Source organism: Liolophura sinensis, chromosome 7 (assembly GCF_032854445.1).
Source record: "Liolophura sinensis isolate JHLJ2023 chromosome 7, CUHK_Ljap_v2, whole genome shotgun sequence".
Lineage (NCBI taxonomy): Eukaryota > Metazoa > Mollusca > Polyplacophora > Chitonida > Chitonidae > Liolophura > Liolophura sinensis.
The window spans coordinates 18,664,601-18,736,689 of NC_088301.1; the positions used below are offsets into that span (position 1 = coordinate 18,664,601).

At 38.6% G+C, this 72,089-nt stretch overlaps 3 protein-coding genes across 5 annotated transcripts in view; 1 reads left to right on the forward strand and 2 right to left on the reverse strand.

Annotated features, from left to right (window-relative positions):
• Window positions 1-11,608: 11,608 nt before the first annotated feature.
• LOC135470387 (arrestin domain-containing protein 3-like) lies at window positions 11,609-36,114 on the forward strand. 2 transcript variants are annotated; one of them, XM_064749297.1, is made up of 8 exons: window positions 11,609-11,746; window positions 18,733-19,859; window positions 23,372-23,518; window positions 25,395-25,621; window positions 26,945-27,127; window positions 27,922-28,104; window positions 30,618-30,834; window positions 31,642-36,114. In XM_064749297.1, exons 2-8 carry the CDS (start codon window positions 19,742-19,744, stop codon window positions 31,785-31,787), a joined length of 1,221 nt encoding a protein of 406 aa, XP_064605367.1. In that variant the 5' UTR covers window positions 11,609-11,746; window positions 18,733-19,741; the 3' UTR covers window positions 31,788-36,114. The 2 variants fall into 2 exon arrangements, with proteins under 2 accessions (XP_064605367.1, XP_064605368.1); XM_064749298.1 differs by lacking the exon at window positions 11,609-11,746 and adding an exon at window positions 15,294-15,751.
• Window positions 36,115-38,751: 2,637 nt separating this feature from the next.
• Window positions 38,752-45,919, reverse strand: LOC135471345 (uncharacterized). The gene is made up of 6 exons (XM_064750548.1): window positions 45,704-45,919; window positions 44,704-44,881; window positions 44,109-44,339; window positions 43,164-43,236; window positions 41,770-41,880; window positions 38,752-40,724 (listed from the first exon to the last, which is right to left on the reverse strand). Exons 1-6 carry the CDS (start codon window positions 45,794-45,796, stop codon window positions 40,643-40,645), a joined length of 768 nt encoding a protein of 255 aa, XP_064606618.1. The 5' UTR covers window positions 45,797-45,919; the 3' UTR covers window positions 38,752-40,642.
• Window positions 45,920-63,295: 17,376 nt separating this feature from the next.
• The window catches only part of LOC135470207 (band 4.1-like protein 2), a 29,930-nt gene continuing 21,136 nt past the window's right edge, over window positions 63,296-72,089 (reverse strand). For both annotated transcript variants that reach the window (XM_064749017.1, XM_064749019.1), the window contains exons 4-12: window positions 70,603-70,651; window positions 70,074-70,149; window positions 69,357-69,401; window positions 68,638-68,817; window positions 68,121-68,208; window positions 67,404-67,562; window positions 66,885-66,982; window positions 66,092-66,328; window positions 63,296-65,197 (exon numbers count right to left, since the gene is read on the reverse strand). In XM_064749017.1, coding sequence (XP_064605087.1) covers window positions 66,133-66,328; window positions 66,885-66,982; window positions 67,404-67,562; window positions 68,121-68,208; window positions 68,638-68,817; window positions 69,357-69,401; window positions 70,074-70,149; window positions 70,603-70,651 — 891 coding nt within the window. In that variant the 3' untranslated portion in view covers window positions 63,296-65,197; window positions 66,092-66,132. The remainder of the gene's footprint in view (window positions 65,198-66,091; window positions 66,329-66,884; window positions 66,983-67,403; window positions 67,563-68,120; window positions 68,209-68,637; window positions 68,818-69,356; window positions 69,402-70,073; window positions 70,150-70,602; window positions 70,652-72,089) is intronic.

Sequence of the window (72,089 nt, forward strand, 5' to 3'; positions counted from 1 at the left end):
GGGGCCTCCGTGGCTCATTTGGTTAGCGCGCTATCGCGGCGTAATGACCCAAGAGCCTCTCACCAATGCAGCCGCTGTGAGTTCAAGTCCAGCTCATGCTGGCTTCCTCTCCGGTCATGATGGCCTCACACCAACGCCAGAGCGCCAAACTTAAAGTCGTGGAGAAGTATTTGATAGAAAGCGGGTAGTACAAAATGGGGCATTTAACTTCAACCCTACTTACTTTACTGTACCAGCCAGATTGCAAGTTCCTGTAGTAGATATGCTCTACACAGTCTCACTGGAAGAAAAAACGTCTGTAGAATAAATGACGATTTTTCTTCCAGTCAGACTGTGTAGATTGTATCTACTACAGGAGCGTGCATTTATATTTATATTCTCATCCATCAGTTTCCAAGCCACATAGGCTGTCTACGCTGGAAACGAGAGCATGGATTCAAGAAAAACTTATCTATTTGCCAGGTTCCACTAACTGGATATTCGCCAGTATATCGCAGCGGGGGCCTCCGTGGCTCCGTTGGTTAGCGCGCTAGCACACCGTAATGACCCAGGAGTCTCTCACCAATGCGGTCGCTGTCCAGCTCATGCTGGCTTCCTCTCCGGCCGTACGTGGGAAGGTCTGGCAGCAACCTGCGGATGGTCGTGGGTTTCCCCCCGCTCTCTACCCGGTTTCCACCCACCATAATGCTAGCCGCCCTCGTATAAGTGAAATGTTCTTGAGTACGGCGTAAAATACCAATCAAATAAATAAATAAATAAAAATATCGCAGCGTGGAGCACATTTGATACACAGACAGTAGTATAAAGCTTTAGAGAATTTGAACATACCTGACATGTCGCACAGATCACCTGACCTTCACATGAGCAGTCTTCGATCGTTCAGACGACGTCACTGTGCATTACACTGTATGTCAGCAACTTTTTAAGTTGCTTTTCTGCCTTACACAGTTATAAAGCACAGTTAGGAAGCCCCGGAAACAACAATGCCATTGGCGGAGCTGAAGCAGACGTAAAACTCCCAAAATCATCAGTTTCACTTGATCAAGTCTGATAAAAGATGCTACATGCCATGTTTTGCATTGATAAAGTTCTTAAGCTTACATCCCCCTATGTTTCATGAATATTTCAACTAAACTGAGAGGAAGAAAAAACGTTCCGCATTTATCCTCCAAATGTCGCTTTAGACATCGAGCAACAGGGCCTACTTCCCAAAGATATCCTACATGTACGATTAATCGCACATATAGGAAAATGGTAACAAAGACGTACAAAATATTGTAAGACAGTGTACGATAAAAAAAATGTGTCGGACGCGGCTTTGTGAAACTGGGCCCAGTTCTACGACACTAAATACTAAGTGTACTTGATGACGTCAGTAAAATCAATTTATCAATTACCTGTTCCCTCATCTACTTCTCTCGTGTCTTCATCCAAGGCTTTCATGAATAGCAGCAAGCCAGAAGTACTGCGTCGAGAGGTGAAGAGATGATTAGGGATGTTCTGTGATTAAGTTGAAAATGCTATTCATGCAGTAAGAAGTACATTTACATCGAATAAACAGATCTTTTACTTCCATAGAAATCTCCTCTCTGCACATGATGTATATCAACTTCCAACATCTAAATGACACTGAAACAGTTTAGAACTAAAATGTTGCCAGTTATCTCCAAGACACTCCTTATTCACTATGCAGATAAACAAACACCTTACATAAAGAGCCTGAGAACAGTTATGTTAAATTAAAATAAACGACAATAACCCCTCATTACATCGTGTGATCGTCACACTCTTACGCTTTACGGCGGCGTTATACATGTAGATCAACAGGAACATTCCGGAATAATAGCAAAAACTGTAGGTGTCACAGTTCTTATTAATACATCCCACTAACATCTGGAAAATCTAATAGACTCGTAAATATATAATCAAAGTAAGATACTGTGAAAAACCTATCCATTCGCGAATTGTATTAACATTAAACTTAATCATTCGCTGTGAATTTTAAAGTTAATCATTCTATAATTTGGTTTTTATTCCGCAATACCTCACTTTACTACATGGCAGCTAAATCCTAACAAGATCACATAAACAATGATGACTTTTACCTTTAATTAAACCAAAAACGACCAGAAACTGTCGCTCGTTCTGATCCGCATTACGCCGGCAGCCGTTTGGGCTATAGATTGCTATACGTATTAACGATATTTATTTTTGTCTGATGAACCGCGACGTACATATATGCGCACTGAAGCAGTGATCACACTGCGTTTTCATGCATCCTTAATAATAAGCTCGCGGAAAGTGAACTGTAGTGACCCCTCCAGTTCCCCTTTTACACAATGCACGTAGTTTGGCTGGATAACAAGAGCAATCTACTCAATTAACGCACGTGTACATTTTTTAAACTGACACTGCTCACTTGCCTTACATAACAATGGTACTTTTGTCTGGGACCATTTCTGTTTTACCCACATGTACAAGTACAGGCAATTTCAAACAGACATATAACCATACGCACAGGTATTCAATTTCAAGTTTTTTAAATTACTTTAAGGATAACATGTTAACCTCTTAACCTCTTATATATACGCTCTACCACCTGTGGTATCGAGGCCGGTTGCATGAATAGGAAATGAATTTAGTTTAAAAGGGGTCTTAAGAATACGAGCACACGCAGTGTATTCCAAAATAGTTTGTCATTTTCTAGTTGTCAAAATACGGAAAAAAGACATTCTCATGGTAAAAGGTGGAGATAAAAACCCACATGTACATGTTCCATGAAACTTAAAAACGATTGTGTATCAGATTTACAGACACCTACATGCTATTGTAGACTGATAAACTGGAACAAATGTATCATCATGTCTTATTATACCTCACTCACAGATTGGCTCCTTTGATTGGTCTAAACACTATCGCGTGTGTACTTTCGCTATTTTTCATAGTCAACGATATCGGGCAAACATTGCACGTTTTGCATTGCACGTGCCTTATTCTGAACGGTCGTCTGCTTCGCAGGATAAAAGTGAATGGCCGATGTCAGCCTCGGTTGAGTGTCACACAGCTGATCCAAAAGGATTTAAAGTGCCAACCGAAAAGGATTTAGAGACAATTCTGGACCAATGGGCAGAAAGAATACCAAGCAGCTTACAGAATACGCATTAAGATATTTCTACGGACTATTTAAAAGAGGTTGTTGAGAAGGGATCGAGACAGCGCCTGTGCTGTCGTCAATCTCTCGCCTGACGAGCTGAATCAACACCTGTCAAAATTTGTCACCGATGCTCGCACAACTGATGTCCATGAAGTACATAAGAGTGACATTTAATCACAGTGCGTAAGTGTACAAAACTCTGTTTGTGAAGTTGAAACGAGCGGGTAACGCCGCCATTTACCATTATTCTGCGATAAGCTTAGATGGCCTCATGAAATTGGACACCAGTGATGCCTTATCTCCTGATATGCCCGCGGACCTCCAACACAAGGCCTGGGCCTGAATTCATCAAACGTCTTAAGACGTAAGTCTAAAATTCAAATACAGCAACAGCTAAAATGTTTCACTCTAGAAAGCTTAGACTTTGTACACAGATTCATTACAGCAGAGCAATATACTACCCACAATTTTAGCCCTTTCTTTTTCCTAGTTTGGCTTATCAAGAAATTGCAATTTATTTTAGTTATTTTATTTATTTGATTGCTGTTTTACGCCGTACCCAAGAATATTTCACTTACACGACGGCGACCAGCATTATGGTGGGTGGAAACCGGGCACAGCCCGGGGAAACCTACGACCATCCGCAGGTTTTTGCCAGACCTTCCCACTTACAGACTTGCAATTTATGACTTAAATCTTAAGTTGCTTGATAAATTGATATTATGTTTTACAGATGCTGATTGGGAAGAGATATAGGCCTACGTCTTCTGGACAGGGACACATTTGCACAGGTAAATTCCTTTGACAATTTTTATCCTGTTTTCCAAAAAATATTTAAAACGATAAAGTCAAGGACACGGTGTAAATTTTGCGGCTCTAAGCAATATAGGCAGCGATTAGCTGAAAATCGGTCCGAATTAAAATGAAAGACCAAGTGGTATTTGGAGTCGTGGTCGGGAAATACAGTTGTTCTTAATTATACGAGTATGTCACTATGATTTCTGTTATACTATTTTAAACTTTTCTGTGTTTAAAAACTTTTAAAAAAGCAAAAATACGCCATTAACGTCAAGTAAACGGCGTAAATTTTGCGGCACTAAGCAATATAGGCAGCGATTAGTTGAAAATCGGTCCGAATTAAAATCAACGACCAAGTGGTATTTGGAAATTGTTCTTAATTATACCAGTATGTCACTATTATTTTTGTTATTCTATTTTAAAATTTTCTGTGTTCAGCTTGTAACAACGTCCACGATGAACTCCACTTTGGGCACATTTTCAGGCACGTCAAATATTCTGGCCATAAGTAGGCACAAGTCTGAATCATCCATCTGTAAGTAAGCTAATGTTAGCTTACCAGAAACAGTAGACAGAAGTCGGAATAACCCATCTGTTATCAGTGTAGAGGAGTCAAAGAAGTACAGAAGTTCTATTTCTTGCCAACATGTGAACATGTGAGATGTGAAAATTACCGACTCAGCTGAAGATACTGTAAATACAACAGCAAGTTCATTTTGTTAAACAATCTTTTTATTGCATCTTATCTTTAAACTGTTGAAAACAGGTTTTGGTATTTCTGTGCATCACAGAACGCAATCTTGCATGTGATCATTTGATCTTGCCTACTTGTATATATAGCGTCTGGAAATTTCTCAGTTAGACATGCGGATATTCCCATATGGGGGCGATTTATAAACGTATTCACCACCGGTAAACATAAACGGGTACATGCGGAAAAGAAACTGTTGCTTGCAAAGTAACCGCTTCCTGGTCAACAGTGAATTGGATATATCACGGAAAAAGAAATACTGCAACTCTCTGGTTACATTTAATGAACTATTCAAAATTAAGCCTTACCTTAAGCTTTTTAATAGTGTAGCGGTTCAATTATTGTATTTGTCTCATGTGCTTTCGTTTCTTATGGTGTCTTCTCCTCAAGTATTCAGGTACCTATGAGTGCGACACCTTTCAATCACTTTAATCCTGTTTGATATTTAACGTGCCGAGCAAAGCTTGTTAAATGAATAAACCAATCAGGATTCTCTCCCCTGAACTCGGAGACGCCGCAACTATTTGGACCCGATTTCATAACATTTCCTGAACTCGGGCTGTTATCCAGTATGACTTGTACATGAGATTCGAAGTTCTTATACGAAATGAAAGTTCCCGAACAACAGATTTTCAGTGAATCAGATGATGAATATTTATTATGATGAGGGAGGAACCAGCAGTTGACACAAGTACCAAACACTTGAGCGTCATATGGGACAACTAAGTGTCATATGGGACAGCTAAGTGTCATATGGGACAGCTAAGCGTCATATGGGACAGCTAAGCGTCATATGGGACAGCTAAGTGTCATATGGGACAGAGTCCCAGTTGAGTGTCATATGAGAAAGAAAGTCTCATGAGACTCTTGTGTCAAATTCTGGTACCGAAGTTCAGTTGATATATTCTGGTATATACTTTCTGTGGTCCACTTTTGGTATCTCAGATCCTTTTTACTTGCATGACACTGGAGCTGGATTCTCAGGTTTCGCGAGACTGGAGAGTCCCAGAATTTTGGGACTGAGAAAAGTATCATAAGACTCGTCTCAAATGATAGTGCCAAAGTTCAGGTGATTTATTCTGGCATATCGTCTCTGTGGTCCAATTTTGATATCTCAGACAAGTTCCACTTGTTTGAGACTGGAGCTGGATTCTCAGGTATCGTGAGACTGAAGAGTCCTAGAATTTTGGGACTTGGTAAATTCCCAGATTTTTGACACTGTATTCCCGACTTCCTGGCACTGGTTCCCACCAGGTCTGAACTGTCTCTGAATTCTCAAACTGGAAATCTTAATTCTTAAACTCAAAAATCACTATTCCCGATACTGGGGCTGTTTCCCAATTCACGGTACAAGAATTTTCCCACTCTTAATAAAATATCTACTTACCGAATATGCTTACCAGCTATTTGGTGTCAACTCTCGGCAGATTTCAAGACCATCTCCAGACGCCAAAAAATCAGCTTATTTATAGATTTCCACATGTTGTGGGCGGAGCAATGAACCAAATCAGGAGACTCTGATTGGTCAGAAGAGGACAGATTTTGACAGATTGTAAACAGATGACACGAAGACATCACGATCGCAACCAAGAACTCTAAAATGGCTTTGCTTTGAAGCCAAAATGTAAACGCCAATGTTGGAAAAGTCCATATTTTTGTCCTTATTATTAAAAAATTATAACCAATTTCCACACAAGGGTATTAAGTGATAAATTCCTTTTCAAACTGTGGTGGGAACATCCTGGTCCGATTTCTAAAAGCCTGTAAGTGTGGGTTCTATAGACACCCTAATTACCATAAATGTACAAAAATGGCGGCAACACATAATTGTGCTTTCGAGGTTGAAATGAGGACAATAAATGTCATATTTTCTGTGTGAAACAAGAATGAAAATAGCTATGATACAGATAAACGTAAGTTTAAAACTTCCTACGAGAATAAATAAACGCTATGCTGGCAAATACTGACTTTGTAAATTAACTAGTATGGCCTCAGAAAACGATCTTAACAAAACTGCCATGAATATTCGTTAAAACATGAATATATGAAACTTCCCTACGTTAAATTTATTTCTTAAATCCTACTTCCTTAAATCCCGCTACAATAGGTATGATTAAATAGATAATGCATGTTAAAGCGTTCAGTGTCACGATTTGTTTGTTCAACTTTTGGTATGCACTCGTTGAGTATCAACTATCTGGAGATAACAAATCGTTTTACTTCACACATTATCTCTATGATGTTATAATGCGTCAGTGGCCCACGCTAAAGCGTGCGCCCCGAAGACTGGAGAGACACGTCATGTCTGGGTATCATGTCTGATGTCTTCGGCCTGATACTTATGTGGTGACAGCACTTTAACGGCATAGACTCGCCCTGTCACAAGAAAACACAGCTTATGTCCACCCACCTAATGACTATTCGTCGTCATTTGAAATATTGTTAAGTGCGACGTTAAACCCCAAGCATACATACATGCATACATACATACATACATACTTACATATTTACGCATTGCTGCAGAATATGCAGGCAGCAGAATTACCAGTATGTACTGTGTGTTGAAATGTTGTTTTAGAGTGATAACATTGAATGATAGAGTGAGTGAGTGCTTGGGGTTTAACGTCGTATTTAACAATTTTTCAGTCATATGACGACGAATGAATCCTTAGAGTACATGTAATGTGCCTCCTTGTTGCAGAACGGATTTCCATCGACCTTTTATCTAGTTCTGCTTAACTGAGACGCCTTACCGAAGGCAAGTAAGCCTCCCCACCCCCGCCATTATACTGATACGGGTCAACCAGTCGTTGCACTATACCCTTCATGCTGATCACCCAGCGAGGAAGTTACAACTTAAGGTCTTAGGTGTGACTCAACCAAGGACTGATCTTGGATCTACTGCTCCCGAAGCGGACGCTCCACCAACTGTGCTGTCGGGGCCAGTCTATGAAGGATGGAGTATCAGTTTACAGAAACACCCGTACAAAAGATCTTTTAAAAGGAGGAGACTATCATTTTACAATGCAGTACATGTATGTTTTCCTTTGCCCAAAAACCTATATAACTGAAAAAAAATTGTTAAAACCAATCTGTCAATCAATCACACACAGCAGAGCAAGGAAATTGTTTCCTCCCTCCTGTTGATGTAGCTTTATTTTTCGGCGAGATATGCATACGCCGTATGCAAGATTGGCAGTAATGTATGAACGTTTATGAATTTTCAGAATATTTTCATTACAAATCTAGTGTGTCAAGGATATTGCACCAAAAGCCTTTATTCTTAATAAGTATAACATAACACATTGGTTGATAACTTAGATATAGCCTTCAAAACCTCAACATCCCAAGACCTTGTATCTAACACGTCACAAGCTTATTCATATCCCTTTGGAAACTGGTCTTATCATGTTGTTTCGGAAATGAGACTTGCAATTGTCGACTTGGAAAGCCTCTTCATGGCTTACAAGTGGGGTATGAATGTCGGATTTGACGCTTAGATTCATGGTAATGTACTGTGAGCATACGTAAATTTTCTGCCTTATCTACCTAAATCTACCTAAATTAGGTGTTATGTGAACAACTGCCGTCAGCTTCTAAATTTAGCTTGTCACTGTTTACATATGCTGAGATCAGGGCCTGCTCTGCCTTAGAATGTTCCAGAATACGCTCAGTTCGGGGCCTGTTTGTTTACAACAAGTGTTCAGGAATTTTCTCATTTTAGAAAATTCCACCAGTCTATATAAGACCTATGAAAGCAGGTCAAGGGGGAGGAGAATTATTGAGAGTTTTGGATGCTTTCGCTGTGTGTGACTTTAGAAGGCCTTTTGTGCTGAATTTTGGTGTCTTTATAGCCTCTGGCTTTGTTATATCCTATCTCCACCGAGCACTTGTTCAGTCTGAACTTCTATATTTAATTTGTGCTCTTGTGTACACAGTACTTTTAGTACACGGACCCTGTCTGTGGAATTTTGCGTATATTTCGTCATACACTCAGTTATACTGTGGATTTTCCCTCTTATGAATATTGCCTCTGTGCAATTTTTAAGCATTGTGGAGTATATGCGTCCGTTTGGACTTGACACCTCTGTACATGTAAGTACTTTAGTATTTGTATAGATACTGCTATCCTTTCTTGTTAAACTTAAGTACTTTAGTATTTGTAAAAGTCTTGTTATCTGTTCTTGTTAAGCCTAATAAATTGTTGTAAAATAAAATCTGCTGGTTTTGGTTACTTTTTTGTGCGGCTAAACTGTCGTGTATTTCGAACAAGCCATCTCTTTATAATACAGACAGTTTGGGTCGTAACAAACTGGGGCGTTGGTTTACAAGTGATGCGATTCTTCATCCCGTAGACAACCACAACAGATTAAGTGTTCCAAGTCGTAGCAAATTTTCTTACCCGTTGTGATGGGTTTTAATAACCTTTTTGTTCGTATTACAGGGTTGTGGTTTGTTACATGCTTTCTATGCCAGTTATGTTCTTCCGGTGGCTGTTGTAATTATTCATAGGTTTTTTTTGTGTACATGAGGTTTACTGAGTTCCATAATATTTGTGTGGGTATATAAATGTTTTTTTTCTCTCTCAGTACTTATTATGTGAAAGTTTAGTCCCCCATGTACGTTTTAACCTGCTACTATTATATGCTAACCAGCCCCAACCTATCCTCCGACGGTCTTTTCCTGCCTTTTTTCTCACCCTGTCACTGTATGGTTTCTGCAAACAATGCATACATTACAATTCGTATATATTTAAATACAATTTGTATTGTGCGCCTACATTTCCCGTATTTGTATAAGACAGTCTAGCCAGGAAACTTCCACATTTTTTTGGAAAATTGTAAATCTTTTCATGTGCTGAAAAAAGGAGAAGCCCTTGCTGCCCTGTTAACTCTTCCGAAAGGTGCACTATGGGTGATTCCCGTCAGCCCATGGACTAAGAGCGAACGTAGGTAGTTTTGACCCATACATATCATGTTAAATTCATGTACCCGTCGTATTCGTGGGACACGGTCAGTACTGTCGCCGAGTTTCCGGATTTTATGTTAGCTGCCATTTTGAAAGCAGCATGTGTCGACCGCTTCAGAATCAAAAATTTATCTGCACTGAGCGCTTTTGATTTTCAGTACCTTTTGTCACACAATCATCATTAATCTTTTGAACAGCGTTTTCCTTCTCTGTGTCTCCAGACCGTAAGAGCCCGATGTCGAAGACGTGACGAAGTGCCGCGTCCAGGTAGGCCTATCCTAGCACAAATCCGCGCTCGACTCATCATGCTGTTTGCCATACACGCGTCGCTTGAACAAATTTTCAGCTTCATGTGATTAAGGCCTAGTTCAACAAAATTCATGTTTCTCGCATGCAAAAGTGCACGGAGTCAAGAGTAAATGACGTATGTTTCAGGCAGAGATGAAATATGTGGTTCACGGAATAAATTTTCTTATCTCATGTTTAGGCTTTTAAAGTTATGTCTTGTTTTACTTTCTGTCTTGATTATGTACATTAGGTAAGTTCAAACAAGCAAATTTTTTTAACAATATACCGTCCATTACAGATTATGAAATGAAATAACAAATAATTATGTGGTAGAGCTAGCTATATACTATATTTGTTTATGTATATGTCTGATTTATACCACAGTCAGCATGGTCAGAGTTTGCAACGCTCTCACTATTAACTCTGTCATTAAATGCATAGTTTGCAAAGCTAATTTTTGTGGTACTTCTTTGGAATTAAGCTTTTTTTTTAGCTTATGCAGTTCATAGGAAACATATATACAGTACTTGTGTGTCTTAAAAGGAATATTAACATGTACAGGGTGTCACATTTTCCCCGTAGCTACAAACATAGACATAGAACCACTGTTGATGTTAAACCTTGAAGTCAGAAAGGAGTATCGGCCACACAAGTTTAAGACATAATGCCAAAAATAGGCCTATATATGAGGTGGTAATATAACAGGAGTATTGATATGGTATGATATCACAGCCTGCCACAGATTCTGATTTCAAAGTATAGGCCTAGGACCTGTGTGGTCACTTGTTTTATTTTATTTACGCCATACATGTACTAGAAATCTAACAACATCTAAATGACTTGTTTTTATTTTCAAATTTATTTCTTTTTTCCCATTCTGCCTCACGTCGCTTAAGCCAGCTGTAGAAAGCTGTAAGACTGATGGAACAGTAGGCCTATAACCGTAAAACTCTTCCCTGACTACAAAGCCAGGCAGCGTTTAAAGTACTCGTAGCCTACATATAAAGAAATGCATCTCGTGCAAGAACACTAATATATGTTTCAAAAGTGTTTCAATTACTGTAGGCCTATATAGTGCCTAAATGCTGATCATAGATCACTTATTAATGAGGTTATATGTAGGCCTGGACACTATACGTTCGGTCTATGACTTTGCCTCTGTCATATTAGATTAACTGTAGATATAGCCACGTGTGTAGTTAGCGTACACGGTCTAATTCATTCGGCTATGGCAGATACAGAGCTCTGTAAAGTTAGCGCAAGATTCCAACACAACATTCAACACCATATTCGCCAGGATGCATCTCGTGCAGATGCGTATATAGGCCTAGGCTTATGTGTTTACGTGCGTTGATTATTTATTTATTTATTTATTTATTTATTTATGTACAGATCTACAGATCCACGTACTGTATACATGTACATGTACACGTATAACTGAAGTTCTAGAATGTTATTTCCCATCACTGTCAGTTCTGTTCATTATCCCCAACTTCCAAATGGCCCTTTTTTTTTCTTTTTTTTTTTAATACCGATATCTGGTCAGCTTCAGAGCGCCAGAAGAGCAAGGCGACTCCTGTTGGGTCATTGGTGGTGGACGAGGACATTTTAAAATGAGGAAAGTGACCTGTGACGTACTGATCGAGTAGCACTGGTACTGTTGGGATCAACAGGCAGCGAGCATACACTGAGCGGCCTACATAAATGCGGTCAACGCATACGAAGTATTGCGAAACTTCGGATTACGAATTACCGTGGCTGATCATTTTTAGGCGAGACTGTTGAAGGTAAATGAGTATATGTCGTTGTTTCTCATCTGATGCACACGTTTTTAACGATGTTGTGGTGTATTTCTCTCTAAATTCATGTCTCTTTTGGACGATACAGCCGACCGTTACAACAACAACACTTGTTGAGTACGCCTAGCAGTATAAACGGTGATGTGCCTATAACACATTGAGGTAGGCTTACATCAATCTAACCTCTCAGGTAGCGACATACTATGTACCAGTACGGTACTGCTTTTCAGCTTGGTACATGAAAGTCATGTGATGGTTTGTGTGATATGTTTAAAAAAAAAGTATCCTTGATGAAAATTTGAAGCTGTAGTGCTGATAGTGATTTAGTGATATACTGCATGTATAGTCCTGTAGCCCTTCCAAACGGACTCGGTGTGTAGTGTTACTGTGAATGTCAGTATTGTGAAATAGAAGACTGAGTCCATTTAGGTGGACTACTGCATGTGTACTGATGCGTATATTAATATAACTGAAGAATCTTCAGTGCTCACTGTAAGTGTTACATATAAGCCCTAGATGACTGTAACACATGACATATTGGTCCATGGAGGGAGAATAGATGGAGGCACAACTCGGTGCAAGCGCTCTCGAGGCTGTCGCAGGCAAACAGCCAGGACACATGTTTTGATAAAGATTGAAGTCAAGTTTGAGGAGGTCTGCCGACAACGCCTGTAGGTTTTGATACTTCTGTTTGTGGTTTTTGGTTGAAATTAAACTAAATAAATGTTTGAACATTGAGGCTGAGTGTAAACTGGCAAATAAGCAGACCAACAAGACAGAGAAAGGACAGGCTGGCGCCTTGACTTTGGAATCACATGAGCAAAGCAGAAAATACACATACATGTGTTGTATTAAAGTTCCTATGAAAATCGTGAGAGTTGCTGATGGTTCTTTAATTGATGTCCTAAATCTTTAGGACTACATGGTTAAAAATGTTGATCTATAGTTACTGAATTTAATGGGTTCATCAGCCCGTATTTGTGGAAGATTACTCTGTATTGATCAGAATTGTTGGGAGAATTACGGGGAATAAATGCTTCTAATGTGTCAGATCAACGGGAAGCCACATTTACCACATCTTCACGTCCATTAAATCTTCCCTAGCGAAAATCGATGTCAAACAAGTGGTCCCCACAATCAACTAACCAGTCACTGTTGTCAGATTTCTCTAATCACTACAGCCTTGTTCGTTATCGCAACTGAGCAAAATGGGGACACGTGGCTTACGGCCACAGTGGGTGTAGTGTCCGAAAATTATATTGTGCGGTTGTACTTATATTGTGAATTTGTGCGGTTGTCGTGGATCGTTTTTGGTTAGGCAAGACTCAGAACAGGCTAGTTGATAAGGGGGCCCACTCGGTTGATATCGATTTATGCTAGGGTAGATTTAATGTGTGTGTAAAGATGCGGTAAATGTGGCTTACCGTCAGTCTGACACATTAGAAACAGTTATTCTCTGTCACTTCCTCAACACTTTGTGTTGGCCAATACAGGGTTGCACTTCGCAACTAATTGGCCTATTGTATATGATTTGGTATATCTGATAATTTACATGTTTATTTGTGGTCGATGCATTCCTACTGGTTTAACTAGTTTGGTTTGGAACAAACTTGAGGTACTGGTCATTGTTTTATTTATTACCATCCATTACGAAGTTCTGTTTTTAACACTGAGAGAGAAAATTAAAAAATTGAACGCTATGTGCAGGTTCTGTTGGGCAGCAGGAGTTCCAAGGGCTATGCTGGAGATTGTTGCAAAAAATAAGTCGGCCATGCAGCAATAATCTAATGGTATTTTGCTCTTATTTTAGGTTTAGATTAACCTCAACCTTGTCTGTGCACATGTCACAGTTCAAAATCGTCGATAAAGTTTCTTCAGTTTATGAAACAGGTTGCATCATTTTTAGAAACAATTCCAGTTTTTGAATGGCTTTAAGAACTGACAATTCATTGTGTGAAAGAATATTGATTTTTAGCTCAAAATATTTTGTCATCCCAGACATATGTTTTCATTAAAAGCTCAGAAAATTGTACTGTATTTTCTTAATTCCATTTTGACATCTACCACAGTGATCAACTACACGACTGCGCACCAGGAGGAGTTTCCTTAAAGCGGTGTTGTGACTTTTGTTAGACCGCGTTCTTACTGTATATGAATGCTATTACACAGTGTAGGACTGGTGGCTTAATCGCTTTATGTGTATTCTCGCTGGATGGCCTCGAGCAATTGTGCGCCAGCACTGAGAGGAAAATATTGTATACACTTTTCATTTGGCTGTTTTGGTTGGTGTAATCTTTCTTAATGAAAGTTGATCGGAAAGTATATCAGTACTCTGTCAAAGATAGGCAGTATTCTGATTTTCTCGGTTTTTTCTAGAGGTTAATCAGATGGGCCTTGTTTGGATTTTTTAACACTCATTTTCTCTGAAAATATGCTTCCGACTTCCTGTTCACTTAAGCAGTCAATAACTTGATATGTTATCTACGTTTGCACAAAATTTTATTTTTCTTGATTGATTGGAAAGTTTTTCAGATCACAGTAACAACCTAACCAAGTCTTGTAAAGCTGTCAATCAAACATGTGCTCATAGGTCACTTTATAAGCAATTTAGAACCATTCTTGGTGACCAGATTGTTACGATGTACCTGCAGGTAAAAATGCTACACGGAGGCAATTGATATGTTCAGTAGAGAACGCTCCTTTTGAGGGCGAGCTTAGCTGATCATTCATAACGTGGGACTGCATATAAAGCCTTTTTATATAATTCTGTAGAACAGCATGCTGTTTGCGGGTCAGGTGTGACCAGGCCCAGTAGTGCCTCCTTCTATTCTACTACTTCCATGGCTGGACCCACCTCATCTCACCCCCTCATATAGCCATAAGGCCATCCGTTTGGGTATTAACCCAGAAAGTAGGAAGAATCTCTCTATGGTGTTATGCAAAGGATCAGGCCCTGGGATAATGAAACGATCTTAGACCTAAGTTAAAATTTCAAATCACTCTAAAACTGTTATTTCCTATGTTACTAACTCAAAACTTGAATTCTGGCTAAGATATTGTACCCAGGGCCTGGTATACAGGGCATTATGTACATGTATGTTACTATATAGTACCTAGGTGCCCTTGGGTCTGTAACACCAGTAGCATAGAATATGTTCATGTGCTGTTGTGTGTACAAGTCTACCCCTCTCTTAGTTGTAGGCTGTGTGGAAATATACATATTATATAGAGATGACCTTTCAAACAACATAAAGTGTGTCACGCAACACACCGGCGGGTGCGCTAACCTCCCAATATAATATTAGTTCAGGCTATTTATTTTTACAAATAAAAGAATTTGAGTTTGTTAGATTGCTAGATTTGTGTTTATTTTTTATATGTAAAGGTGAATTATCAAAATGTATTTCAACAATAGAAATATGTTTATTTGAACAGTATTTACATATCGCTTTTATTTTTTGCCTTTTTGGATCTTTTACACCCAGACGCCACAAAGTGGAAAAAGAAACATTTGTTTCTTGATGTTTCAATCTGAGGTCATGCAGTTGTCTGACGTCATAATACATGTACAGTTAACTTTTCACATTCCTACCTCACACAAAAACAGACATAACGTCACACATACGTTGCAGCGTCACACATTCGACACATAAGTATCTAGGTATATGCTAAGAAAGACTTCGCTCTGTCATACATATTACTGGGAAGAAGAGTACACTGACATACTTGACATCCACGTGTTGATTTAGAGGGAATCTTGGGATTATTGATTGGTTGTACTTGACCCAGATCTAGTTTTGCCTCAATAAATATTGATGGCACTATGCTGTGAATGCCAGCGTGAGATTGTATTTATGTGTGTCTGTGGTCAACAGGGCGCATTATGTACAGTGTCTGCCAATCAGTCCCCTTTACCATATGGACGAGCTTGACATATGTAGGCCAGTGATTATTGCATTGGTACTAGGCTATGGAGTAGACCTTAAAATACAGGTAAGCCTGACAGGTAGGCGTGTTCATTTCAAGCTAGCTTTTATGACATGTAAGAAGTTAGGTGAGGTATTGCGAACGACCAATGATTGCCACATCATCTTTGTGTCACTTTACACACTTAGGCTGCTATATTTCATCATTCAAATTGCATCTTCATTTAAAGCTATAAATGTATTCAACAAATAGATATTGAAACATACATGTACTATTTCAACTGAAAAATAGTGCTGTGGCAGCACTGATACCCTCTGAGTCCCAACAGACCAGCACAGAATCCTGTGTTTTAAGTCATTTAGAAAAATTCTAAAATGAATACGTCAGACTATTTTCCACGGCATTATTTACTGGTCTTTCATCTGATAAATACTTTATTTTAGTGTTTTCTTTACCTTTAATAAAATTCCTCGGGCTTGCCTGGTTTCCTCCCTCTATAATGCTGGCCGCCGTTGTACAATTGAAATATTTTTGGGTACGGCGTAAAACACCTATCAGTTAGATAAATAAATGAAATAAAATTCCTGGCTGTTAACTTAAATGAGGTGTTTAGGTTTCTCAAAACACAGTGTTTTTTTTCTTTCCAAAAGTGATTTTAATTTTGTTATTGGTACCTGTAGACTACATGCATACACATGCATGTATGCTGTAGGATGATGCATTGTAGATGTATTGTATATATAGCATGTTGAGTGCAGCATTGAGGAGCAGAATTTTGTGTTCAACAAGTCAGCTGATGTGATGTACTGTAAATGACCTAAATTTTCGCACTTGACCATGGAGTTGCACATCTTGTCTTTTTCAGTCCAAGAAGTAATATTTCATGACACGTATTTGTCTGTAAAAATTTCATTTTTTGAATGATATTTTAGATCATTTACTACATGTTGTATACATGTACATTGTTTGTACACTTACTATAATGCGTAATGTATAATTCGTTTCCAAAGACTTCAAGAACGATGATTTTAGATGGCTGTACATGTATGCGCTGCATTTATGTGCTGCATTGATGTGCTATATTTATGTGCTACGTTTATATGCTACACTGTGTGCTATAGTTATGTGCTACATTGTGTGCTACATTTATGTGCTACAGTGTGTGCTACATTTATGTGCTACATGTATGGCTCTCTGTGAATTCATTCAATAGTGTCCACAATTATTGTGAAATTCTATCCTGTGATTGTGTACTCTACTGTAGCTTAATATTTTAAATTGAGTATAGCAAAAGAAACACCAGTGAAATAAATAAATAATACTTCAACGTACACGAACATTATTGAGCTTAAACGTTGAAGCCACTTAAATATGGCGCCCTGAAAGTATGAACTATAATTATTAATTTATTTATTTATTTGATTGGTGGTTTAGTTTTATGCAGTACTCAAGAATATTTCACTTATACGGCAGCAACCATTCACAGGTAGCGGGCAGACTTTCCCATGTAGGACTGGAACCCAGAATGACCTGGAGTTGAATTGAGTGCGACCGCATTGATGAGGGGCTCCTGAGTCATTGCGCTGCGCTAGCTTGATAACCGTAGCGCCCTAGCACCGGAAGCCCCGATCAACTCCAAGTGCATGTTACATGTACATATACGCATGTGATTCTCGTTGTTGGATTGGTAATTAAACTCACAGTTTGGAATATAGTCCTGTGTTTCATAGGTTAACCTGGCTTTGAATTACATGCACCCGGGAACTTTGAAATACCTCTTTATGGGCCATTGACTTATAATGATTGAAGGGCCTGTATGTAACGTGTCTTTTGAAATACTGTTCAGGGATATCATACCTGTTGGAAATGTGACGTTAAACCTGAAAAATGAAGACACAGATTATATAGAAAAGGTGACCACTTCGGTGACCAACGGTTATGGCATCTGCTTCGAAGTCGGGTGACCTGGATCTGACCTGGGTTGGGTTATACCAAACATTTTAAAAGTGGTACCTGTTGCTTCCTCACTTGGCTCTCATCACTGAGAGGTTAGAGCAAGGAAACGTGACTGGTCGGCCAGGTGTCATTATGATGTGACTGGGTGGGGTGTCATGTCTGGTGTCTTCGGCATGATGCTTTGGTGCCGGCAGCACTTCGGCAGGATGAGCTTGCCCTGTGACAAGAAGACACAGTATCTGTACAAACACCTAATGACTCCTCATCATCGTATGACTGATAAATTGTTAAGTATGAAAATTAAACCCCAAGCATTCATTCATTGATCATACTACACATATTGTTTTGGATGTTGTTAGTGGGGGAAGCGGGTATTGGAAGACATTAAAACTTTACACAAGATGATATTCTTGGGGGAAATATAGAGATTCATTTAGTAGATATTGCAGGGGAAATGATGAAGGATAATTATGTTTTTGAAAAGGGTACTCAAAATTATTATAAAAAAAAATAAAAACAATATATTTTTATTGGAAGCCGTAAGTCACTTTTCTGAAATGACATACATATCCCTGGGGATGTGTTACACAGGAGCTAGAGATCATCCATGGAATGCAGGCTATTTTTAAATGTGAGATATTTAATGTAGGCTACCAGGACGATAACGATAGGTATTGATGCAATTTATGCAGGAAGATAAAGTAATTTTACCTTTATATCTTTCAACATGAATAAATATTTTTGTGGGAAACTACCGCAATTTTACTAGAACTAAAAAAAAAGTTTTGTATATACTGTATGTGTGTTTCTGGACAAAATAGACGAATAGAAGAAAAGAAAGGAAAAAAAAAGAAAATATGATTGCCTTTAATCATGTCATTGGCATAATTTTCACAGGTAAGATTGGATCACCTTGGCTTTGTGAGAAAGTATACAGTAGAATAAATGCAAGAACATGCCAATCCTGAAAGCTGCTGTCCATTTTTAAGGCGGATGTGTCTCCATATAGAGTAATATAATTACATTGGTCATAACATTTTCACGGCTTCCACGTGCCTTTACTTTTGATATGTTCTGCTCTCTGTTTTCAGGTCCTGAAAGCCTGGCACTTTTATGTCTGTGTAGCACTATTTCAACACTACAGTTAGAAGATCGTGCTGGGAAGGTCACAAAGCATAACACAGAGGAACATAAGGCTGTGAGGTGGAGATGAGGATGTTCATAGCTACTGAAGGGAAATATCATTGAGGGTAGTGACTGTAGGGTGTGGGTGAAGGAAGACCTTAAAGCTCACCCATGGACATGTACGTTTAACTTTTAACAATTTTATGTAACTTATTTCCCAGAGAGCAATTTGGGCGGTGGGTTTCTGCATGTTGGAATAGCTTTTTTAAATAATTACCGGTACATGCATGTGTCCTTACCTCTTACTGTAAATGTCAGGTGTTAATCTACGTCATGGTGAAAGCAATCCTTGCAAGATTTCTGCTAACAGAATCAGATGTTTAGGCTTATAAATCTGCTGAAGACTGATGCAGTTTGAATGTGCTTTTGAGCCTGAATACTCGGACTTTCTGCATTCAAAGGTATTATTGTGCTGAGAACATTTTCACTGTATTTTAGGTTTGACTGTGAAGAAAATATTCAGACTGTGATTATGAACTGAACTATTGGACTACATGTGCCTTGATTATTAATGATTTTATGAAACACTTAGTCTGAGTAGAATTGAGCTGAACACTGGAAGTAGTCCATGTGTGCATTTTAGCACTGAACACTTGGACAAGCTGACTACAGTTGTGAACTACTTGTAGTCATTAGCACTAGTACATGTGACTAAGTACAACTGTGAGCTGAACACTTGGACTGTGGAAGTACAACTGTGAGCTGAACACTTGGACTGTGGAAGTACAACTGTGAGCTGAACACTAGGACTGTGGAAGTACAACTGTGAGCTGAACACTTGGACTGTGGAAGTACAACTGTGAACTGAACACTTGGACTGTGGAAGGACAGCTGTGAGCTGAACACTAGGACTGTTGAAGTACAGCTGTGAGCTGAACAGTTAAACAAGGAGATTACATCAAAAAGCTCAGCAGGATGGGAAAGCTGAACCACTTCTTGATTTTCCTGAACAACCCTCAGGCGGTATATTTCTGTGGACAGGTGATAGAGGGCTATGTTAGCGTTGACCTCAGGGAGCCCATGAAAATGAGAGGTAAGAGAAATGCCTGCATGTGTTCCTCCACACAAGTATGCTTAACAGCAATAAAGGAAAAATAAATATACGTGTACAGCTAACAAGCCATTCCATGTGATTTTCTGTGTAGTAAAATGATTTTAAGCAACAAACCATTCCGATTTGGCCTTATTGCCCAAGCAAACCGTTCCCGTGTGGCATTTTTGCCCATACAAACTTCCGATCTGGCATTATTGCCTGGACAAATCACTCCCATGTGGCATTTTTGCCTGGACAAACCATTCTGATCTGTCATTATTGCCCGAACAAACCATACCGATCTGGCATTATTGCCTAGACAAACCATTCCCATCCGTGATTATTGCCCAGACATAAAAAAATTTCAGTGTGATATTATTGCCCGATAGGAGAGTGATTTTAAGTGACAAGCCATGCGCTGTACAAATGTTGTACCTGTAGATTTGGCCTAGGTGTGTTCAGTTATCACTAAGCCGGCTCATTTAGTTATTGATGGCAGTATCTGGGTTGTACATGTACATGTATTATTGTTAATGTACAGAGGATTTGGTTCTCTCTCGATGTCGGTTGTGGAGTCTTAGATGGTTGATGGCCATTCTCACACACGTCAGAAAGTTTGTCAGTTACTTGCCATAGGCTAGTGGTTTACCATTGGAAGTTTAGTGTCACATAATACTGATTGCCATCGTTTTATGTGAAACATTCTTGATTATGGCCGTGAACAAGACAATCAAATAAAGAAATGTAGCACACGTGTACATGTGCATGTAAAGTAGAAATCAGCAGGTGGTTGCCATTACATTCATACATGTTTACAGATTGCCAGTTTGGCATAAAGCCTTAAGGGATGCTATACGTACATGTACGTTAAGCCGTGTTGCATGTCATGAGGATTTTGTTCGGCACTGTCTTATTTCTCCGCTGATCCAAACCCCAGGATTTCTCTTAAGACCTATAATGTAATGAGAGTTTTTTTTTATAATTTTCAAGCTGGGAATTCTATAAGCTCTAAAACAGTTACAGTGTTGATCATCCAATGACAATCATCTTTAAGTCTGGATTACTTTATGATGGCAAAAGTGTTTATGGACAGCTGCTATTCATTGAAGGTTTGGAAGACAAAACCCAGACTGTTCTTGAGGCATGTCAAGCTTGGAACAGTACATCAAAGACTATACAAGGACTTATAGGCTGTACTTAGCTGCATAGCTAGCAAATAACAGTTCAAATATAGTCCAGCATGGTTAATGAGATTGAAGAATAATGCTTCACTTCTCCCTTTTGTGCATCTCATTAGCTGAGTAAATGCACATGCGGTACTGATCTGCAAAGCAATGTGTCCTGCAAAGCGATTTCCATCCTAATATTGTCTGTAATTCTATGAACAAAGTAAAGAGACTCAAAGAAGAGACTTCCTCATGCAGTATTTAAGATCAAACAGCTTTTTGTTCACTTGAGTCACCATAAATTCATGTGTGTGCAGATTGTCGCCATGGTAACCATATGGATTTGTATGAACAATGGAGATAATAAACAGTGGAGAAAGTCAACCGAATCACATGTACTTGTGCATAAAATGCTTGCGTCCTGCTTCAGATTTTTTATGGACAGATCTCGTTCATCATTCTCCAAGTGAATTAATATCATGTATCTCATGATGCTGAATTATACTGTGTGACAAACTGTACGTGTACAAGCTTCTTTCCTGAACTTCTTCAATTCAGGTTCAAAGCTACATGTATACAAGTACGTGTCTTGTTGTATATACGTGTATGTATACAGGATTGTCCAGGTTTGTGAAAGGTTTTTGTGATGGTTGGACCAAAGTGTGCAAACAAATGAAACACTTCTAAACTCCACTGGGATATACATGTGTTTTATACATGTACGGTAAATGAGTTGAAATTTTTGCACATTTTGATGATTCTGAAAATACTTCTGATCTTACATGTAGGAAGGCACATTGACTTTGTGGTTTGTCTGGAAGCTAAAGTGATATACCACTGAAAAAGCAATGGTCTAGCACCTAAAGTAATATTTGTATGACATTTATTTGCCTGTAAATGCAATTTTGAGCAAAATGTTAGGTCTTTTATGTCACTTTATGTAATGTAATAAGATTATTGACTCTGGTAGCAGACTGACTTGTCAGATCAGTTCTGTGCACACGTTGGTGACCTAACTTCTGCTGTGATTGTCTTTGGAGATGGGATATTGTGCAGATAGGATGATATAGTAGTGCATTTGTCTGTGTGTGAGTTAAGACTGATTTGAAAACTGAGACTTGGATCAGCTCTGAGATCGCGCGGCCATGTGCCAAGCTTTGCTTCCGGACTTAAAACTTCCCTGAATCGTTAAATGTGTAAATTTACGCAATGTCCACATCATAATGTGTCCAGCACAACTGTAATTCAAATGTTAATATTCACGTTGTCGGCCTACATGTTTATGTATTTTGCTGCCAGGAGTGTTGTTGGTTTCTTCTGGGTAGAGCAGTTTTCTTCCACCATAATGCTGGCTGCTGTTGTTGAAATAAAATATTCTTGAGTGCACGTTGAACAATTTAACACCAATCAAATCAATTCATATTTTGCTGCCATTCTGATTGGATTTTTCACAAATGATCATTGCATGATGGCCAAACTATACATATATTTGTTCAGAGTACTGGTAGCTAAAATGTTACAGTAACATTTGTACATGCCTTGAGATTTGCTCCAACAGCCACCCATGTTGCACTTGTTACCTGCTTTTTTATGGGTACATCACAAGAGAGGTGCATGTACATGTACCATTCATGAACATGGAATTCTTAAATCAGCAGTGGGTTTTCACCGAGCTCCTTCAACCATAATTCTGGCCGCCGTCGTATAAGTGAAATATTTTGGAGTACAGCATAAAACACCAATCAAATAAATAAATCAGCAGTATTGTAGCCAAATCGTGGTGCACTCTCTAAAGATTCAAGCAGCCGTATTACTCTGTGCCCAGTTGTTCAAAATTGTATGAAAATACCAGATTTAACTTGAAGCAAAGTTTTCAATTTTGTACTTAGCTCAAGAAAGTGACAGTATAATAAATATGAAATAAATCTACCTATTATAATCTACATTGTTGGCCGAGTTTGGCTAAAATGTTAAATACAAAATATGACTTAATACCAATATTCGCTAATACACTCTCTACCAACTGGGCCCTGTAATTTAATTTGGGTAAAACCTTTGATATACCTGTTGTTGTGGTTGTATTACCTGAACATGTATGTCCACCTGTCTGTCTGTCTGTCTGTCCCCTGGTGACCGTTATGGTATCAGCACTAAATTTATAGAACTACTTCAATTAAGAGTTTGTATTTATTGTATTTATTTATTGTACATGGTATTTACATGTATACAAAGAATTGCCCAGCATGAAATGAAATCATAAAAGTTAACATTAAGGCCACATGATAATCTTGTCTGTTAGTCACACCAAGTCTAAGTCTTGTGGTTCTGAAATGCTTATTGTTCTAGGTCTTAGGTTACTATTCGAAGGAGGGGCTAATGTCCACTGGACGGAACAACATACCACAGGCTCCGGGAAGAACAGACGTACAGTGACACGCCATTACTCAGCCAGGGAGAGCTATTTCAGTCAGATCTTGGTGTTGTATGGAAAAGGTGGGTATACCCTCAGGTCATCTATAACAAGTGAGTGTGTGCTTGGGGTATTACGTCGTACTTAACAATTTTTCAGTCGCATGACAACACGGGAGTCCTTAGAATGCATTTACGTGTCATGTGCGTCATGTGTCATGTTGCAGGACAGATTTCCACTGCTCTGCACTGCACTGAAATGACCACTGAAGGCAAGTAAGCCACTCTGCCCGAGCCGTTATGCTGATATGGGTCAACCAGTCGTTGCACTATCCCTAAGATGCTGAACGCCAAGCAAGGAAGTTACATTTATTTTCCTGTCTTATAAATTGAAAGAAAACTAAAGAAATGAAGTTAGGCTAATGAAATGGATAGCTGAAAACTATGCATAAAAATTTTTACTTTCATATATATTTTTAGATTTTTTTTTTTATTAATAGAAAATTAAATTCAATGAAATTTTGTTAGTTGGACCAAAATGTTTAATGCTGCCTTTGCTGGCTACCTCTCCAGTCGTAAATGGGAAGGTTAGCTAGCAGAATGCTGGCCACCGTCATATATTAAAGTGACATATTCTTGAGAACGGCATAAAACACCAATCAGATAACTTACACGTAGCTGTCATGCAATTTTATAGTTCATTTGCTGTAACTATTTGTGTGCTCATGCCTGTACACTTTGTATATTATTGATGGAGGTTGATCGGAGATCACACTAATTCCTATCAATCATTTGTTCAGTGATCAACACGCATAAAGCTTGATTGAGATCAGTGTCACTAATTTATCAGGCAGACAGGTCGAAGAACAGGAATCCAGGTCAGCACAGCCATTGATTTCTAAGACATTTAACTCTGCTTTTTCTATTGAGTCTGGTAATGTGAGATTGCAGATGTGTTAATAAAAGGTGAGCTGCTGCAAACAAACAGGTAAAAAAAAAGAACAAAACAGTGATACAGGTGTGTTGTTGAATTGATCTTGTTCACGAACTCAAAGTGGCGTGGAATCATTGATTTTCGGCTCGCTGTCTCTCCTTTTGTCCTTGTTCAAGAGAAGCTGTTATTGATTCTCTCCCCTGCCCGTTCACACGAGAATGTGAATGTACGGGTTGTTTTACAAACAATCTGGACGGTGCCCGTAATTAAGTCACGCGCCCCCTGTGTGCTTTCAGTGGCAAACAAGATAACAGTACAATAAGAATTGATCATGTGATGGTTTAGAGTAGAGTGTTAATCTCTGTTAATATCTCTAATGTTACGTTGAAAACAAATACTTATAACACAGAATAGTGCTTCGAGACTGAAGAACGCTTCAGCCATGGCTGTAGCCATGGAAACCATGAAAATATGCGAATTTTTAAAACACGCCATTGATACACTTTGACTATGAAAATTTTGGTTAATAGCTAAACGTCTGTCAGGTAGACAAATGGAAATTGATAGTAGTGTTAGCATGGTGATGCCGTGAACAATGTAGATGTGCATTCTGTTCTGAACAGATGGGTTCAGATGAGTGATGAAAGTACAGGTATCTCTGGTGATAAGATAAAGTATTTAAAAGCCTTTGCAATTTGCCTGTACAGGAAGTTCATGAAGACATAATAAAACACTTTTCTCTCTCGTGAGCCTGTCTGTTATACAGTTTTTCTTATCCTGCATCAGGCCATTAGTCTTTTGTTCATATGGTTTGCGTCAGTGTACTTCACGTGTGGTACACTTCAGTCCTGGGCACACCAATTTCGTCCACCCTTAAAACTGACTGTCATCGTAGAAGTGGAAAATTCTGGAGTGTGGTATTAAGGGACAATCCAATGTATACATATGTAGATAAAACCATTTATCACCTTAATGGGACTGTTTACAGTATATAACCTTTTGTCTTCATGTTTTTTGTTTTTTTAGCTCCAGGGGCTGGTGGGGATAACCCTGTTCACCCTGCTGGCCAGCACATGTACCCCTTCAGGTTACAACTTCCGTACGGTATCCCTTCATCGTTCGAGACAACAGTGGGGCGGGTGCGATACACCATCAGTGGAGTCATTGATAAACCCTGGAAGTTTGACCACAAAACCAAAGCTGCCTTCACAGTTATCAACCTGCTGGATTTGAACCGAGAACCCTTGGCTTTGGTCAGTATGTTGTGGTTTTGACTTGTTTGGTGTTCATACGGTGAATGTCCTAATTTGTGCTGAAGCTTTACATTTGTCCTGTTGGATATGATCCTACACACCAAGTGAGCCATTAAATGGATACAGAATAGATTCTGATTGGCTGGTGTGAGAGATAAGAGTGTTCAGGTTTATATGCCTAGCCTAAGCTGAAGTTCTGGGTAGGGTTCATTTATTCAAGCGTGACCAAGGCACTGGACTTTCAGAAACTGGCAAAGGAAATAACTTAAGTCATAGATGAAATTGTAGTAGGCAAGTTTGCAAACCACAGGTATCAGGCAGACATTTTCTCCCAGGTCTTCAGAGGTGTTAGCTAAGTAAACTTTTGCGTGAACTAAAGTCCCATGTGTAAAATATGTTTAGATGAGATGTTCCTCAGCCTGGATGATTCCTGGGTTATCATTCTGACAGATTTTACTCTTGACTTTCAAGCCTTGCCTAGACTATAGAGCTAATTTGTATTAATGTAAATTTAGGATGAGGCACACTGTAACCACTGTTAGGATCAAGACACCCTGAGGTGTCGAGTTTAGTGTCCTCTGCATGATGTTTTTAACAATGCATTAGGATCTTTATTTTTGTAATTACAAAGCTTGCACATGCCCTCGTCCATAGTCGTGGCATTGATGCAAAATGAGTGTTGAGAGTGGCACCTGTGGTTGTCCATAGTGGTGGCACTGATGTAAAGCCAGTGTAGAGAGTGGCACCTGCGCTCATCCATAGTGGTGTCACTGATGTAAAGCCGGTGTTGATGGTGGCACCTGCGCTTATCCATAGTGGTGTCACTGATGTAAAGCCAGTGTTGATGGTGGCACCTGCGCTCATCCATAGTGGTGTCACTGATGTAAAGCCAGTGTTGATGGTGGCACCTGTGGTCGTCCATAAGTGGTGTCACTGATGTAAAGTTAGTGTTGATGGTGGCACCTGCGCTCGTCCATAGTGGTGTCACTGATGTAAAGCCAGTGTTGATGGTGGCACCTGCACTCATCCATAGTGGTTTCACTGATGTAAAGCCAGTGTTGATGGTGGCACCTGCGCTCGTCCATAGTGGTTTCACTGATGTAAAGCAAGTGTAGAGAGTGGCACATACACTATTAAGAATATGCTTTTAAAAGCAGATGTTTTTTTTGTTCACATGTATAGACATGTATATCAGGCACACCAGTTTCCTCCACCCATAAACCTAACTGCTATCATACTTGTATAAGTGATATAAGAATTAAACAGCAGTCAACAAATGAAGTTTTGCAACTTGCCATTGACAAGTTACCTGTTGTGTTACAGTCAGTGCCCCAGGGGCAAAACTCTAAGACGCTGTGTTGCCTCTGCTGTAAGTCTGGTCCCATTGAAGCTGTCTGCCGTCTGGAGAGAATGGGCTATGTCCCAGGGGAAGCCATTGTCATCAACGCTGAAATCACCAACGGGTCAAGTCGCAAAATGTCCTGTTCGTACGCTGAGCTATCGCAGGTAATTCTTTAACATGTACATACCTGTGTATGTAAATGTGCATGCATAATGAACTGTGTTGTTGTGTAAAGGGAGAGACACATACTGTGTGTGTGCTCCATCATTCAATGTCTGGGGTTTGGTGCTAGATATCTTTAATACTACTAGGCAGAATTTAATCATATTTGGTTCCAAACTTAGTTAAAGAGACTTTCATGCCTGTATGATTGACTATTTTACCAATTCTGATTGGCTTGTGTTTGCCTAAATTGCCTTATTCCCCCCCCCCCCCCCCCTTACTGAGAACTGCTTGACAGAAAGCACTTCAATTCTTTGACCTTTCACATGTGTGAAATGTGTTCTTCAGGCATTTATGGAGACATTATTTTGTGTGGATTGATAAAATTATGCTTTTTGTGAAGTCAGAGAATTTTATGGGGGCCTCATAAAATAGTGTGTATTTTTCTTACCAGTTTGTCAGCCTGTCTGTCCTGACAGTGTTGAATATCAAGCATATTAAAGTGAAATATTCTTGAGTGCCGGTATGCAGCAGTTGGTTTTATCCCAGTATTCATCTTACTTTTCATCATCGTCATTATCATTTGGTGTTTGTTCGCAGGCGTTGAACTTTGTTAGCTTGATTAACTGAAGATGATTTTACAAGCACACAAGGACTACAGTTTCTACTGCTTGTACATCTGACTGCTCAAGCATAAGTGAAATATTCTTGAGTGCTGGTATGTAGTATTAGTTTCTTTTCCGTATATTTGACCTACTTTCCATCATCGTCATTATCATTTTGTGTTTGTCCACAGGTCATCTCTTTCCACGCAAGCACAAAGACCAAATCTTCCACTACAGTGATAGCCAGGGTGAACCACAGTGAGATCGCCCCAGGGGGATCTGATGTGTGGTCCGGGGACAGGCTCCATATACCACCCATCCCCCCATCCAGGCTGGACGGCTGTAGTATCATAGATATAACCTATATACTGAAGGTGAATGGACTTAATATTAAGAAATGGGGTGTTCACAAATTGTGTCCGATAATTATTTGTATAATTGTATTTTACGATATTATATGTATATTTTATATTATATATATATATACAGTCATGGAAAAAATTATTAGACCACCCTTGCTTTCTCCCATTTCTTGTTCATTTTAAAACCTTGCACAACTGAAGGAACATTTGTTTGGGCAAAGAAAGTGATGAAAACAGAAATAGTTCATAAGGGTTTTATTTAAGAGGTGATATCTATCAGTTCTCTATGACTTTCTTGACAATGACCAAAATCACTTAAGTTCATACATCTGTAGATGTGGCAACTGTATTCTCAAAAACATTTTGGCATTTCATTTTTTCTCCTGTCTCCTAGTCACGTAGTCACATGACTCTCAGTCTCACACGGGAGTTAGTACTTGATTGCATGCCCATTGTTTTTGATGACTGCAGCCATGCGCCTTGGCATGCTCTCCACCAGTTTGTTACATTGCCCTGCGGTCACAGCAGCCCATTCCTGTTGCAAAAATTCGAACAAATTTGCTTTGTTTTTGGGCTTGTGGTTCTCCATTTTGAACTTGATAATATTCCACAGGTTTTCAATTGGATTCAGATCAGGTGACTGAGTAGGCCAATTCATGGTTCGAATGTTCCGGTTCTCTATCCAGGTTTTAACTGACCTTGCCGTGTGGCAAGGGGCATTGTCTTGTTGGAAAATCCAGTCATTCGAGCCAGGAAAGAGTTTAGCAGCTGATGGAAGAAGACTGTTTTCAAGAGTAGCTCTGTATGTGACTTGGTTCATTCTCCCTTCACACAACTGCATCTGTCCTGTTCCACCCATACTGAAACAACCCCAGATCATCACTGATCCACCCCCATGCTTTACAGTAGGAGCAAGGCAGTCTGGTTTGTAGGCTTCCCCAGGCTTCCTCCTAACCAGTAAGTTGGCTGGAGTAGGCATCAACTCAAAATTGGATTCATCACTGAAGAGAACTTTAGCCCAATCATCAACAGTCCAATTCTTGTGATCCCTCGCAAAACGCAAGCGGGCCTTCTGCTGCCTCTTGTTGATGAAGGGCTTCTTCCGTGCCCTGTGCGACTTTAGACCAGCTTCAAGAAGTCGGTTTCGAACTGTTCTTGCTGAACAGGTCACATTTGTTGACAATGCCCACTCATTTCTAAGGTCTCTGGAGGTCTGACGACGATTCTTGATACAGGACCGGATGAGTGCTCGGTCATCTCGTGGGGTAGAAAGACGTTTCCTGCCTCGACCAGCTAGCAGTTTTGTAGTACCATGTTCGGCTTGCTTTTTCTTGGTGTAATGAACTGCTGTCTTAGAGATCTTCAGTTTTTTGGCCACTTGTCGCTCGCTCAATCCAGTATCCAGCTGTGCCAAGATGGCTGCCTTTCTGGCTCCACATAATTCTTTCGTTTTAGGCATTATGAGAGCTGACAACTACCGAGTTGTGCTGCATCTTAATATATAAACAAGAGACCCCTATTTATGTAAGCCTACATGTAAACAGGAAACCACTCTTTATGTAAGTCTGCATGTAAATGGAAAGCATGAAATTGCCTCGCATATACCCTAGGAATACAACTGACTTTAAAGCATATCAAATACGACAAAGTATTATGGAATCAGCTGGATTTTTGTCGTATTCATTGTAATCTTCGGTTAATACACCTTTAGGGTTGCCAGGCAATAAATGAACAAGAAACCAAAGAAAATATGAGTGGTCTAATAATTTTTTCCGTGACTGTATATATATATATATATATATATATTATGTAAGTCAATATCTTGCAGTCAGGCTCCTAATTGAAGGATACATGAAATGTTTGATTTGTATTGTTTAAGTAGGAGTTTAGCATGTGTCCTAACATACATGTAGGTCGTGGGTTTCTGCTGGGCTCTTCCCGGTTTCGTCCCACCATAATGCTGGCCGCTGTTGTATAAGTGAAATATTCTTAAGTACGGTGTAAAACACCAATCAAATAAATAACATACATGTATAAAAGTCTTGGTGTGTTATGTACAGTTATCTTAAGACCCCAGTGGTCATTCCAGAAATTAGGTAACCTAAAAGATAATAGAAAAAGAGATGTTGAAAAATTTGATCTCCCAGTAGATGAACTAAGAATCTGAGCTGAAAAACCTGGGAATCGTAAGACTAAAAAACAAGCACATGTTGAGGACATGGCCATTTAAGCTGTTTGGTGATAGTAATGTGGTTGTCACACTTCTACCTTTTTCTGATTAATTTGATCTATTTCTAGATTTTCCAATGAACAAGATCCGATATAATGGTGATGATGACTTCATGATACACTTGGTCTGTAGGATATACGTAAAACCCCGGGGGGACATTCGCCATCTCCTGAAAGCTCTCTTGTTAATATCAAATATCGCTGATTTCCAAGCTGGCAGGAAATCAAAACATTTTGTATTTGGATTTTAAGACTCGTTTTATTTTCTGTTTTTTTTTTTGTTTTTTTTTTTACAGTTTTGTGTAGATCCTTCTGGGCCAGCCTTTGACCTCCAGATCCCTCTTAACATTCTGATTGGCTCAATTCCTCACCAACAAGTTGTGGAGAGACACGCTAACTTTGGACCGCCAGGTGGAGCCTCGGGATTTGCCCCGACCATGAATCCCACATCACCTGCCGTGCCTCCAGCACCAGGGGCAACTCCGTCAGCACCGGTTTTACCGCCAAACATGCGTGAGTGTTTACATACATGTATTTACACCATGCAATTAGTTTGTACTTTTTTAGGCTGTGGTAAGAGGCCTGTGACAGAGTGGTTATAAGATGATTGTCTTGCAAGGCACATAGTCATACCCAGGACGCCTAGGAGCCTCTCACCAGTGCGGTCACTGTGGGTTCAAGTCTATCTCATTCTGGCTTCCTCTCCGGTTGTATGTGTGAAGATCCTGCGGATCTTTTGCGTCTTTAGTGATACAAATGAATCATTTTAGCATCATTTTGATCATAATTGTGTGCTTAAATTTCTCTGAAAAAAGTGCTTTAGTGATTGAAAAGGTTGAAGATTTACAGTATGCCTGGTTTCTCGTGAGAAAAATGTCCTCCAGTAATGCCGACCAACATCATATAAGTGAAATATTCTTAAGTACAGGGTAAAACTCAGATTAAATAAATAGATAATTAAACGAATGAAAGAAATTTTATTTTGATTCACTCATCATCTCTATATTAACTCATTTGTTCATCATCTCTGTATTAAAATTTTTGTCAATCTTCTGAGTATCACTTGCGTTGTTAAGGATAAGAGGTGCACAATGTCTTCATACTTGATATGTTTATCATTGATTAAGGCGCTTGGGTCTGTTAGCAACCTGTGGATGGTTGTGGGTTTCTCCCGGGCTTTGCCCGGTTTCCTCCCACCATAATGCTGTCCGCAGTCGTATAAGTGAAATATTCTTGAGTATGGCATAAAACACCAATCAAATAAATAAATAAATAAAATTAGGGGGCTTGAAACTATATCTTGTTGGCCTCTGTTTTCAGCCCCGCCATCTTATGCTGAGTGTGTGTCTGGCAAGGTGAACATTCGTGATGAGGAAGACAATGAGTACACAGGTGGAAACCTGGAGTACACTCCCAGATATACCTACTACAACTGGGAGGACAGCAGCAACCAAAACCCAAAGTGATTCCCACCATTTATAGTGGACAGACCAACATGAAGAGCCACTTACTAAATAATGTGCTGATGCCATTAAGCTGATCCAATGGTAGTAACCTGACAAGACTCTGCTTTACAGTTATGCTATCTGACATGAGCAGTTCAAAAGCTGTACAGGACAGGATACACAACTTTGTCATGGAGCAAAACAGGCATATCAAGGTTAAAAGCAAAACCGTGTTCATGGAGAAAACTTTGATTGAAGCATCATCATTGTCTAGTGTTTTTTTCTTTTGTGTTTTTGTTGTTGTTGTTGTTGATTATTTTTGCTGTAATGGTTTAAAATGATGGAACCAAAAGCCACATGCATTGCACACAGAGTTGTACATCTCTGTTTCACCGATTCTACTGCAGCATTTGCAAAGTGTCTATCTGCACAAAAAGTACACACAGAAGACATCCAGTTGAACTAATTGTGCATAGTTTGTGATGGGTCAGTTACATACTCCATTGTACACAGGGAAGACAAAAAACAAATTGGCATATACATGCAGCTCTGAGCTAGTTTGTAAGAGACGAACTAAGCTCTTCATTGCTCTCAGAAAATGAACAAATGGTACACATATGTAAATACTGTAATCTGTCAACCCTTTCGATCCCACAAGCTGCAATCCTGGTCGGAACGCTTGTGGAAGAGTTGACAAAACAGGGTAAGTGGCTGTGGGAGAGTCCGATCATTGAGATTGAATAGCACACTGAGGGTGGCTGATGGTTCTTAACTTAGTTAATGAACAGCTTGTGAAGTGATGACGTAAAGACTGATAAAGTGGTTAGTCAGAGTCTACACGCACGACAGGAATGAAGGCCCTTTCACTCAGGTGATCCTCTCCCCTTCCCAGTTATCAGTATGGTCAGTTAGCAGGAGCTAAGGAACAATTAGTAACTGGCGAAATAGGTTCTTCTTTGCACACAGAGAAGAGAGCAAAATATAGTACACAGTTTTGTATCAATTAAAGTTTGTACATGTATGTAGTCTTATTTTTAATAGTTTACCATTGTCTTCAAGCAGCTGCACATTATGAATTATGTATGAAGAATTATTGATGAAATCCGTATTTTCTTTTGAATTCCTTTTTTTTCACAGAGGCTTTTATGTTTCCAGTTAAACACCTACAATCGCTCATTTATAAATTCATTTGTATTGTCTCCTTTCATTGTAATAATTTTGCAGGGCATACTTTTGTGATAAGTCTCATTCAGCTGTTGGGTTTCTCATAATCGTTGTTGTCTCAACGTAAAAACTAGAAGGGTTTTAAAGTTTTGTTATAAAATTTTTACATTTAGTGTTTTTGAAATAACATTTTACTTTCGCATTTCATCATTACAAAGCATCTTTTAGTAAACAGCTTGCTTATTTAAAACTAAAGCAGTACCCATTGACAAAATGAAAGTTTGCCACACTATATTTTGATATGCCTCTGCTGTTAATAATATATGGGATGTCAATATTGCTTAATTTGCGTGTGCAATTCACTGTTTGTTTTGAATTTGAGGGGTACTGTCACACTTTGACACCTTTACACTCCTGAAACAAAGTCATGAAAGTGTACTGTAAATCTTCAACCTTTTTAGCCAGTAAAAGCACTTTTTTCATTGGAATGTATGCAATACAATGGGATACCGGCAGATTGTCCACTCACGAAAGGTGGCGCTAGTGTGAATTAGGACTTGCGTCACAAGTCCTTTGTTGCGCAACGCAAAACATGTTGCGTTCTGTAGTTTCATCTGTGACGTATTTGCTCTACCCACTGTGACGTTGCACCGTTGACGCTGCAGTGGAATGTCCAGCATCACTGATATGTTGTAATATGTCCCACCTCAAACTTCTGAAAAAAATTTAACTTCATTAAAAATGCAAGCTTCATAAAACCATGCAGATTATTTTCTCTACATTCTATAGTTCTCTCTTGCTTCAAAATAATGATTGGAGAGGTGGTTGAAAAGGTTGAAGAATAGGGTAGGTGTGCAAATAACATATGCCTAACGTAGGTCATGTAAGAATTGTGAATTAGAGGGGAAAACTGGTGACTGCACAAATTGGATACCTAGCATGCGTAGCCTTCTGCCAAGGCTGTGATGATCACATAGTGGCTCAAAAACCAAAAAAGTAGAGTCTGGTAAAGGAGGAAAAGTGCAGAATTGTAGCCTGTTGTATTTGTCAAGGTGTACTGAGTTAATAATAAATTGTATGTGTTTTAGATTCACATTACATGTAATCATTATGAAAGTTCTACATACATATGTAACAGTTTGATTTTAGGATTACTAATACATGTAGTTACAATTAGTTTTTCATACTTTTAAGTATCTAACAAAATGAATATATACTTTGTGTCTTAACAGTCACTTTTATGTCCAGTATAAATGTAACGTTTGGGAGGCTAGAGTTTTAAGTTAATTTGTTTTGTTTTTTTGTGTGGAATACACACGGATTATTTGCTAGTTGGGTACCACCAGTACATGTTTTAGCTCAAATTATGTTATTTCCATATTTTTTACAATTTTCAGGGAACACGTTGAAGCGTCAATTTCAGACTTTGTCATGTTGGACAATTTTTATATTTGCCGGTAGCTATATTTATGGCATGCATCCAGGTTATACTGGTACGTGCTATACTTTGACCAAATTGACATACTTGTGGGATTACTATGCTCCTTTTTTTACAGTATTTTTGTACATGGTATTTATTGTAATTTTTGTATGTAGAGCAGTCTTGTACAAGTGTAATAAGATCATATATTGAGGGTAACAGTTGTCTATTAAACCTGCTTGTAATGCCCAGCGAATATGGATGTGGCATCTGTAGTTAATCATAGACGTGAGCGTAAATGGCAGTGCTCTGCGTGGGGATTCCCCTTTCCTTGAACGGCATCTCGTGGAAAGATGCTCACTGACAGGTAGAGTACACGGAGGTTGTGATGTTCACAGCCATGTATTGATTATGCTGATTATGCTATATAAAAGCGTGATATATTAGGTTGACGTTAGCACAGCAGTTTGCAAAGAATTTATCAGGTCACCTGCAGCCATCCCTGGGCAGATGAGACTATTTAAAGGGGTAATATACTACGTTGACGTTAGCACAGCAGTTTGCAAAGAATTTATCAGGTCACCTGCAGCCATCACCGGGCAGATGAGACTATATAAAAGGGTAATATACTACGTTGGCGTTAGCACAGCAGTTTGCAAAGAATTTATTAGGTCACCTGCAGACATCACCGGGCAGATGAGACTATATAAAAAGGTAATATACTACGTTGACGTTAGCACAGCAGTTTGCAAAGAATTTATCAGGTCACCTGCAGCCATCACCCGGCAGATGAGACTATATAAAAGGGTAATATATAAGGTTGGCGTTAGCACAGCAGTTTGCACAGAATTTATCAGGTCACCTGCAGACATCACCGGGTAGATGAGACTATATAAAAGGGTAATATATAAGGTTGGCGTTAGCACAGCAGTTAGTTGTAATACAACTTTCATTTATCATTCAGATGCCATGTGTACTATTGACATATCTGTATTCTGTCTAAAATTTTATCTTGCACTAAGGTTCTTGTTTTGCCCGATTCTGTTTCTGTTTGAATGTTATAGGATATTGCAATAGAAAAAAATGTAACAGTGCCTAATATTTCCTGAACATTGTATACTTTTGAAAACCTGTTGAATTCCTGACTTATTGTTGTTCTTTTTGAAAAGGACTTCTTCATGTATTCTGTACATCTAGGCCTGTACATTTATCTAGTTGTATACACAGTGCTGTGTTCAGTTATTTGGGTTTATGTGGTCTTGCATGCAGCTTGGGGATTTCTGGGTGAAAAGTACTAAGCCACATCCATGTGCTATATTGTAGACATGATTTGACTGAAAGCTTATTGTCACATGGACATTTGTGGCCTCATCAACGCTTGAGCAAACATTGTCTGGGACAGTGGATATTTACCATGCATGCACAAACGGGATCTGAAATATTAAAAGGGATTAGGGATGTGACGTCCATTTATGATGTGTCATTTCCTCTGAGATCGCTTTTCTATGCTTGAACATGGCAGATTATCAGTTGGGGAAAAGTGCTTGCGTGTATTGGCAGGCTGATCGTGTTTCAAATTTGCCAAATAACCAGCACAAAGCAATCAGTTTAAGTAGATTGTAGCTACCAGAGCAGCATATGTTTTTAACCTGTCACCGTGGTAGTTACAATGAAGTTAGCCAATGATCACTTTGTGCAAGCAGGCCCTGGGCCATGAAGTTTTATATTCCAAAAACTTGGAAGGTTCTGACCCTAAGCGTTAAAGGTGACATTCAAAGCTGCTGACATTGAACTCTGAATGATGCTGTATGAGAAAAACAATTCTTTGAAAGCTCAACTTTTTATTGGTAAACTATCAAAATTTTTCGAGTCAGTTATTTGTAATACAACTTGATTGGCTTGGGTACCAAAATGGTTCCAGAATGGTTCTAGATACAGCCTTAAAAAACCATAGAAAGGAAGAATATAGAGAATAGTCAATATATAGTCCTATCATTTTGGATGTAGGGCTATACCAGCCCCTGATGAAATTGCAATTATTGGTTCCATAAACATAGTTATTGCCTATCTGTACAGTGTAATACATGTATGCTATTTTGTGCTGTAACATTGTAATCCTGCAATGGCTTATATATTTTGCCATTTTTCTAGAAAAAAAAAAAAAAAATCTTGACTTCCTTAATCAAAAAATGATTACATTATCCAAGGATGATGTATGTGATATTTCAGTTCAGGTTAATGAATGTTTTTTGAAAATCTTGCCAGTACTGCTAGATCCTAACGATATATCTGGCACGGATGTGGGTCGGAACATCTGCGTAGGAAGGGTGTAATATGACAGCAAAATGTTCACATTATACGTCGATCCACATATGATGGGCGTAGGATGGGACCATTATCTGTGTAGTTATTTAACATTCACACAAACTCATTAAGCTTATAACAAATGCCGCGTTATTCGACGCCAACATTGTTTCTTCTCTTTAAGTATATCAAAAAAAAAAAAAAAAATAGTCACAAACGGCCTATTTCCGGTTACTAATTCGCAGAAAATCATGATAAGACGCAGATCTAGTTTTGACTTTCCGCAATTATTTGGTAAATGCGTAACCATAACCTACATGTACACTACACGATTTTCTTCAGTGCAAAATTTTCTGAGGAAGTCAGTTTGAGCACTAAATATAGTGTATGGTTAAAACAGAACTTAAACATGATAATTTAGGTACCACGAATGGTTAATTGTTAGTACAGTTTTTGACGAGAACTTGCATTATTTCAGGGTGTCCGGGAATGCGGTTATATATACGATTTTAGATTTCCACTAACACTAATAACACTTCTTCTAGAAATGGGAAAGTAAAACTCGAAAATCAAGCATTGGGCTAGCTCACATTTTTACTTTCTTGAATGAGTAAGAGTTAGGCAAATGATAGAACATTCACTAATACTTTTCTCGTCACCATGTAAACGAACTGCAGATAGGCCTACATTGTGCCATGTTTATAGCTAGCCTGTAGGCTAAAGTGCTGTAAAACGGTCTAAGCAAGACAAGATCCGCGGAAAATGTGATCATGATGGTGTTAACATCCGCGCATGGGCCGCCAATCATGGCCGTAGGATCCGCGTAAGATCTACCCCACATCCGATTGAGATATGCCTAGGGTATTGGTAAGATCTGCCCCACATCCGATCAAGATATGCCTAGGGTATTGTATATCGTTAGGATTGGGCCGTACTCTTATATCCAACAACCATTTTCTGATATACAGTATGCTCTGTACATGTATGCATAATAAAAATTGAAGAACTCTTGCTTTTTGTCATTTCACTTTGTCCAAGGTCCATTTTTTTGTGACAAATTAAATAAAGGATATAGCAGAGTGAAGGTTATGCACACGCTCACTGCTTCGCGTCTCGTGGATTATCATTTCCACCTTTCACGAGAGCAATATTTACGGTCTCTGACCTTCACTGTGCAATATATTGTGTCTACTATATATTTTGATAATACAATGATTTTGTTTTCAACGTTTTCAGATTGAATATTTTAGCTGCATGAGGTACATGTGTACATGGCGTTTTGTATGACATCGTGTTTTGATGTGTGACGTAGGAATGTTGAAGTTGGCTAAACTTGTATAATGACATTCAGCTGTTTTGACATCGTGACATCTAGGTATAAATTAAGCATCAAAATGTAATTACAAAAGTGATACATGTAGCCGACTGAGCAAGGTATCACTTTCATCAGTGAAGGTAAATCCTGTCATTTCACCTTTATATAAATAATGAAATGTATTTTATTAACTGCATACCACCCTAATTCATTTAGTTTTGATAGGATGATCAAGCTTGGAACATAGGTCTTTGATTTCTTGTACTCTGTTCATGTACACATTGTTATCATGCTACATACACAGCTCCTGTGATCCAGGGGACTCTCACCAATACTGTCGTCGTGTGTTGAAGTGGGCAAGTTCATCAGTAACTTGTCAAAGGTTGGTGATTTCTGCCAGGCATCTGGTTTACTCCACCCACAAAACTGACTGATCGCCATCAAATAAGTGAACTATCCTTCAGAATGGTGTTAAGCACCAGTCAGGTTTAGGAAAAGGTCTTACGCATCAATGATTCAAGAAGGGTAAGAATAAGACATTGGTTGAAATGATAACAGGTTTTTAACTCGCCTGTACTGTAGCTTATGTCATACCCTGAACGTTTGTATTCAATAACAGGGAAAGCACCATTAAACAAAATATTAGGGGTGGCATCTTAAAATAACACAAGGGGGATATTCCATCTTTGATTTGGCGTGTACATATTAAATACCGTAAATCACTGAATTCCTGACTTAGTGGGTCGTGTATTAGAATTAATGTTAAACAAAATGTTGGAGGTGACATCTCAAAAGTATTGCATTTATTGAGCTCAGGTTTTGCACACATGTAGAACGCAACAACACAAAGGGGATATTTCATTGTTGATACGGCGTGTGCATATTAAATACCATATATGACCAAATTTAGTGAGTTTTTCTATTGCTTTCAGCATAGTGCAAGCCACTGCATATAATACTGTATTTGGTACATGCTATCATTCGGTCATATTCCAGCAGCGAGCAATTTGCTCATTTCAAAAGAAAAATATAATGTACATATATTTCAAATCTCAAAAATATGTTCTCGACGTATTCATATTTAAGAACGAATACCTATTTTTATGCTATACATACTAAAGTTAAACATTTTGGGTCCAATCCCTGCACAGTTTTGTCCTTTTTTTGATATAGGTCATTGTTTCTGTCTATAGTTGTGGTCAGAACACACATATCTCACAAGCACTAGGCCCAGGGCCTACTGCATATTTTAGCAGAGAATGATGTGTTTTATACACAGCTTGGAACTAACTTGTTCAGGTGGGCAATGTTTACCATTGTACAAACACATAGAATGATACATGTACTTGTATATATAAGTATGATGTACACGTACCTTCACTTTACTAATTGATAAATTAAAACAGAAACAGCTTTATCAAAATTCAGCAATGCACAACTACATGTAATATCTCGTACCTGTAGAAATATATGCAGTACTGCAAATCATTTCAACCAAAAACATCTTTGATCATCGGATTCACAACAGAGGAGTTTCAAGTTCTAACTCTTTGTCATTGAAGGTAAAAATAGTTCCCCTGTATCATGACTTGTGAAAAATGTCAGGCACTCTTTGTAGACATTAATTACAGATCACTTGTCCCACTGACTGTTCTATAGGCACAAATGACATCTCTTTGCTTTAGGAACGTCTCTAGTTCTCAAACGTTCAGCTCTTTAACTTTCTCCATGATTTGTCTGCTCTCAACAACTTTTTCAGAAACTTTTTTCAGATGCCAAGGCTATAGTAAATGTGATCCCGCAATAGTTACCTTACATTTGTGACAGGTCACATGATACAGTAGGACTATTTTTACCTTTAGCGATAGGAGATTTCGAAATCGAAACCCCTCTTTTCTGACATGGATTAGCATATTGGCTGACATTGCAGAAGACCTATAGTAACAATTCTACACAAAGCACTGAATGAGCTCTTCAATATATCTGCTTTCAAAGTGCATGTCCACGGGTTCTTGATAACACCAATTGTCTACAATAACTGAAATATTTCCAACCCATACACGCAAAAGTATGTTCCAGAAATCATAATGCATTTGCAACACATTGAAAAATAGATAAAAAAATGCTCTACCCACAAACAGTAATGCTTTCTTTTTATCTGACTTATTTGATTGGTGTTTCATGCCACACTCAAGAATATTTCACTGATACGACGGCTGCCAGCGATATAGCAGGATGAAAATGCACAGAGCCCTGAGGAAACCCACAACCATCTGCAGGTTGTTGGCAAACCTTCCCATGTTCAGTAGGAGAGGAAGCCAGCATAAGCTGGGCTTGAACTCGCGGCGACTGCACTGGTGAGAGGCTCCTGCGTCATTGCCCCTCTCTGGCATGCTAACCACCTCAGCCAAGGACGCCACAATGCTTTCAATGCATATATGGACTTACACAATGATGAGAGTAGGGTATTTATACAAAATCATGATAGTAAGGTATTTATACAAAATCATGACATAGGGTATTTATACAAAATCATGATATTAGGGTATTTTTACAAAATCATGACAGTCATCATTTGATACATGTATTTCAAAGTGTACATTTTTCCACTGTACTTTTAAATACGTGAATACACATGTCGCTGTAACAACTAAACACATCAGCAATAATCATCTACATAATCTTCAGCAAAACTTTGAACAGAGATGCATCTCTCCTTTCTTCATCTCTCAAATCCCCAATGATATCTTCATTCCTGTTAAAATGAGAAAGGAACAGACATTTTTGTCTATAAACGTGAAACTTAGGATTAGCACATAAAGTGGAGTTTAAGGAGAAATTTAGATTTGACAAATAAGTGCGTTTGACAAAATAATTTGTAGTTCAAAGCATTGACTGCATTAAACTTATTTATTTATGTGGTTTGAGCTTTTTAACGCCACATTAAAAAATATTATAGGTACCCTAATTCTTCAACCTTTTCAACTGCCTCTAAAATATTGAAATATTCCAAGATAACTGTGGGGTGCAGAGAAATAATTTGCACAGTTTTATGACACTTACATCTTTACTTACACAAACAAATCACTTTATTGCAATTTTTCATACTGCATGTCATAAATTCCACTGAAAAAACAGCTTCGGAGGTTGAAAAGGTTGAAGATTAACAGTATACTATGACGGCCAGCATTACAGTGGAAGGAAATCGGGTAAGCCCCTGGGAAAACCCACGACCAGCTGCAGGTCACCACGTAACATATGATATCAAAGCGTGACCACTTTAATGCAGATGGTTCATGTGAATTGTCGGGTATTTGGTTTGTACCAGTATCAATCCATCAACATGTACCATGTCAATATTTGTAGAATGGTCCTGAGTACGACATAAAACACCAATCAAATGACAGAAGAAAATGAAGAGATAAACATATCACCTAATTCACACACATACTTATATGCCAATTACAAGCAGCACCAGTAAGACTGATTTCTTTGTTTCACTCTGTGCTTTAAATTACAATAACATGTCATGCCAGGTGTATATACATGAGTGGAGAAAACCAGATAGCTCAACTTGGAGGAAATCACCACAACCTGCAGAGTCCTACATGTGCTGTAATTCTTCAACCTTTTTTGCATGTTTATTCAAGCATATTCTGAAGGCATTATTCTGTGTAGACTCGTGTTATTCTTTGAAAAGTGAAAAGATTGAGGAATTAGGGTACTAACTCAAATGATGCAGTGAGCTTTTCTTTTTCGTCCTCACATGTCGTCGTACTCACTGACAAAGATACCATTACCTTAATTCCTGTCCCATGAAGTAGATGTGGATGTTTGATGCGGCTTTGAGAATCTTGACAGCCAGCCTTTTCTTCAAGTCCTCAGCTGAGTCGTTGTGGTTTAACGTCAATCTGAAAACATCCAATTAAGACACTTCTTTCAGCCTGTTTAAATGCTTTATCAGACATCTCCATGTAAATGCCAAACAGTATGTAATTGACTGAACCCAGTATCCTTTTTATCCACATGGTCAATGTCAATTTGTGTCTGTTTTGCAAATACAGAAACATTTCAGACATCCATAGGACAGGCAGTTTATTTTACTTACTGTTTTGACATTATAATCAACTTAAATTCCCCATGTTTGCCCAGCGCAAAGGTATAATACTATGAGTTACATGGTTACACAATGATTATTGACAACCATTAAGGGAGATAACCTACTCAGCACACACATTTGATGTCGTCTGAAGGATTTGAAAATATATCTGTACCCCACTTGACCATTGTTGTCCAATGAAAAGCAAAGTATTTTGTCTGATATACATGTAGATAGGGATATGGGAGACTTGACGTCAAACAATGAGCATATTCACTGTCCAAGTGTACATCAAGATGTCATCCTTTCTTTGGGGTCTATTAATCTGTAAGATTAAGCCTGTGTCATGGGCCCAAACCCAATCAGACCCAGCCCCTTAGATTCTCATTACTCACCCAACCAAGCATTGTCCCTTAGACCTGCATTACTCACCCAACCAGACATGCTAGACATTGGTCTTTAGGCCCACATTACTCACCCAACCAAGCATTGGTCCTTAGAATTTTTTTTTTTTTTTTGATTGGTGTTTTACGCCGTACTCAAGAATATTTCACTTATACGACGGCGGCCAGAATTATGGTGGGTGGAAACCAGACACAGCCCGGGGGAAACCCACGACCATCCGCAGGTTGCTGGCAGACCTTCCCACTTACGGCCAGAGAGGAAGCCAGCATGAGCTGGACTTGAACTCACAGCGACCACATTGGCGAGAGGCTCCTGGGTCATTACGCTGCGCTAGCACGCTAACCGACTGAGCCACGGAGGCCCCTGGTCCTTAGATCCTCACCACCTACTGAACCAGACATACATGTAGGCCCTCAAACCCTCATCGCTTTACCCAATCAGACCTAGCTCCTTAGACCCTCACCACTTACCCAACCAGGCCAAGGTCCTTAGACGCTTACCACTTGCCCAACCAGTTTTAAGTCCTTAGCCCTCACCACTTATCCAACCTGGCCCTCAAAAACTCTCTCCACTCGCCCAATCAGACCCTGGCCCCCAAGACCCTCTCCACTCGCCCAATCAGACCCTGGGCCCCAAGACCCTCTCCAATCACCCAATCAGACCCTGGCCCCCAGGACTCTCTCCACTCACCCAATCAGGCTTTTATCAGCTGTGGAATCCAAATCCTCCAGCAGCAAGTCAGTGTCCGAATCATCCACATAACCTACATGAACAAATATATATATACCATAACATTAATTTCATTCAAAAAGAAAAGAGTATACACTGCACAATTTGAACACTTAGAGGGACAGAGGTGTAGAGGCAATATGCCTCCGTTTCAGATAGAATGACTGCGGCCTTATGTCAGGATATTACTTCAGTATACATACTTGTACCTTTTGGGATGTGCTCGTTTCACATATACCTGATGGCTATCAAAAAACTAAAGCACATGTACATGTATTCTTGTAGTTGCAAAGAGTACAAATCAGTCCTCAAGATGTCTGTACACCTGGAGAAAGAGCTAATTTCAGCTGGTCACACACAAAATTCACATAAAAAGTCGTTATTTTATATTAAATTTAAATATAATTTACAGTATGTAGTCACTTTGGAGGTTTTGTACACTGGAAACAATACTGTAACACTAGTACAGTCCATTACCGTTGAATTAACTGTCACTGAGTTATCCTCCCTTAAACAACCACCAGATGGCACTATGCCTAGTCCTGTTCATGGGCCAGGTAATCTGAGTAATGTTTCCCATAACCAATCATACTTTACAATGACACAGACAGGCAGGCTGTTAGAACTTGAAATCCTAACTGCCTACTCAGAACACAGGATAGGCCTACATGTGTATGATATCAGAAGTTTAGGAATTTGCTAAGTTGGACAGTGGGTTTTGCAATCAGCCTTACAATAATTATGACATGACAATGTTGTCACTAAGGGCATTTATCTGGACCAACTTTTCCAGAGTTGTTATTCAAAAGACATACGACATCTCTTGCAGAGCTATTAAGAAGCCTTTAAAACACAAATAATACAATGTCAGAAATACAAAGTACATTCGGTCTGGGTGACAGTTACCTTCTGGCAGTTCAAGGGTGTAAAACATGTCTGTAGGATGAGCGAGTTTGTGTTCAGAGGGCCAGGTAAATTCATCCATGTCTTTGACCTCAGACGGCTTGGTGACCTTGCCATCCACTGAGGTGATATTCCCCTTCCCAAACACGTAATATACCTTCTTCTGGTGGGCACTATTTGGGCCTTTTGATACATAGTAGAATTTCCAGTTATTTTCCTTGTTGTAAGAAGCATCTGAAACAAAATGAAGAACACCACTGGTAAGACCAACACCAAAATGTTGCAACAGTCTTTATTTAGTATTCCCCTAATATTTAGTATTCTCTACTTGACCGTTACATGTCATTATATCATAGGTCATCTAGGTCTAAATACTGGCGATTTAAGTATTCATATCATCAACAAAACAACACTGTATGAACACTGAATTTGTAAGTGTTAAACTGTTTAACTTGTCAATTAATTTGCATGTGGTATGACGTATGTACCACTTTTTGGAACGACTCTCTAAGGGTTATAAAATATACCACTGAAACAGAAACAACTTCCATTTACACCTTATGATGCCTACACAAACATACACATGCAGATTACTTACCTTTGCCAAAATCCTGCAATCTGGAATGGTAGAAGTAGTCAGCTTTCTTCACTCTGTCATCTCCTTCATGTGGCTGTTCAATCCTCCGGCTCACTGCTTTGCCTCCCTTCTGACTATACCGGTAATGAATTGAGCCATGCTCAATGTCCACTAACACTGGCACATCAAGTTTTAAATTCTGCAGAATTCAAAAATAAGAGCACAATGATTAAAAACATGAAAGTAACATACAAGTATTTTTTTGTGATACATGTATATATAACAGTTTTTGGAACATTCAGTTCACGATGCTTCAAAAATTGCCTTTTCTCAGGAAATGATCCTGTCCAGGATAAAATATGCCATTGGGTAATGTGATATATGAGAAACGTTACACATAGTTATTCATAAGGTTTTGTGAAAAGGGTGAGGTCTGCAAAAGTACAAGTCATGCACAGACAAGACAGAATGCCTCAGTGTGCAATTATTCTCATTTTAAATATAAAAAAAAACCCCAACTTTATTTAATTTATTTATTTATTTACTTGATTGGTGTTTTACGTCGTTTTCAAGAATATTTCATTTATATGATGGCAGCAAGCATTATGGTGGGAGAACCCCGCAGGAAACCCATGACCATCCGTAGGTTGCTGGGGGACCTTTTATTTAATGGTTCATTAGACATGTATATGGCATCTGCATAAAAGATGCATAGAAAGACTACATTTATTACTAGTATATGATCAAGATGATAGTGTTTGTACATGTCATGATGATGACCCCCTTTCTATCGCTTTATGCAGCACTGAAGTACATCAACTGTACATGTAGGCCTGTGTATAGGGATTTATGTAGGGCCTAAATATATTAATTTGGCATTTTCGTAAGGACTACCGGTACTTAAGAATAGCTATTTTGCATTCAGTGGGGGGAATAAAACCAGACCTATTAGTATGCGGATGGTCGAATGTCTACTGGCCAAAGTTTCTCACATTATTCCTCAAACTTCAATACCACGCACCTGTTTTACTTGTTTGGCTCGCCTATCCATGTAAACAGCGCGAGGGTTCGCTCCGACACCGCTCGCTGGAGAGCGGCTAACTCCCGTTCCCATATCTACTAACAGCCGCTATGAATTCACTTCCCAACTGTCTTTCATTTTAATGGAACGAAGGAACTACATAGCACTTTTTTTCAGTTTTAAACCAAACTAGATTTCGGTGTCCTCTCTAACGCGTCCTTAGTTGCAAGTGACAGCACGATGGTTACGTCATAGTGGCGCACTCTAGTGGTAGAGGGAGATAATCCTTATGTCACATGCAGTTTGTTTTCGCAAACTTGAAGAAAAAAAAATGGCTTCGCTATATCTTATTTGAAACAAAATTGTTTATTTTACCAGAATGTGAACGTGGTCAGTCAGAAGTTTACTAATAACCGGTAGTTGTTTCGTTAAAATTACATTTATGAGCCTGAAGTTCTACTGCCCTTCCCGGGTTTAGACCCTCTAGATCTCTAGGTCTTTCAAATGATTAATACATGCCAATAGTATAGGCCTACTACTATAAGTATCTGTAACTGCATTTGTACAGTTGTATTATTCGCGTTTGCAGTGAAAACACACGGCCATAAACTGATTCACCATGCAAATCTAATGCAAGTACAGGTACACACACACACACACACACACACACACACACACACACAAAGTCGACATTACCACAAAAATAGAAGAAAGCATAAAAAACGATGCAAATTCCAGATGATAAGATTTAAATAGTTATTTTAATAGTTTTTTCAGATGTTTTTCCTTAAGACCATGACATACATGTTTGAATTCCAGACTGGCATTTTTTGTTTGTTTGTTTTTTATTCATTCGATATCGGTATGTCATATGCTATAGGCCTATTGACACACGAGGCTAGAGACCATCTGACGCATATAACTCTTATTGCCACCAACGGCCCAAAAATTAAAAATTAACGGACGCGCAGTATTGAACCCAGGTATCTTGTGACCTGGTGAATGAAAGGCACAACACCTTATTCACTCAACCTCATACTACTTCCTCTTTGATTTGAACAGGATCGAGGTCAATTAGAGGGTTCATTGAGTAGATTGAATTACATGTATAAGCCAATGAGAGCTCCGATATCAAATGTGATGGTATTGGTGCTATTCTTAGGTCTCTAAACATCATGGGAGGCATTGATTAGTTCAGTAACTCCATTGGTGACGATGTAACTTAACCTCCATATACATGTATACCGAGAACGTTGATTAATGGTCTAAAAAAAAAGTAAGAAAAAAACAAAAAAGAAACAAAGCAGGACTGGTCATACAGTTACGCATATAGGTCTGCAAATTTTCTGGCTGTGGAATGTCCAGGATTTCCATTGAAAATCAGCATGAAAAGACTGGAAAACCCTGGGCCCAGTTTCACAAAGATGTTGTGCACGTATGATAATCCCACATACATGTATAAGACAATGGTATAGTAACAGTGACATTCCAAATATCACACGACAAAGGTATGTTAAAAAAAAATGTAGTACGTCGCTCTGTGAAACTGGACCCTGGAGTATTTATTTAGGACCCTGATTTGTAGGCCTACTATTGTGATCACTGACTTCTTATGTAATGATACAATCTTTACATGTGCAAAATTTGTAGCACTCATAAACCAGGCAGTACAGAAATTTACTTCCGTCAACCAGAAATCAACCAACAGCAGGGCTGGCCTACATTTGAGAATGCATGAACTTTGTGGTCAGAGAGCTCAAACAGACATGTTCATCAAAACAAAAATTTATTGTCCATAAAGAGTTTTATTACATGTACAAATATAAATACCAAAACTGCATGTTGTTGCAGTAAAAACATTTTCAACATTTTCAACAAGATATTAAATTTTTAACAAGGAAAAAAAAGTGTATAAATTTCCTTTTACCATAAACCTAAAAATTTGGTGTCAGGGGTTTGTATGTATTTGAATACAAGTGCATGTATCAACAGTATGCTATGCAATTGCTCACTAAATATACAAATTTCATAGACCCATAAAAATTTATATTAACTTGGAACAACCAGTTCGGTCTGCCACTTAAACTCATTTTGCTCACACATAACTAGACACAGTTTACATGTACCTTCCAAAAAAAAACAAAAAAAAACAACACTTAAATTATGATACATAATTCATTTAATCCCAACACAATTCTAGTTCATGTTTGTAACAATAATGTTTTCACAAAAAAGACCTTCTACTATAAACCTACCTTTAGCGGTACATGTACCTATAAACTTCATTCCAATAGAATTAATAAATTGCCTTACCTGTACAATATATCATCATATATCAAGTTTTATCATATAAAATTGTACAAAAGATATATCTAGTCCTGTAGCTTCCCCTTGATCTTTAAAGTTTCAATAACAGACCACCATTTAATGTTACATGTAGTTTATTCAAAAACGTCTGACTGTCAATTACTTTACAATGTTGCATTTGATTGATTGCATTTCTCAATATTATCACCACATGATGGCTAGAAATCGACCAACAGCAGTGCTGTGCTACATGTAAGAATGCATGAACTCAGAGAGCTCAAACAGACAAGGTCATCAAAACAAAAATTTACTGTCCAGAAGAGTTTTATTACATGTACATATATAAATACCAATACTGCATGTTGTTACAGTAAAAACATTTTCAACAAGATATTAAATATTTAACAAGGAAAAAAAAAGTGTATAAATTTCCTTTTACCATAAATCTAAAAATCTGGTGTCAGAGTTATATTTCATGTACATGTGTAAATACCAATACTGCATGTTGCAATGCGTCATCAGAGTGACCACTTAACACATATCTGCCATTGCCTTTCTCCATATTCAACATTATTCATAGACAAATTGATCAGCAATGATCATACTTCTTAGCACTTTTCTCAGTATTTTCACTGAACACAGATTAATCACCATACTTAACAAAACATTTTTCAGTATTTTCACTTAAGATGGATTATTCACCATTTTCATCGACACTTTTGTCAAAATGGTCACTCAACACAGGCTGACCATTGTGCTTAACAGAGTTTTCCACAACATTGTCACACTCTATGTAGTGCCACTTTTTCAGTCTCTCCACTTATCACAGACTGATCATCACCCTTAATGGCACTTTTCTCAGAATCCCCACTTAACACAGACTGATCTTCAGTCTTAATGGCACTTTTCTCAAAATCCCCACTTAACACTGACAGGTCTTCAGCCTTAATGGCACTTTTCTCAGAATCCCCACTTAACACAGACTGATCTTCAGTCTTAATGGCACTTTTCTCAAAATCCCCACTTAACACTGACAGGTCTTCAGCCTTAATGGCACTTTTCTCAGAATCCCCACTTAACACAGACCCACTGCCAAATTTAGTGGCACTTTTCTCTGAATACCCACTTAACACAGACTGATCACCACCCTTAATGGCACTTTTCTCAGAATCCCTACTAGACACAGACTGATCATAAGCCTTAATGGCACTTTTCTCAGAATCCCCACTTAACAATGACGGATCATCAAGCCTCCCAGCACTCTCTTCACCTGATTCAGGCAAATTCACTTGAGAATCTGGGTTCAGGTTTTCATTACCGTTTCCAAACAGCCCTACAAACAAAAAAATATGATTCTGAGAAATATAAAGATCCTGGCACAAGCAAAGTAACAGAAATTTAAATTAATAATTATAACTTCAATATTTAGAGCTACTTTCCTTTTATTTTATGCAAATCTGATCTGTGAGTGAGTGAGTGCTTGGGGTTTAACGTCGTACTCAACAATTTTTCAGTCATATGACGATGAAGGAATCCTTAGGGTGCACGTACATGTAATGTGCCTCCTTGTTGCAGGAGGGATTTCCACCGCTCTTTTATCTAGTGCTGCTTCACTGAGACGACTTACCGAAGGCAAGTAAGCCGCCCCACCCGAGCCATTATACTGATAATATAATGATAATGATATATACTGATCACCCTTAATGCTGAACGCCAAGCGAGGAAGTTACAACTTCCTCTTTTAAAGTCTTAGGTGTGACTCGATCAAGGATTGATCCTGGATCTACCGGTCCCGAAGCGGACGCTCTACCAACTGTGCTATCCGGGCCGGTAACTGATCTGTGAGCAAAGGCAGCTTTAACTAAAGGGGCCTACTACAGCTTCACATTACTGGCATATACCAGTGTTCAAATATAATGTAAAATAATACAGCAGGTGTGCAGAAAAACAAATATTTGTTAAAGAGACATGTTAAAGAGACAATACTGACATGTGCCTAACTTTGAGTGCACATTCAAATGTTCAGTTTTCTCCAGGCTTTCCCTTTGACTGTCCACTCACTCCAGTCGCTTTATTTAGAAATATGGCTGTAAAATGACTATTTTTGGATGGATTACCTCGCCTTGTAGTGTAGACTATGGGAGATATTCAGCGAAATTCAAATGTCAGCCACTGCACTCTGTGGTAATTGTGCAGCCTAGCATGTAACTTGAATTATTCAACTGTACAAATCATTGTGTATTATGAATACTTTATAACACATGGTCAATAAAAAAAAAGTTTGTAGTTAGTTTACTTATAAATCGCTTTTAAATGTTATTTTGTTTACATTTGTGATCCATGAGCAAATGTTGCATGGTGGGAATCTCTGTGCTGCTTCATTTGCATGTTATCTGGTCGGGCAGAAAGTTTCGTGACCGATTTCTTCCTGTAATCCTCTTTACTGGCACTTTTCGAAAAACATAAGCCTACGGCATTTCGTTGGGAATCCAGTGCAACTCATTTTTGAATTTAACTGAAGCAACTCCAAAAATCTGTATCTCTTTGAGCAAAATGTCCCTTAAAGACAGGTCGGTTTAAAATGAATACTTGTCACTAACAATAACACAAGTAACATGCTTAAAGGATACATGAAACTTTCGCTTTTTATTTCTTCATTTGAAGCTTAGAATGTGTTCTATCATATAAAAGAACCCATACCAAAAAAAAAACCCCTTCTCATCAGTTTTCGGTGCATAAAAATAGTTTTAAACAACAAATTAAATAGCTTGCAGTGGTGACAATGGTGATAGCTGTCAAGACCCAGGAGACTCTCACCAATGCAGTCGCTGTGAGTTCAAGTCCAGCTCATGCTGGCGTCCTCTCCAGCCGTAAGTGGGAAGGTCTGACAGCAACCTGCGGATGGATGGTCATGGGTTCCCCCCCCCCCCCCCCCCCCACCCATAATGCTGGCCGTCATCGTATAAGTGAAACATTCTTGAGTACAGCGTAAAGCACCAATCAAATAAATAAATAAATAAATACTTTGAAGGGGAAAAAGTGAAAGCTGTTCAGAGTATAAATATTAAAGTTCACTGATGAAAAATATGCATAAAATATAGGTGTTACAAAAAGATATAAAATATGCCTCAAATACCATCTTTTTCCAATTCATTTCCCTTAAAATCATAATCATTATCTTATTTTTATGGTACCTTTTTATGCATCCTTTCATCCACCTGGATAGAATCTACTTCAATGGTGAAAGTATCTCATCACAGAATACACAAAAAAGGAAGTCTAACATGAAGATAATAAATGGCTTTAACGGAATTAATGAAATTAGGCCAAAAAACAAATTTTCATGTTTAGATGCTCAGTCTATCAGCAGCTTTCATGAGCACTTCAACAATTTGGCCTTTAAAATTTGATACTACAAAACTCTTTTTGTTTGTTTTGAAAAAAAAAAAAATATAAAAGAGTATAAATGCATAAATGTGAGTGGAATTTCTTGGCAGTCGCTGATGAAATAACAAACGAATTTAAGACAACTAGCATGACTACAAGCAACAAACAGCAACTTTTTCTTTTGTGTTCCTTAGTAAGCAAGTGCAGACCTTTCTGCTGTTACCATTTTGACACAATACGACCAAAATTGGACAGTGATTGGCTGAAACCCTTTCAAACTGAAGATCACAGATGGTTATGATACAACTCAGTTGGAACCAGTTATAAATGTCGGAAAACTGTGTGTAGCCTGTAGTTACCATGACATCATGACAGTGTACAGTGGACTGTTGAGTTTCCTTTGACACCTTTCAGGGGAGCTAACTCAACATATTGTTTGGGCCCATTAAGGGGCGACTACTCTTGTTATGGTGCGGAAAACACATATTAAAGGCATTGACTGTGCTCAATGTGTTGTCACAGGATTGGTGCAATAGTGACATCATCGGAGAACTTGCTGGTGTGATGTGATGTGAAGTTACATGGTGATAGTGGCTTACATACAGGCCACCCTGTAACTAGCCAGTCACCGTTTTGATGTTATCACAATTACCATATTAAATCATCAGTTCATATACACTGGTGCATTGTCTCAATTTGTCCCTTGTCTGAGTACAACTCATGTAAATTTCAGTCGTGTCATTGTTTCGCACACACAAGCAGTAACAACCCAATGCATCAACAGGGCGGAATAGGGTTAGGTTTTAAGCTCTTTAAGGGTTCATAGAAATCCTTTTTCCACGTATCAACCAACATTTTCTGTGCAAAATTGAGTTCTTCTTTCAAAGAAAATTTTTTTTTTGCTTCGATCGACCATTTCAGATACTAAAATTGAATATTTTTTGTACATTACTATACTTCAATGACTGAAGTAATTATCACTGCCTATATATATAAACTCAAGCTGACCTCCTAGTTGATACTGTAGACTGATAATCGCCACACATTGCAGTTATTGTTAAAAGTACTTCAGGATAGCAGTATAACCAGTTATTAAGTTATTTATTCAATCGATGAACCAGCTCATCCAGACGACTTGTATGAAACCCTGGCTCATGTGTATGCAGAGCTTCAGTTTTGACCTGATCTGGGATTGAATTGGGACATCCTTCTGACAAGGGGTACTATATTTACCACTCTCCGATAAACAATAAAAAACACAAATACTGTAATTCTTCAACCTTTTCGCTTGTTTGCAAGGTGTTTATTCAAGCATATTGTCAAGGTATTAGCCTGTGTAGACTGATAAAATTACAGTATTCATGAAGCCCTGAAGCTGGCCAATCCAACCATCAAATCAACTCAAAAATGTGTATAAATTGCACTGAAAGTTGTACTTTCATGTGCGCAATGGTTGGAGAATTAGAGTGGTATAAATATGCTTACCGAAGCTGACTTCATGTTCTATGTGATAATAACCTGTCTCCTCATCTTTGGGAAGGTTCATGGAACATAGCTGGAGAGATCTAACAGTGTCGGATCCAAACACGTGATCAGTAAACCTCTCATACAAACTAGGATCAATCTTCTTGATGCCTGATAGAAAAAAAAACACCATTATACAAGGATTGTCCTAAAAAGCTATACAGGTAACAAAATCTCTGCATCATAAAGTAGTAATGTAATATACGGTAATGATAAAGATTGAGATTGTACAAAAAAAAAACAAAGCGTAATTGAAAATGTAAAAGGTGAAAAATTCTTCAGCATTAAAAGGAGTCAAATAAATTTTTTCATTAATTTTCAAGTCCGACTGCTCATCAATGCCATGCTCACGATTTATCAACTTACTGTGTATACCATGACAGTCATGTATGATGCACACACATTGGTCTTCAACAAACCTTAGACTGTGCAAATCATCAGATGAGTGTTGTCAACCTTGTATTGTCATGGGGCCTCCGGGGCTCAGTTTGTTAACGCACTAGCGCAGCGTAATGACCCAGGAGCCTCTCACCAATGCGGTCACTGTGAGTTCAAGTCCCAGCTTATGCTGGCTTCCTCTTCGGCCGTACATGGGAAGGTCTGGCAGCAACCTGCGGATGGTCATGGTTTCCTGCGGGCTCTGCCTGGTTTTCCTCCCACAATAATACTAGCTGCGGTCATATAAGTAAAATATTCTTGAGTACGCATAAAACACCCATCAAATAAATTAATAAATCCTATTGACACCAAGTCAGAGCTGTGGCATGTAAAAATGCCATCTTCATGGCTGAGATTAAACCCCTTGTGTCTGATTACCATTGAAAGACCAGTTCCTCAAATGACAGTCAAACTAAAAGAGTCATTCATACCTTGTTTTCTTAAAATGTGTCCTCTTTCGCCAGAAAATTTCATCAGAGTGATATGAGGCTTAAACGGCTTAGGGTCGGCCTTTGGTACATTGTCATCAGCCAAGCAACTTTCTACACTTTCTGCGTAAATACAACAGGCAGGACATCAGTGAAAAATTCTATCCTCTACAACAAACAATACTGTTACATCTCAAGATATGCCAAAACAATGAAGAAAAGAAGTTTGGTTTTCAAAGCATATACCTGTAATATACCTCTTAATAACCCCTCTATTTTAACGTCCTATTTTATGGAAATTTGCTTAAATGATGTTAATGACAACATTACTGGTACTGCCACAACAGATTGTGCTGCTATTCGCCTCAAACCCTCAGCTACACAGATCTGTCGTGACAGCTATCACCAGTGAAGTGATGACTGCTGGCTGCTTAATTTCTGGCCTGACCAATGGGGGAATCAGAGAAACTAGTTAATAGCAATTTTCACACCCAAGACGAAAGCTGAGAAGCTTTTCTACACTACATTCGTCTGTTAGCATACATCCTAAACTGCATATCAAAAAATGAAAACCAAATATGTTGTGTATCCTTTACAAAGAAGGAGACAACACTTGACTAAATGTATCTATGCATCAATTACGTATTCCTGGACCACTTGAAGTCATACATTTTTACTTTTCTCATGTTGCATAAAAGAGATTTTGCAGTTCAAAATAAGCATGATCGAAGGTGCGCCAATTTCAACTAATCAGATGCAATTTAATCGTGTAATTTCAGAAGGTACCCAAATGACCAAAAATTTCCCCCACAAAAGTGCATTTTTAGAGACAAATGAATGTCACAAAATATTAGTTTCGCTGCTGAAACTTACAATTTCTAGTAGAATATCATCCCATGTTCTACGTAAACCTCAAAACAGCTTCAAAAATCAACAGTCTAAGAAGTCTCAGAATCAGAAAAAAAGGGCAGGTAATTCATGGACCAAATTTATGGTCATTTAGGGTAGCTGTTTGTGTTGACATCCACCCCAAGCATGTTTTGCCTCACATGGCCTCTTTAGAATTCCAGAATTATGTTATGCAGCAAAGCAGAATGGCAATGGCCATTTTGTTGTTTCCATTCTGCATTGTCTGCATTCTGGTACTTGCCTGAAGCAAGAAACCATTACATGCACACAAAAATGTAGAACAAACATTATAACATTACTGTACCGGCTATTTTCTGGAGCTCTTCTAACTGGGGTCCAGGGCTGACTTTAGCAAACAGAACGGTGTGGTGAAAGTGACCAAGTCCGCAGACTTCCAGTCCAAGCTGCTCTGATCCCTGCGAGTAGTTTGACCAGTTGTCTTGCACACACTTGTCTAGTGCATTGCCTGCCCTGGCAACAAAAGCACACACAACTTGGATGCAGGACAAAAAATACGACAAATGCTGATCATTTCTGAAATTCTGCAGCCACTTTCATAAATTTCGTAAATCGATTTTTCGTAACTTCACTCATAAATGACACTGCCTAATGACACTATAACCCAGACATCTTTTATGAAAAATATTATGAGAAATGTGACTTGCGAACTTTTGTGAAAGTGGCCCCAGCTGTGTTTGAAAAATTTACTAAACCATTTATATGCCACTCATCTCCATATACATGACAACCATCAACACTTGTTTTTTTTTCTAATTTCTAATTTACTGCATTTAAAAGCAACAAAACAATTAGAATATTTTGGGAAATACTGAAGTATTTCCCGATAGTGCAAAGCTTCCATTTTTGTAACAGCAGTACACATGTGGGAGGAGGATATCGGCATATCTGATACAGTATGTGAAAATTTCATTTTCTTATCTCCCTACCCACTATTATTCAGTTCAAACAAATCGTGTCAAACTAAGTTTGAATTCAAAAAATGGTCTGTTTTTTGCAGCTATCAGTTTTCAGTGTTAGAAATTGTTAAAAATAAGATTGAACCTTTTGACATCCTCATCTGTATCCAGTCTCATCACCATCAAGGTTAAATGGGCCGTTGCCGTGGAAAACCATGGCTACCTCCATCTTCTTCTCCACTGCTAATATTTGACTTTTGAACCTCAGCCATGCCAGAGTGAATCTGGAGAAAATGATCGTTCTGACATTATAGTTCCGTAACAAAAGTTTGGTGTCGTTTTCTTCTTGAAATAAAGAAGTGAAAAATTCATCTTTATCTCACACATGTCCTCTCCGGCCGTACATTGGAAGGTCTGCCAGCAACCTGCGGATGGTCATGGGCTCTGCCCGGTTTACACCCAACATAATGCTGGCCGCCGTCGAATAAGTGAAATATTCTTGAGTACGGCGTAAAACACCAATCAAATAAACAAATAAATAAATATCTCACACATGAATGTATTGGTACATGCAGGATTTTAGGAACCTTAGTGTAAAACTGGCTCTGGAAGGTTTTGTGGTGCCTGTGATTTGATCTCTTTCGAAGCTTTAAGTAACGGTTTCCTTTACCAACAAATGGAACAGTGTCCTTCTGTTTCTGGAACTGCTAATCTCATGGGCCTCAGTTTTTTTTTTTACTTTTGCCTTGCTCTGTATTTTTTTTTGTTCAATTTCCAGACTAAACTTATACAAACTCAATGTGTTATTACGCTCTGATAATAAATGTGTGTGAATGATTAAACTGTACAGTAATACTGTACATGTAAGTGCTTCAATTTGATCAATTTGGTTTCCTTTTCAGAGATTAAATCTGTACCTGTATTTGACAAAGTGATTAAACTCCATCATGTAATACAGCTGCCTGGTTATGGATAGAGGAATTCTGGCACCTTCTGGGGGAAATCCCCGGTAAACTCCCAATATTTATGTAACTCCTGCTAGTGGTCCAGGGGATTCAAACACAAGGCTTTACTGGTCTATGACTTGCAATCTGTATGGTTGTATTGTAACATGCACAGCCGGCGATGTACACTTTCTACATGTTATGAACATGCACATCACAGTCTTCACTCTGTCATGTCTTCACTCTGTAAAGTGGGAAGTTGAAATAATGTGGAACATGCACACAGAAGCGACAGTTCACTCCTTACAGTTTACGCCACAATGCCGACAGGTGATCGCCTGATGTCTAACGCATCACTGGGCCGGTATCCTAGCACACTGGGCTATACAAGCGGGCCCGATCCGTGATAACAGCACTAGCTGTTGGGCCATGACTGAGCTTTGGCGCTCCTGCACTGACTCGAGAATAAGCCCGACTTATTGAGGTTTAACTTATGTGGCATGAGAGCAGTTCATTCCTAGGTAAGCGAACTGGAATTAAGGCTGTTTGGGCAGTGGATATCTCACCTTGATAGGGCGGGCTGGAAAATGGTTATGCCGAGAAACTCAGGAAAGGGTCATACACAGGGAATAATATTGGCTCTTTATTTGTATATTATTCAATAAAGCTGATGTATTATATTATAATAATCTTTTGTCTGTTATATCTGTCTCCACTTACATTCCTCACCTAGGATATAAAGGTTAATGTGTATGCTGAGACACCTGTCCCATATCTGGAGATGGACTCCGCACGTGACAGTATCTACAGTCAATGAGCATGTTTGACTCACAGACTAGTTTCATGGATGCTTATTTCGTTGTATGGACTCGCTTGTCAGACAGGACTGACCTGTTTTGTTGCATGGATTCACCTATTAAGCTGGACTCACCTGTGGGTCATTGATCTGTATGCAGATGAAGTGAGTGGGTACAGCTCTGTGTGGCTTACTCGACTCAGTAATTTTCTTCTTAATTTTCTTCCTACCTGAATAATGAAACACATGCACACAGTATTCTACCAAAATGCAAAACCTTGGATAACAGCTAAGGAGTAAAGCTAGATTAAAACCTCAATCATTGTCCCATTCAGCTCTGAGTATATCCCACTCAGGCCTTTGTCTGATGAACAAAGATACATTTTGCAATAAAATGAATGCATGAAAGCTTGGGGTTTATAGAGTCGTACTTAACAATGTTTCAGTCATATGACGACGAGGAGTGTGTACATATACTGTGTCTCCTTGTGGCAGGGCCAATCCATGCAACCAAAATGCTGCTGCCACCCCACCCAGCCACATTATACTGACACCAGACAACCAGTCCTGTTTCCTTGCTTTAAACCCTCAGTGCTGAGCATCAAACAAGGCAGCAGCAAGTACCATTTTTAAAGTCTTTGGTATGACCTGACTCGAGTTTTGATCCATGGTCTCCCGACTTTGAGACGGACACTCTAATCATTAGGCCACCAGTGGTCCGTTTTGCAATAACCAACCAGAAAAACTATTGTATTGTAACTTACTGCTAGAAGTGAAGGTTTTGTGCAAATGAAAGTAAACAGAATTTTGTGAAATCAATATTACCCTGATTCTTCAACCTTTTTGCAAATGAAAGAGCCACCTTCAGTGGAAATTATGCACATTTTTCATACCTTCAGAATATGCCAGAATAAACACCTTGCAAATCAGTGTTCCATACAGGAATTTTAAAATTTTGATTTTGGTATTTACAAATATGAGTGTATAAACTGCACTTCAGTCAAACAATGCTTTTCTCTATTTAAAAAAAAAATAAGCTGACAGAGCTATGCCACACATATAATACAGGTGTTACGTGTGTGTTGTGGGTATGACCACTCCCTTGACAAATTTATATCAGATGTCATTAACATTTAATTCGATTGTAAATGGTCCACAGAAGGCCTGATGGTTATCAGTACCACACGCCACTATAAGAAAAACATGGCACACTTAATATGTATAGCATTATGGAAAGAAAGCCAACCTGTGTGAAACTTAGCAATGTGTTCAACAGGTAACTGGTCATCCCCTTCAGCCTCCTGGACAACAGATGATGCTGCATCGACATGGCTACTCAATGACTGTGATGATGAACTAACCTTTACCTAACAAAACAACAAACACAATTTGCAGATACGGGATAACTTATCAGGCTTCCAGGTAAACTCAAAAGAACAGGGACACATTTAAAAAAAAAAAACACCTTTGTATTACAAAATCGATTCACATAAGTGACGTTTGTTAACTGAGAAAGCAGTCCAGCTATAAAAAGTGATGTGTACTAACAAAATATTAACGTAAGAAATATTTTTCTTTATATACGTTGGTTTTTAAGCTTTTGTAGAAATACATGTATATGAAGCTTTGTAGAAACTTTTGGGATAAATCCTCCTGATGATTTTAAGATTTATTTTATCTGATCACAAAGGGTGCACGATAAAGTCTGATCTTTGACAAAGGATTTATAAATTCCATTTATAGGTGTCAATAAGTGATCGACAGCATTTGTGTTGCTGTACTCACATTCTTGTGTTCACTAGGACCATTTGTCTTCCACTAACATGGCCTGCAAATCTATGCACCACATGTGGGGAAAGTTCATCAGTAATTTACCGCAGGTCAATGGTTTTATATTCCAATTTGTTTTCTCCATAAAACTGATCGCCATTGGTATACATGTAAGTGAAAAAGACCCTGTACAACAATCAATCAATCTTCAAACTATCTTAGGCATGCAGATATGCTATATTGCTTTTAACTTGCTGTTCATTAAGTTCTGAACCTACATCTATCTGCTTTGTACACAAAAATACAAACCTTCAGCAGGAACATTAAATTCTGTTGTTTCATCACCTTTGTTATTATCCTTTTTATTTTCTCTCAATTTCTTAGTTTTCTTTTTTGAAGGGACCACAGCTTTTCCATCAGTTGTACCTCCTCCATCTGTGCTGACTTCACCATGTTTGACCAAATTGGTGACTTGAGCCAGTAAGGGACTCTGGCAAAAACTGTGCACTTTTCACCCGTCAGCCCTGAAGCAACTTGAGGCAAGTCTGTTTCCAGAAATCCAGAATCTTCTTGACCCACAATTGATGACTCGGAAAGTGAGTCGAGGACTAGATTCTTTGAATCGAGACCTTGAACTTGCGAGTCTACATCCATTTGACTCAGGTCGTCACGAGTATGACTTGGTAAATCCTTACTGACCACAACACCTGAGTCCTCAAGATTGTCTGCCATATTATACTTGACACAAATTGGTGTTGAAAATGGACTTGTTTCTTGTGTTTCTAACTGCACATCCACAACTGTCTTCTGACCAGCAAAACCCAGTAGCTGGACTGAGCAACGGTAATTTTCCACAACTCTGCTGTAACTTTGTAGCAGCAGAACTGACCAACAGCTCACGAAGCTTTGATGCTTTACACGTCAGATATGATCAAAGTAATGATTTTTTTGTCAGGCTTAGGTCAATGGAATACCCCCAAGTAGATGCTTGGGTTAGGCACACAAGTCGCTTGGCTGATTGGGCAATCCACAGGCACGGAAAGGAAAAGATAGACTAAGGAGTGATAGTCTTATATATGTCTCTCCAACGAAGTTCATTGAAACAGCACTTTCTTTATGTCTATCATGTAAAATCTGGTTCCCGCTACACTTTTAAACTTGGTAAGTAAACCTAATACAATATAAATCGTACAAGACAATTGGTTGGTTGATCAGGTGGTATCTCGTCTACATAGTCCAAGCTCTCTTACTAAACTGGTTTTGGTGCTCAGCGCTGTAGCCGTCCATTCAGAAGTGCTTTATACAATGTACGTTGTTATACTTCCACTTGGTAACAGCGCTGCAAAGAAAACACAGGGAAATACATCTTACACTGCTGCATCACAGCCACATATAGAACCAACTGATGTTGTACGCTCTCTACATGCAAAGGAGATACGTTGTCGAGGAGTGTCGATAATTTCACGTGGCATCATAGTCATACGTAGGCTTGGAGAGAACCATACAGAGGAAAAATCCGATCCAAAGTGAAAGTGAAAACGAACTATAAAATCGATCGCGTGGTGTGGAAGAGTTAGGCAGCCACATTAGTTATCCACTTTGATACGAAACACATTTAAAAATTTAATGTCGAAAATAAAATGAGTTTGACAAAACAACAACATGCTTTCTGTACAACACTGAAACTTTCTATGTTGTGACGAAAATTGGACCTGCAACAATTCTAGGTGGTCCTCCGCAAGGAAATGATATACGATACCGTACATGTAAGAGTATCAAGTGACAAAATGCATCTCCTGGTAGAAGCTCTATACTTTTCTGAAACACACCGCCTCTAATTACACGTGATCTTCTTGTATTCGATTTTTTCCTCGGGTCACCGACCGTCTTCGTCCATGTTACGGGATTACTCCGTCAACAGCTGTTCAAGGGGCATAACTCCTATACATCCCTCTTTTTGATATCATGTCAAGGTTGTTTCCCTTTAACCCCTCTATACACGTTTTCCACTTAACGGCACTTCCATGTACCGGTATCATATTCAATAGTGTTGGTTGATCTTGCTGGTGGTTGAACTTCCCCTTCAGCATTAGTTTGGTCACATCATGACATCACGTTTTCTTGTAGCAGACATGCCTCCATGTCCACTTCAGTATAATAAGGCATCACCAAGATGAATTGCTAAGACACCACTTGCAGATACCCACGTCCGATCATAGTTTGCCGCAACAACCTTCACTGTCTTCTGCCAGCGATTGGCAAAAATCTTATGTCTCTGTCAATGAAGTCCTGAACTCACAACCACTGACACAAACCCTACACTGCTGACACCCATACCCCAGGGTGTTCATATGAAACTGTTGCTAAATAACAGAACTATAAAGAGTTTCAAGCACAGGCATACCAGGTGGAGAGTTCAGTCCTGGGCTTCGGTAGAAAAATTTAGATTTCCTCTCGTGGGGCCTTTTGACAGTATATTTAAGCCCACAACAGCACTTGTGGGGGTCCTTCGTGCAATATTCTGTAGCCGTCAATAAAATAAGGGCCAGCAAATCCTTGCTTCACACAAGACTGGGAGTTTGTAAATTGGTGTTAAAGTAACTTGTTATTCAAGATTGGTGATTTATCCAAGGATTTCTGCACCCCAAGGAATGATCAGGACTAGGACATCTTTGTACATTTACTTGATTGGTGTTTATGCCATACTAAATATTTCATTTTTACGACGATGGCCAGCATTATGATGGGAGGAAACCAAGCAGAGCCCCTGGGAAACCCATGACCATCCGCAGGTTGCTGTAAGACCTTCCCACATACGGCTGGAGAGGAATCAAGCATGAGCTGGACTTGAACTCACAGCGACTGCCTTCGTGAGAGGCTCCTGGGTCATTGTGATGCTTTGAGGCAACAATTTTATAAAACGCTGTCCTTCAATTATGCATCCCACTGATGGGACCCTAATCTGTAGGGCTTAATCTGATAACGGTACACAAAGACAATCAGCAACAGTCTGGTGCAATTGTTGAAATTTATTTCCAAGAATACTTCCTATGATACAAATTATTCATGTATATTTCACAGAAAAAAATTAGCTTGTTTTCATTCAGCATGGCAAACTAGAAAAAGAAAATTTTCACTGAGAAGTGCACTATCGCATAAGGCAATTTCTTTCATTGAAAGTTAACTGAACTATCTTATCCTTTCCAACAGTTTTAATGGCCCTATATTAATTTCTGACAGCTCAGATACAATCACACAGAAGTTCCCACCTATCTAATATGCCATAGTAGGATAAAGAAAATACATGTATACACCTTCAAAACATACAAAAGGTTTGATATTACAGTGTTTTAGAACAGTGGAGTGAAATTCAATTCACAAAGTCCCTGAAATCTGTTCTAAAACTTTTCAATTGTGTATATGTAAAATAAAGGTGGAAATAAACCCTATCAATGACCAAAATGAAAAGATCAGAATGTCTGTTCACCACATCTCACATTTCATTCACTTTCAATGTTTCATCCTCATTCTGCTCAATGTCAACCAACGCTAATGAACTCAACTCCCATTTGCCTGTACTATGATATATCGAAGGCCACGTATGATCCACAATACCCAGAACCCATCGCTAGGATACTCTGCGCTCTGGGCTGCCGCTAACTCTACACAACACTGCACACATACAACCTGCGGTTTTCAAGTTTATACATGGATAAGGCCTGAACACCAAAGTGATACTGTATTATTACGTCAGTGGACATCTTTTGATGGAAAACTAGTACCTTTATACTGCATTTGATCCTTTTCTTTGTAAACAACTAACAACTTTACACTCCTTTCTATGACAGAAATCCGTAATGTTAACTTCTCCAATTTTTCGCGTAGATTAGATTTTTTCTCTTCAGAGTAATTATATATGCTTTGCAAATACATCTATATTTATTTATAGGATAAAGAAAATACATGTATATAGCTGACAAAAAATACAAATTGGGAATGTATATGGACAGAAATACGGTAAATTTATGAAATGATATGTAAGACATAACAAAACAAATTAGGAATTCTTTCAACATATATAATTCTACATCCTGCCAATGGAAAATGTAGTATTAACAAAAAAGATGAATTAAAAAAGAAAATAAACAAAGAAAAAAAAACAACTATGTTAAAATTAGATACATATATATACACATAGAATGTTTTTCATTTTATACAACTTCACCTATATGTATTTATAAGCTATCACAATATACAATGATGCACTTAAATGTATATATACAAATTTGGGAATGTTTACACTTTGAATTTCATAATTAGCATATCGAACTTCACAGTATATATACCAGTGATATGTATGGTTTCTAAAAACAAAGAGGTAACACATAGCATCACTGATGCTTTTTAATGAAGATATTCTTTACTTTTGTCATTGTAGGTTGAAACTATTGTAAGAAACATAAAACTAAATGTACATAAACATCACCATAAAGTCAAACACCAAAGAGCGAAATGCATTAAAATGCTCAAATGAGAAATGAACAGAAATGAAGAAAAGTATGGCATGATGTGTGATGTGAGATACTATTGTTCTGTAAGAGTTGTTCAAATCCATAACTTCTTCAGTTTTGAGTCTCTAGCCAGCCTACTTTAATGTGTCTGTGTTTTGTGTGGGATGCAATATTTTGTTGCGGATGGGAACATCTCAAGTATGGTGGTGGTCGAAGGTGGGGGGGGGGGGGGGGGACATTATTGCAGATGTGCAAATGAGTTTCACAAGGATAGCATTTTAAGATGTCTAGAGCCATGAAAATGCTTGTACCATGCCCTATTACAACCTTGAGAACATGGTGGCTATGCTCTCTGCAAAGAAAATGTGTCAGAAAGTGTACATGTCAGCAGCTAAAATATTAAATATTAACAAAAGAGAAAGCTTTCAAACATCCTTTTATGCATCTTGACATATCATACACAGGTCTTACCACATAAACTAGTAGTTTTGTTTGGAAATGGTTAAGTCACTGCAAATGGTGAAAGGACCAAACACCTCTCTCTCATTATAACGCTGATGTTGGGAGGGGGGGGGGGACAAATCTTTCTACTGTGTTATGTGAAGCGCGTTATAGGAAGCTTGTCAGCTACTGATATTGCGCAACATATTAAACATAACAAAAGTTTATAACATGATGTAAATTGCAAGCCAGATCAACATAATATGGTTTTCCTTGAATATTTACATGATAACCAAACTTCTGAGTGCAACCAACTTACAGTCTGAAGGTTTTGTTCACTTTCAAAGTATTACAGCTATGTGAAGTAACCACAATGTAAAAAATTTGGGGGACACATTTGTGACTGTGCTACACTGAAGCGCATATTGTAGTGAAGCGTGTTATAACGAGGAAGAGAGGTAGTTCGAAGCTTTGAATGCAGGCCAATAACTAAGTAACACTGAATTTGTCCCCAACATATCTACAGAAGCTAAAATGAATGTAGCCTTGTAGAGAAACCTGTCAGATATGGTTCTGAGAAGCCACATGTTCCATGCACTGATGAAAAAATATATCTGACACGTTACACATACATGTATATGCCCCTTCTTTCTGCGGAAAACACATCTGGACGGTAATGAATTCGATTCTGTGGAAAGAAAGGCGATAGGGCGTCGGTATCTTTGATGAAAGGACAACAGTTTCCATATAATCTCCTGTGATATCACACGGGAATGATTTCCAAGTAGAAAAGCACCAATACTGCTACATGCCACAATGTGCCATTATTTCTGCTTGAATCTGGCAGTTATAGACATCAGGTTAATCCAGTGTTAACCAGTCCTATCCAGTTTACACCAGCATGAATCAGCTTTTGTGATGCATTCAATTCGGGACCCAAAATCTGATATCAGCCAAAAAATTTCTCAATGCTGACCACTCTCCAGAACTACTGGTATACTGTTTTCAGATTTTCACCTACAACACTTCTCCATGAGCAGGATAACAGTTGACACATTTGTAAGTATCCACGGAAAGATCTGTGAAAGATGCTTAGGAACAATACATGAAAATGTGATGTTGCTGAAATGGAAACAGAAATGGAGTTTTTAAAAAACTGTAGCAATCAAAGTGGTTATAATTGCATGGTCGCAAGCAACTATAAGAAACAAACGGTGACTTCAGATTTATTGTATTTATTTATTTGATTGGTGTTTCACAACATACTCAATAATATTTCACTTATACAATGATGGCCAGCATTATGGTGGGAGAAAAACAGGCAGAGCCCGCAGAAAACCCACGATCATCCGCAGGTTGCTGATAGACCTTCCCACGTACGCCCGGAAAGGAAGCCAGCATGAGCTGAAGTGATTTTAGACAGAGTGCTTAATACACTTGTATATGTATATGTGAATGTATAGACCTCTACAATTCACCACAGTATTTTTAATTACTGCTGATGTACATGTTAACTGTATCAAACTCTCTCATAGATAAGTTAGGGGCCTCCGTGGCTCAGTGGGTTAGCTCGCTGGACCCAGGAGCCTCTCACCGATGCGATTGCTGGGAGTTTGGTTTCCTTCCACCATAATACTGGCTGCCTTCATGTAAGTGAAATATTCTTGAGCATGGTGTAAAACACCAATCACATAAAAAAATAAATAAATCATAGAAAAGTTTAATAAAGCATTAAGTTTGTAATTTTGTGAAACTGAATTCTGACATAGAAGACTATTGTCTGTACAGTATACAGACTCCATTAGAATTCTAACAGCGTGAAATATAGATGCTGTCTACATACCTGCTTTCTCTCAATCCTATATGGACAAGGAAATAAGACTGCTCTACGCAGTATATTACTGCAGTTATATAAGCACAGGCAATTTTATTAGTGGCTTAAAGAGAGAGGCTAGGGACGTGCTGTCCTTACATGTGCCTAACCTATGTCTTAGTGGGGACGGGTGAGATAAATACCTTGTACAGAGATGAAAAGGCTATGATTGAAGTTGCCATGGTTACATAATGCGCTGGCTCTGACTGTGTAACCTGCCGCTCTGTGAGAAATTGGACTTTGACCCTAAGGACAACATAGAAGCACTTCTGGGGACATTTCGATGACTGGCTTGATGCTGTGTTCGTCCGGAGTACCGGAATTTGGATCCGAATGAGATGAGCGAGTTTGATCTTGGCAGAATGTCTGGATCCTTGAGCCTGTTGAAGAACAATCATGCACAGGATTAATCATGCACAATCATGCATAATTGTGCACATTTAGTTCTCTGTTGTTCCACACCTACCCACTCTCACCTGGCCACCATGCCCTTCTCATGACAACAAGACTTTTTATCCATTCTGAGTGAAAGCAATTGTGACCATGACGTCACAGAAAGATTGAACATACCTTATCAATGTGACCTGTTACTTGGTACTTGATTGCAACTTATGACAAGTCTATTTTATAACTTCTAAAACATTGTGTATCTGTCTAACGATGGGTGCAAGAACTGGGACCAGAGTGATACAATGCCAATTAACATTCTCAGAAAACGGCCGAGATCGAACTATTGGATAGAGTTGATGAGATGCTGCAGAATTCAGCTGGTGAGAGATTTTATCTGCATGCAATTCTATATTTTCACTCGAAATCTTTGGCAAAACTGCACAGGGCTCAAGCACTAATTATCCACTTCACAACTTCATGATACACTTAAACATTCAACCCTTCATCACACAAGGGTCTTACTAAGGGAGACAGCTCTGCTCTTACCTGAAGAATGTGTGATGTGCTGAGCAAATCCACCAGATGTGCTTAGCAATATGGCTGTTTTCCATGTTAAATCCAATCACGTTCTGGTAGGGCTGGAACTAAAGTGTGAAGAGGAGATAAATAATGAATAGATTATGGATACATCAGTCATGGTTACAATATTATGTTTACAATTGTATGTTTACAAAACTTACTAGGATTTTTCTGATGTGAAGAAATCACAGAATAAAAAACAAAAAGCAAATATTTCACCCCAGATTTACTACATGTACATGCACCTCCCCAGTTCGAACTGATTTTGGAGTCTTGGTCCAGACTGCACTGCTGAATGGTCTATAATGAATTTTGCTGAAAACCACTGTAACTTCACCCTCACAAGGGGAAGTTATCCACTAACTTGCCACAGGTCGGTGGTTTACTCCTGGCACTCCTGTTTATGCAACCAATGAAACTTGCCACAGTCGTATAAGTAAAATATTCTGGAGTATACAATCAGATAAATAACATTTTGCTACTTACCTCCACAGGTCTGAGTGTTATGTAGAAAATTCTGCTGCTGTAGGACATTTTAAGAATTTGAGGCCAGGCAAAGCGGTTCAACTGTCTGCGATCTTTGTAGATCAGCAATCCCCGAGCGCTCACACCAAGGCGAATCAGAACATTCGGCTGCTCTGAATCCTGAAATAACAGAATTAAGACAGTAGCAGATGAGAACATTCGACATGAAGCAAATTTGCAACGGAAAAAGATCTTATATCTTTTATGAGGACATCATGGTAAAAAATCAAATAACTGAAAATGTATTCAAGGAAGTACTGGTTCACATGTACATCTGTAAAAATGGGTTATCCCAGCATATTGCTTAAGCCACTAAAAGACCACAACAACTCTTTAAATTGTCACCAGTGGTATAATTTATAGGAAACAAATTAAATAAACAATAAACTTAACTAAAACACATTTGTTAGTAAACAAATGTACAATGAAATATTAACATGCTATAGCCGTATGTCGGAAGCAACCTGCGGATGGTCTTGGGTTTCCCCCAGGCACTACCCAGTTTCCTCCTACTATAATGCTGGCCGCCGTTGTATAAGTGAAATATCCTTGAGTACCACGTAAAACACCAATCAAATACAATAAATAAATAAATCTAACATGCTACAAAGAAATCTCAAAAAAAGCGAAATTTTTTTTAAAGAACACCACTTCACAAAATATTACTTTTTCACTTACCCTTGAGTTGAAGAATTCCACGCCATAGAACTCCAATTTTCGGGCATTTTCAAGGAAATGGTATTCTGCTTGCTCTGGTGTTAATCCTCTGTTCAGGGACAGAAAGAGGTACAAATAATCAATTATTCAATTTGCTGTTGTATTTTTGTATCCATTTAAAACATTTAGCAAGATGAACACATTTTTGAACGACTTTGGCATGTGACAAGCAGGATCTTAGACTGGGCTTTGTTTTTCTATGAATTAAAGAAATACCAACAATCCCAGCCCCACAAGACTCTCGCCCTTGGTGATTCTCCTGTTGTGCAAATTGCTAACTTTCAAATCCTAGCATGTTCTGACTTAGAATAACCAATTGGATATGTTTGTGTTTCTGAAGAGAACAAGCAACATTTACATCTCTTTGAAAAAAAACCCCAGAAAGATCTACAAGAATTCTCTGGGTCACAATTAAATGAGGAGATTTGGAACTACATTCTTCCTGGGGAGGTGAACAGCTCAACCTCCTATAATTTACCTGTGTGTTTTGTGGAGTTCTGCTATCTTTTCTAGGAGCGCCGTCGACTGTTCAGGTGCAAATCTGAGCACCTCCAAGTAACTGTAGCCAGCCCCATGTTCCTCTACATCATAATCGCCTAGCTCAGACTGGGCCGTGTAAGAGCCCAACAAAGCTTGTGTCAGAAACGTGCACGGTAACCTGCATGTAACAAAAAGAAAAATTAATATCACAATTAAATCAAAGTTAAATTCACTAGATTTTCAGTATTAATGCTAACGAACAACACCAAGTCTAAATAGCTTGATTTACACATGATCCTGAATGGAGACAAATTGTACACTCCATCTGATGACCTTTTCTTTTATCTGTATATTTTATGAATCTTTTCAAGCTATATATTTGAGAATTTTTTTTAGTCATATTAATACTATCAAGCACCTGTTAAAAATCTTCAAAATGGGTAGCCAATGACTTTACTTGATCTAAGTATGAATTTCCCATTACAGAATAGCTAAAGTAAACAATGAATAGAGCCAGTCCAGTGTTCAAGTGAGGACATGAAAATAACAAGCGTTTTCATCACTATCAATCAATGTGTATAAATATGGAACCTCATCTGTTGATAAAATGTCAAATGCAATGGTCCCAATGAAACCTCAGAATGCCATGTGCTTGTATATGAAGGGATTCTATAGATAACTTGCATATCTTATTAATGAGTGAGATAGGAAACTTACGCTTCTGTAGCAATGTCATTGCGGACCTGAAGGCAAATCTGGTACCTGGTAAACAGATCAATCAGAGCATTAATAATAAAAGCACACCAGTCTGGTCATTTGTTCATTTAGTACAATATCAAAGAACACAACAACAATAGGTCAGCTTCCAGTTCAAACTCTTTTATCGAAGAAGGTAGAAAAAGTCCAACTGTATTATGTGACCTGTCAAAAATGTTAGGCAACTATTTTTGATCACATTCACTATAACATGAGCATCTGAAAAAAGTGTCATAAGAAGTCATTTAGAATAGACGAATGATGGAGAAAATTGAGAAACTGAACGTTTGTGAACTTGAAAAGTTTCTACAGGAAAATAGTGTCATTTGTGCTTCTCAAAAAGGATAAGACAGGTGATCAGTAAAATTAATGTCAAGGTTGCCTAACATTTTTCTCAAGTCACATGACACAGTAGGTTTTAACCTTTGCTGACAAAAGAGTTTCAACTCGAAACTCCCCTATTATAGGCAAATACATGTGTAACTTGCACTCTGAATCTGACAAGAAATTAGCTTAAACATTCGCTCCGAACTCACCTGTCTGCATGCAATCCATAGCCGGTAACAGCTGTTGTTCGCGATGCCAATTGAAGTGCGTAACAACTCACAGACAGGACCCAGTATCAAAATAGTCACACCCAAGATTGCTCAGTTAACAAGAAATTAATGGTATGCCTACCTGGCCATATCTTCTCGCAACTGTGTTGGGTAAGGTGGATAAAACTTGACCCCAAATATAAAATTTAATCCACCCTCTGAAAAGCGGTAAGAAAAACAAATTTACGAATTTGTTAGGGTGTAGAGGTACAGCAAGAATACAGATGCCTCATGAACAGATTACACATAAAAGGTATGCCTCTAGCACATCACAGCTTCACATCCAAAATGAAAAATGTAAAGTTATAAAAATCCTATCCAAACCTCTGTGAACCTTCTGCTATATTCAGGGATATTCAGAAAATCAACTTTGAATGAACAAACTACAGCAAAAGACTTAAAATGTTGCCCAGACAGGCGTGTTTTTAGAGGTTAATAAATGTCATATTTATTACTTTTGGTGCTGAAACTTATGTACTTCCCAACATGACAGGTATATTTCTTTACCTTTCACACAACCCTGAATACATTTTATGTTTCAAGCACATTCGAACGTTCAGTAAAACACAGTATGTGTGGAGCAATACACATGTAACGCAGGTAAGACTTACTCATGAGCCTGATCTGTTTGTGTAGTTTTGCCTCTGGCTCCAGCCATGTCTGCAAAATAGCAACAAACGTCATATTTATTTTTACATTTATGAGGGAATGAGTAATCTGCTGGCCACATTGATGCATTCTACCTGCCTTGAAATAAAGAGCACATGTAAAAAAGGAGTGGTACATCACTTTTCTGGAGTGTATGCAGACAATAAGACATTACCTGCATGTGTAAGCTGTTTTAAGTTTATTTCCTGGAGTGCATGGAGACAATAAGACATTGCATGTACATGTAAGCTGTTTTAAGTTTAATTTCTGGAGTGTATGGAGACAATAAGATATTACATGTACGTGTAAGCTGTTCTATGTTTAATTTCTGGAGTGTATGGAGACAATAAGACATCACATGTACGTGTAAGCTGTTCTAAGTTTAATTTCTGGAGTGTATGGAGACAATAAGACATTACATGTAAGTGTAAGCTGTTATAAGTTTAATAGAGTATACACAGATCGTTCTGCAACATAGGGCTAACATTGAACAAAACCATTCTGCAACACATTTCAAATTTTTGTTTTCACTTGTACTGTCTTGAATATGTGTACTTGGAGCAAAAACATGCAGACATTTTAACCACTATTAAGTTTCAAAGGTACAATTTTTCTTAGAAAAATTGTTTAACGGCATTATCCGTGTAATCTGCTGATAATTTAAAACACTACAAAACTAAGAATTTCTCACATCTGAACATCTATGTTGAATGAGCATTGCTAATTTACTCGTTATCACAAACAGGTAAGACTGTACATCCCTGTGACAGGTAAGTCTGTACATCCCTGTGACAGGTAAGACTGTACATCCCTGTGACAGGTAAGACTGTACATTCCTGTGACAGGTAAGACTTTACATCCCTGTGACAGGTAAGTCTGTACATCCCTGTGACAGGTAAGTCTGTACATCTCTGTACATCCCTGTGACAGGTAAGACTGTACATCCCTGTGACAGGTAAGTCTTACAACCTGAACCAGTGACATGTTGACGATGAGCTAGTCACTAAGCTGGAATGTCTGACCTACATCCCAGCGTCACTGCCAATGTTGCTCAGCTAATAATCAGGTGTATTTGGGGGTACACGGATGACCTGCTTAACACCAGCATATCTTATCCACGACATAAACACACCCCCACACTCAGCCCATCAGAGTCAGGATTTATGAAACAGATTGAGACAGCATTAGAAAGAAGTACCTGGTATACTGATCTTTTATGTACCATTCAAATAAAGTTGTGTTAGTTTTTTGGTTTTACTTATCTATTTATCAGCACTATTATAACAGCAAATTATACCCTGATTATGTCCTGTAGTAATTAACAATCCATCCCTCGTATCACAATCACTGTGATACTTTCAGAAGTGTGGCTAAATTCACTTTCAATGGAAATCCAATTCTCTTCAGAACTTCCTTACACCAAAACTACAGAAATCTGCTGGGATTCCTG

What these genes read in the sequence shown, in the direction of transcription:
- LOC135470387 (XM_064749297.1), top strand. Translation starts at nt 19,742, where the DNA reads ATGGGAAAGCTGAACCACTTCTTGATTTTCCTGAACAACCCTCAGGCG. An exon ending in CTTGGTGTTGTATGGAAAAG is followed by an intron (nt 23,519 to 25,394) that starts GTGGGTATACCC and finishes TTGTTTTTTTAG; the next exon opens with CTCCAGGGGCTGGTGGGGAT. An exon ending in CGTACGCTGAGCTATCGCAG is followed by an intron (nt 27,128 to 27,921) that starts GTAATTCTTTAA and finishes GTTTGTCCACAG; the next exon opens with GTCATCTCTTTCCACGCAAG.
- LOC135471345 (XM_064750548.1), bottom strand. Translation starts at nt 45,796, where the DNA reads ATGGGAACGGGAGTTAGCCGCTCTCCAGCGAGCGGTGTCGGAGCGAAC. An exon ending in GAGCCAAACAAGTAAAACAG is followed by an intron (nt 44,882 to 45,703) that starts GTGCGTGGTATT and finishes TGAATTCTGCAG; the next exon opens with AATTTAAAACTTGATGTGCC. An exon ending in ATTGCAGGATTTTGGCAAAG is followed by an intron (nt 44,340 to 44,703) that starts GTAAGTAATCTG and finishes ATTTTGTTTCAG; the next exon opens with ATGCTTCTTACAACAAGGAA.